Here is a 57393-nt window from a genome sequence, read left to right on the forward strand (position 1 = left end):
ACCAAAATTAAAAAGAGTAAAAAGGGTGAGTCCATAGAGAATAAGGAGAGATATATAGAGATGTAGTATTATATTAGAAAAAAAAAGGTTTTATTAGTAAAGAAGAATATGCATTGGAGTGAGAGTGACAAAGAGCAACCGAAAGATCTCAACATGGAAGGAAAGCTTTGTGTACCATGGAAGCACCCAGGGAGAAGAATATTTAATGCCCTTTTATGGTCTCAAACTATATTCAATTTGTAAAAGCTGTCTGCACTCTCTCGTTCTAAAGTATAGTAACTAGGTAAAAGTATTAGTTCCCTGTTAGCTAAGAAAATTTGCCCCCAACAGAGAGACAGTAGACGTTGTGTTCGCTTGAGTTTATAAGTTGAATCAACTAACTATTTAATAGTATTTTTTTCTTATAATAAATCAGTAAATTCTGTCAATCTTTCCTATATGCGTCTAAGCAGCCTCTTGATGCAACCACGGTGAGTTAATCCGGATGAGACTAGAAACCAAATTTAGGAGAGAAATAGCATTTTTCCTCTTGCCACGTCGAAAGTCCCACCGTGAAGTATACTGCGCGTGTTGTTCGCAACATCACCGAGCATACAAATTAACTTGTACTCCCTGTATTATTTCAAAAATTTGAAGAGTTAAAATATCTTTAAATTTAACCAAAATTATATATAAAAAATTATAAAGTTTTGTGACGTCAAATAGATATACTATAAAAATATAAGTAATGAAGTACCTAATAATACGTATTTAATTGATATTATAAATATTTTTATTTTACTATATAAATTTAGTTAAATTTAAAATACTTTGATTCTTCTTTAGATTGACCGGGATGGAGGGAGTACATAGTTAGATCGATAGTCTATCTATAGACAGTCCCCACCAACCGAACCATGGACTAGTCTGCCCCCTGTTTTCCATGACTTGACGAGCGGGCATTGGAGTCAAGTCGTCTGCACAGACGAGGGAGTACAACCACCCTAGCCAATATTCATTTAAACTTAGTTTAATTTAATGCCGCTCGTTTGGTTGCGTAGTCAAGTCGTCTGCACAGACGAGGGAGTACAACCACCCTAGCCAATATTCATTTAAACTTAGTTTAATTTAATGCCGCTCGTTTGGTTGCGTTATTAAATTTTAGCGTCTGTCACATCGAATGTTTACATACATGTATAAAGTATTAAATATAGACTATTTATTAAATTAAAAATACAACTAGAGACTAATTTACGAGACGAATCTTTTGAACCTAATTAATCTAAAATTAGACACTAATTGTCAAATAAAACGAAAATGCTACAATACCTGTTAAACTTTAATACCCCAAACCAAATACCCCTAATAAAGAGAAAGATGATAAGAGTTTTATGAAAGTACAAAGTTTCATGGGTTTGAAACTCTTTTGCACAGTTTTCAAAATATAGATACGTTGAAAACTAGATCATAAAACTCCCACTAAAGAGAGCCTTAGAGCAAGTATTATAGCAGGCTGTAAGCCAGCTAAATGCTGAGGTGGAGGAGCGAGAAGAGGAGAGAGAGTAAAAACGGACTGTAAGCATAGCCGGGTCAGGCACAAAAACTAAAAAAGTCTGTGAGACAGACATATAGGCCATGTATTAATAGTGATGAACTAACCATTATATGAGTGAGCTAAAAAAGGCTATAAAAAAATTTTACAGCCAACGGCTGACTGTATACAATAGTCCATGGCATCATGCAGCACGTTAATAATAACAGTGATATGGAGGAAAAAGGGCACCGGCGGTACACATCCTCCAATACAACAACCAAACATTTAATATCTATTTTATACTATTTACCTTGCTCTCTGCTGAGGCGATTGCCCGATTAAAGAATAACCAACTGGTTGAAAATTTAATTTGAGATAAGAAACCTACAGATCCAAACATGTGAACTAAAGTTTAGTTACCAACCCAACTATATCCATTAGTTCAAGTGAACTATTATGAACTAAAAGGTGACCATTTGTGTATGTGTCGGGAATCTTTACACTACCAAACACATTAGACTAAGGTGATTTATCTAAACTATGTAGTACAACTAATTAAATTTTAGTCCATCTAAACTTTAGTTTTAGGTGATAGGAACAAGCTTTCATCGTATGAGTTTGGTGCTTGTTTTATAGACCAAATCTTCTCTCAAACTTCTTGTCAAAAAAAAAAGCTTCTCTCAAACTGCCTTGTTTAGTTTTCTAAAAATTTTGCAAAATTTTTCAGATTTCCCGTCACATCGAATCTTTATACGTATACATGGAGTATTTAATATAGATGAAAATAAAAACTAATTGTATAGTTTAATCGAAATTGAGGAGACGAATATTTTGAACAGTCGTCTGTTCAACCTTTGACACAGGTGCACATGTGCAGTCGTCTGTTCAACCTTTGACACTGGGGATGGCACATGTACAGTCGTCTGTTCAACCTTTGACACGGCCAACCCGGAGGAGTGTGATACTCCAATAATGGAGACGACTAACTGACCAAGATGGCCCGATTATTGCTGCAGTGTACTGTCTACTTTACGACGGACATGGACGGAGGAGACCTTGACCCGCTTGGCCACAGAGTCAAGTCGTCGGCCACCTTTGTACAGATTTTTTTTTTTAATCAAAACTGTGTAAGTATAGTACAAGCAGAGCTCTTCGTTAAAAAAATATCGTCGGCCACCCGGTTATATACTCATCCAGATATACGGGCACCTTATATTGTACTCTCTCCGTCCTAAAATAATTGTTATTTTCACTTTTTAAGAAATATTTTTGATTAAATATTTTTTAAAAATTATTAATATTTATGTTACATAATTAGTATCATTGTAAAGATATTTAAATCTAGTTTTTTAACAAATTTATTTGAAAATAAAAATATTACACATATTTTCTACAAATCGAGTCAAACTGGCAACAGGGAAATCGAAAACAACACTTAATTTGGGACAGGGGAGTATGTTAGACTATCTCCAACAATCGTCACCCAAAATACAACCTTTAGATAGCGCTATAGGTAAAAGGTTTCATATTTATTTTTAGTCTTGTGCAAGAACAAAACCTAAATGACAACACTATCTGCAAGTGAGTCTTGAGGAGAGATGATATCCAAATTTGAGTTATACCTCTTCTAATACCTAAAATGAGTTTTGGAGGCTATAAGTATTGTATTGTGTTGAAGATGCATTTTGAGTTTAGATTCGCAGATGAGTCTCGAGAGTCGAGACAGCCTTAAGGCAGGCATTATGCCTGACACCTCAAAAATGAACGTTGTCCGCCCCGTCGTCCTATAAGATAAGAAAGCACTTAACTCATCAGCTAGCTAGCTAGCGTGACTGCCAACATTTCACGAGCTATGAGTTCAATCGTGGGCCTCGTTATCTCCATGATAGCCAAGGTCTGCGATGACATGGAGAAAGACAGGGAGCGCCATGCCAAACTCTGCGGTGGCCTCCGATCCATCAAGCGGGAGATGGAGACGGTGATTGCCTTGATGAAGGACAAGGACACGGAGTGCCGAGGAGCGGTGCAGGAGATCAGGTTTCAGCAGCTGCAGGAGTTTGCCTACGACGTCGAAGATTTCGTGGAAGGTCTCTGGGATCCAGCAGCCTATGGCAAACTCCTCGTGGCCATAAGGATGGATCCCCGTACTGAACAGCTTATTCGCATCGAGCAGTTCAAGGAGACAATCTCGTCTCTAGCAAATGATTTGAATCATCAGAGCGCTGATAAAGATCATCAGGGTGCTGCTATATCAGCAGACGACCCGGATGAAGAAGAATATGCAGAGGAGCAGCAGTTTGAGGCCATGGACGGGCCCAAGAGTAAAATTATTGAGCTGCTCAAGCCCTCGCCAGGGGAGGGGCAGCAGCTGCGAGTGATCTCCATCGTGGGATGCCGCGGCGTGGGAAAGACTGCCCTCGCAAGAGCAGTATATGACAAGTATTATTCCTCCTCCGATGAATTCGACTGCGTTGCTTGGGTTGTAGCTTCTGGATGCAACAACAAGAAGGCTCTTCTAGACAAGATTCTCGAGAGTGTTCGGGCGGATCTTACAAGCAGAAGCAGGGCTCCTCATCATACGGCGGATAATGCTCCAACGACGGAAGCTGAAGGCGCTTCCACCGCAAAACCCAGTCTCCAGGACATTTTGTCCGATAAGAGGTCTGTATCCCAGTCCTTTAATATTGCTATTGCTATTGGCAAGTGTATCCCAGCTCCATTATAACACATATAGATTCATTGATTTTACTATTTATCTAGACATAAGTGTATATGCATAGCGAAATCAAATGTCATACTTTTCTTTGTTTCCTTTCTAATTAATTGAAAAATAAAAGGCTAAGCCCTCGAGTTCATGTGATCTAAATCCATGCGCACAAAAAGCGTTGTGTAGATAAAGCTTCATTCATGGGTATAGAACCTATGATTTATAACATGGTTTTGTTTAGGTTTTTGGAGACCTATTAAGGGCTCCTAAAACTATCAGGCGAGTCTGATACTTGAGGTACATAATTTAGCGTTGGAGGTGGCAAGTTACCAACTCTTATTGCTATCTAATCTAATCACTGAAACCTCATGGTAATTAATTGGTCTGGCAATTTAAAAATTCGTAAGTACAATATCAGCATACGAGCAATTAATTATTTTCTATATCTTGTGTAATCCTAGTTTATAATAATTTTTTAAAAGTAAAGTCTACAAGAAATTATAGAAAGGTAAAACGGTATAACATATATAATCCCCTAAGCCATTACATTGTTTAAAAATAGTTCATTTTTTACATTAAAAAGCAATAGTTACTTTTTTTTCTGTGGAGGCCTGGAATCGTCAAATTTTGTGTGACCAAACACCATAAGTTTATTTCATATATGTTAGTGTCCTACTGAAATCATGTTATTCAACTTGCTTTGCTAGGTGCTTGGTCTTTATTGACGATGTGCAGCAAGTAAAAGTGTGGAAAGATACAGTTGATGCCTGCCCAAAACTTGGCAGCAAAAGCAGAATAGTTGTGACCACGAGTGTTCTCTCTGTCGCCACAGCCTGCAGCTCTGGAAGTTATGTGTACAGAATGGGCTATCTTAGTGATGATGATTCAAAGAGTTTATTCTGGAGAAAGGTTTATGGATGTCAAAATAAGGAACCTCCATATTCACTGGTAACGGATTCAGAATGCATCTTCAGTAAATGTGGTGGCTTACCACTGGCACTAACTAGTGTAGCCAAACATTTAAATATAATAGGAGAAAAGCTGGAGAGTACTCACTGTAGAGAGGTGGGACAAAACCTTGGCAAAGACTACCTGTCAGCTGGTAACAACAATGCAGCAGTGAGCGTCTTTAAGGAAATGAGAAGAGCACTTAGGCATTGCTACGACAGCTTGCCTGACTATGACCACAGGTCCTGCATGCTTTACCTGGGCATTTTCCCTAAGGGCCATCAGATTAAAAGCAAGAGCCTAGTGAGAAGATTAAAGGCTGAAGGATTAGTCAATGAAGGCTGTAAATGTTTTGATGAGTTGATTGACCGGTGTATTGTCGAGCCAGTGCAGATCTGCAACAATTCGGTAGTTGCCAAAAGGTGTCAAGTTCACAGTGTAGTGCTAGAGTACATCATTCAAAAGTCAGTAGCTAAAAATGTGGTCACTCTTATTCAAGACCTTGAGCCCGTACTTAAAGGAAGCACTGAGGCCTGTGTCCGCCGACTCTCTATTCAGTCCAGCACCAAAGAAAGATTTGATGAACTGGATGATGACAAGTCTGCTTTAAGGTCGTTAACAATGTTCAACACCGAGCCTTGTGATTTACAGAAGTGCAAGATGCTGCGGATCCTTGATCTTGAAGGTTGCAATGGGCTTGACCAGGAATTTCTTGAAGGCCTATGTGAGTTGTTGTTTCTCAAGTATCTCAACCTCAGGAAAACTCGCATCAACAAGCTTCCCCCAAAAATAGAGAAACTTCAACGTTTGGAGACGCTGGATATCCGAGAGACAAAGGTGGAAAGATTGCCCATGCAGGTCATCATGTTGCCCAAGTTAGCTTATCTGTTTGGCAAGTTTCAGCTACCTGAGGTTCCCACCAAAGGAAAAGAAGCCGACAAGCTTTATGCGTTCCTGAAAAAGAATAGTGTACTGCACACACTTGCTGGATTTGTTACCAATAAGAGACGAAGCCCCGAACATGTTATACTTCTCGCAAGAAACCTGAAAAAGGTTAAAGTATGGTGCAATACTCCTGCTGATTTATTTCCTGATCCTGAACTTGTCTCAAGCAGTAGTGTTGCTGCTTCTGATCGTCCATCAACAAGGAAAAGTAACCGGTTCCCTCTGTGGTCTGGCAGCAAAACACGTGGCCTAGTGTCACAAGATCACAAGACTGAAGAACGTCGAAGCGACACCACTGATTTCATCAAGCTTCTTAAGAAGCGCGTCACCCCTCTAGAGTCTGTATCCATTATTTCCAGTGAACTTTGCAATGACTTCTTGGGTTCACTAGAGGGTCCGTGCACCATCAGTTCTATCAAACTGCGGGGAATTTTGAACAGTCTGCCTGACTCTAACAAGTTAGCTGAGCTAGGTAGAATTAAGAAGCTGCAGCTCTTCTCAACTGGTCTCACCATCAAAGATCTATCGGCCTTGCAATGTTTACGTGGCTTGGAATATCTGAAGATGGTAGAGCATAACACTGATAGATTTTGCAACGGTGTTTTCATTGTGGAGAAAAAGGGGTTTGAAAGCCTTAAGAGCCTGTGCATTGACGCCCCAAAGCTTCCAAAAATGCAATTCAAAGAAGGTTCCATGAGAAGCCTAACATCCCTTTACCTCCTTTGTCCAAATTCTCAGCTGCCGTCAGGAACCATCGAGGGCATCTCACATCTTGCAAATCTCAGTGAGGTGATGCTACACAGTTCAATGGAAAAAGCGTGGGAAACAGTAGCAAATGGACACCCTAACCGCCCGTGTGTGAAGAGGCAACCAGCTGAACCAATTGGCATCACAGCAGCATAACTTGTGGAGCAGGTTCTGAACTTTACCTTTGGTGGACGCAGTTGTGTGTAGTTCCATTTCATTTATCGATAAGGCTGCATATATATAGGCATTTATACAATGTAATGTACCATAATATTGTTCTCTAGCAAAGCTATTTGGTTTTGTTGGATTTTATGTAGTGTACGTATTATTTGTTGGATTTTAGCTAGATTGCAAACATAATTCCCCATAATGTAATGTACGTATTTGTTTGATTTTTAGCTAGATTGCAAACATCAAAAGGGAAGTTAACTTGCAGGCAATGCATATTCAGCTGGTGAAGACGGACCGGCGCGATTGTGACTGGCCACGCATGCCTGTGGCCAGCTCGCCACCGCTGGGACAACCAATGGATGGTGGCTCGTTGAAGACAATGGCTTGTGCGGGGATGCTCATGGTTTCTCTAGTCGCTTGTGGGGCGTCAATGTGCAGTGGTGTTGGCGACGCTCCTTGCCTGGTGGAGGAACAAGATGTGGCTTCCCTCGGTGGCCGATGCCTTGTAGGATGGAGGTGGCCCTAATGGGCTGGCGTGGCGGCGGCAGGTCACCCTTGCCTGTGACCTTGTCGATGCCAGCGGTTGGTTGTGGTCATCTATGGTGTGACTAGTTTGGGTTGGGGGTTGGGGGTTTTACTAGGCCCTTGGCTTTGGTCGACAATGGTGACACCTTTGGCAGCACGTTTCTTATTGGAGGCATTGTCGTGAGGCTCCCCCTACCTTATAGAAATTGGGTTGAAAACCTTGGTTTTCCATTCGACTTTGACGGCATCCATGGATGTCGTTCCCCTCTTTGAAAGTATTGTTGTAGAAAACCCACTCCTCCTAATTTACATCGCGTGTGTGCTATGGCGTGAAGAGTGTCGTTTGATAGCCACTGCTTATGTGGTTTGTGGGCTTTGTGTTTCTCACGGTAGTGGTTTTGTTGTTGCCTCTTTCGTGAGATTATTGTTGTTTTTGTTTTTTGTGTATTATAGTTGTTTCTTCTCTATTAATACATGCTTGACATACTCGTGTCGATGACTCTTAAAAAAAATTTAGCTGGTGACGGCAGCCACATGGGAATGAAGAGTAATTCACCTATGCTTTGGCAATTTCTCCAACCTAAATTAGTGGCATTTGGATATCGACGATCTCCAAAACATAATTTGAGTAGCACTTTTTGTTATAAGTATCTATAAGTCATAGTAAAAATACACTTTTATGAAACTATATGCCAAGACAAATATACTCGTATTATTTTTAAAAATCCAAACTCAAAACATAAAAAGAAAAAAAACATAATTTGTTCGTGGTTGGAGGGAGTAGGAGTTAGTGATGCTATACCAATCATACAACCTGTTTTGCGCAATAAAAAGTAGTTGATGCAGAGGACGGTCAGCCGGCCGGTTGCTTTTTACTACTGATGAATGTGATTACTGAGCTGGGCTGTGTGTATGCATGTCACACAAATGTCAGCTGCTACATTCATCCGGCCTGTTCGATATGTTGCTAGGTTATGTAGTCCTTACAAACTTTGTTACCGAATAGTCTAATATTCGTGTTGGTGTGTGGTGAATCTTTCTTGTCGGCCATAATAAAAAAGAGAAAAGATGTTACATTTTATGAATAAGCATCATCTTTGGACAGATGCGTACGTGGTACTGGTACGTTTCCCTCGACGACTGGCGCGCGAGGTCGATCACAAGTCTTGCAGAGCTATTATTGTGACAACAGTTGAACTGGACGCGTGCACAAAGGGCTTGTTTAATTTCCTATGGAATATAAAATACTAACTACTTTAGAATTAGAATGATAAAATATAAAATGTCAAAAAAAATTAGAATTATGTTTAGTTCCATCTAAAATACAAAATTTATTGTTCTTATTATGGTCTAAGTCTCTTTTGGACCTTTTTGTTTTTAAGACCAAAATACAAAATGAAGAATAGCAACCATTTTGCTAAAAAAAATTTTACATGTTATGTTAATTACATTATACAAAATAACAAACTAAAATTCAAAAAAGTTTAGATAAAAAGGAAAATAAACACCCTCTAAATTAAAGATTGACAAAGACGTGATCTAACGACGTGTTTAGTTCGCAGAGTGATACCGTCCGGCATTTATGTGGCATGAGGTCTTTTGCCGGTTTCAAGAGGGATGACTCCGACTCCGTCCAATGATGTTTTTTCTCTTTAGTAGGAATTGGCCGGTCAGTCGATTGGTAACAAACAAGAATTGGTTATTATAGAACTCTAAACAAGTGGTTTTTCTATAATAAGATTTTTAATGTTGGTTTCTCTGAAATAGGACTTTAAACATTTACACTAAGCTCTAATGACATTTTATTTCTTTTTTAATCTCTTTTGTCATCTAAAAATACATGTATTTTTCGTATTTACCGTATTACCCTTCTGCTAATGTGTTGATTCATCTACTCCAATTTCACCATTTCATCTACGCTCGTAGTCACGAGATGTGACGTGACGCTCCTCCTTCCTGCACATGGGTACATGGCGGCCAGCCAACCATGATCACGACCAGCTAGCACGGCCAGCCGGCCAGCACCCACAGCAAGCCAACCGCACGCACGACCAGCACACACGGCCCGCCAGCTAGCCAAGGCCAACCAAGGAGACGGCAAGGCAGCGAACAGCGATAGTTAGGCCACGGTGAAATTTTTTCTCAAATAGAGTCGACCTCACAATCTAATGTGTGAAGGGTAAAAAGGTATGTTTGAGAATAAATACATATATTTAGATAAAAAGAAAGACATTAAAAAGATATAAAATGTCATTACAGCTTAGTCTAAAAATTTGGAGTCCTACTTTAAAGAAAATCAAGATTAGGAATTCTATTACAGAAAAACCACTTGTTTGAAGTTTTATGATAGTCAATTTCGCCAAACCAACCTTGGATTTATACCGTGAACCAAATGACGTACATAGGCTCGGATAGAGGGTCGGATAATCCGAACGGTGGCCTTGTTTAGTTCCGAAAAGTGAAAAAATTTCGGTACTGTAGCATTTCGTTTGTTTGTGACAAATATTATCCAATTATGGACCAACTAGGATCAAAAGATTCGTCTCGTGATTTACAGCTAAACTGTGTAATTAGTTTTTATTTTCGTCTATATTTAATGTTTCATGCATGTGTCACAAGATTCGATGTGACGGGGAATCTTGAAAACTTTTTGGTTTTCAGGAGGAACTAAACAAGGGGTGTCACGATATGCAAACCAAATAGACTGTGCATTGGAACTACTTTTCGTCAAAGCATAGTGAACTTTTATAATTATTGGGCGCGCTTTGGAATGATTGAGCACCTTGTCGGGTATTTGTTTCGCAAATCTGATTCGACTTCAAATAAAGGACGGCTAGCTATTTGTTGGAAAAAGTCTATATAATTATTATAGATGGACTACTTTGCTCCCTAAAGTATAAAATAGGATTTTATACCCTTTAAATTTTCTAAAACCGGTTAAATAACCTCCTAGTTTTGGGCGGTAGTTTTGTCACAACGATGGTGGTTTTGTGTTTATTTATTTATTTCTGCAAAATATTTTTAAAAATATAGTGAATTATAGAAAAAAATCATAAAATAGAAAATTTAATTTTATTGGACTCCATATGAGTAGATCTACATGGCGAACATATAATATGATATTCTTTAATACTAATTTTTTGGTGTAGCTTTAGATATATGAATTATTCCAATTAATTATAGAAAAACAGATCTAAAGCTACAATGAAAACTTTATACTAAAGCATACCATATTAAAGCATACCATATTATATGTTCATTATGTAGATCTACTCATGTGGGGTTCAACAAAATCAGATTTTTTTTTTTGTAATTTTTCTGTAATTTACTATGATTTTTCAAAAATTCAATAAAAATAAAAAAATACAAAATTATTGGGTTATAACAAAACCACCGTCCGTCCAAAACTATTTAAGGATACTTTAGAAAATTCAGAGAGTAAAAGTTCCAATTTTATAGTTCAGAAGTGAAATAGTCCACCCTATATGGTTGAGGGAGTTAGAGCAACTCCAACAGTTTGCTAAAACTCACTTGGCAAATCTATAGTTTTGCCAAGTCCCAAAACCAAATACCAAGTGAAAGAAGAGGTCTTCTTCAACAGTTTGCTATTTGGACTTGGCAAAAGAACTTGGCATCCTAAGATTTTTACCAAAATAACAAAACTGAGCCTCCAACAAGTTGACAAAACTAGTTGGCAAATTGGGATACACGTGATGCCAAGCGATAGAGGATTTGACATATTTGCCAAGTGAAGAGGGAATTTTGCCAAGCTCGCAAATTGCTAGGTAGTTTTGCCAACTTGTTGGAGGCTATATTTTGTGGTTTTGGCAAAAATCCTAGGATGCCAAGTACTCTTAGCAAACTGTTGGAGTTGCTCATTTTCCCCTATTTGTTTTCCGATGAGTTGCCGTCAAGGCAAGTACAATAATAAGTTTATAGCTAAGCTAATGTTGATGTGGAGGAGAGAAGAGATGAGAGAGATGATAGCTTGGCTCTCATGCAAGCATCAAGCTGGGCACGGATGTGGTGGACCCAAATAGCAAGTGTTGTGAGGAGAAATAGGAAAAAGAAGGTGTCTTAGAGACAAGTATGAGACAACTTAGTGTATAACTTTACTTTAATCACTTAGGTTATAGTTAAGTACTTAACTCTATTATTGATCTTGCTCTTAAAAAATGAGGTTTGGTCTTGGACGTGGTGCAGTAGTGTTTTTTTATACGTAAATCTTTTTTTTTCTAGGAGCATGAAGTTCCTTTTATATTTACTAGTATAATGCCCGTGCTAACGCTACGGTTTAATTTTGGGATGCTTCTAAAAACAAAAATTATAGTTTGGAAATATTTTTTCATGTAACAAGGCATAATAAAGCTATTTGTCGTATTATGAGCATCTGTGTTACATTTTGTCTAACTCTTTAATCATATATTGGACATCTTCAGGGATGTTGTCGAAACATTCGTTTGCTTTGCTCGCCAAAATGTCCGCCAAAAATTCCATCCTTAGCGAAGTTGATTGCTGTGCATGGCAATTGATGATTAGTTATTATTATTTCTGTAGTGTAAGGCATGTATTGTTGTAGGCTATATATGCTTACACTATTGATTTGTGGCAAATTTTCACCGTCCCACAACTTCATGAAGTTGTATACAAGAAAGCTTTCCAATTTCCTGGACAAGAGCGGTTGTTATTGATGTGCACAATGAATGAAATAACCATTTTAGTGATAAATATGAAATGCATTACAAGTGGTTATCACTGATTAGCTCATGGTAACATCACCAGCAGAAGACGAGTTCAAGAAAGAATGAATGAATGAACAGCACCGGATTGTGATGATTGGCCAGTTTGCCTTTTTAGGGTTCCTGCGCCCTTTGTCAATGGGACGAACTACGGCTCCACGGTGTTTAATTGATGGGTCGGCGACACAGTCTCGTCCTCTCACCGGTCGTCCGGCACCCGGTAGGTCTCGGCGGTGACCTTCGATAGCCACGAGCCGGGGAATAGCATGTGGGAACGCAAGATTTTACGAAATTACAAACGGGGTCCTAGGAACAGGGCAAAGGGACGGACAGAGGAGGCCGGAGGGAGCGGGGACGGGACTCACATCGAGCTGCTTCTGCACGGGGCGAGGCCGCCGCCTAGGGCAGTGACGCGGCCGCGCGCCCGTCACAGCGTAGATGTCCTCCTCGATCTCCTCGCTCGTGAGCGTCAAGGAGAACCGCGCCCGGTCTAGGGCTCCGCGACGGCCTCCGCTCGTGCGGTGGCGGCGGCAACATGTTCGCGGACGGCGTCGCCACCTTGGGCTTGGGCGTAGCTTCCACAGTGGCAAGGCGGGTGCGTAGCTTCCACAGTGGCAAGGCGGGGGCGGCCTCCTCTGCCGCCGCCACGTTGTCCGCGTCGGCGTCGGCGGCGTCCCTTCTCCCTGCTTCCACCTCGCGGAGATGGCTCAGCGCCGCCTTCTCCTCGACCACGGCGAGCTTCCCCGGGGAGCGCATGGCGGTGGCGTCGCCGGCTCGGTTGACGTTGGCGTAGCGCAGGACCCGGTGGCTCCCCCACGTCTTGAGCGACGGGAATCAGGAGAACGCGGCGGCCTGGCGGGCGTTCGACGTGGCCGCTGCCGCCACAGCCTCCACCGCCGCGGCGTCGGCGTCGACGCGGTTGACGTGGGCGTAGCGCAGGGCGCAGTGGTTCCCCCACGTCTTGAGCGACGGGAACGAGGAGAACGCGACGGTCTGGTGGGCGTTCGACGTGGCCGCTGCCGCCACAGCCTCCACCGCGGCGGCGACGGGATCCGGGGGAGGCGGTGGGGGCGGCTCCGCCGAGATCACCATGGCCGTGGGCGACGTGGCTGCGACGCGCTCGGATGCGGGAGCAACCCTTTTGGCGGCGGCGTAGAGAGGAGCGTGTGGGACATGGTGGTGAGGGGAAGGGAGGAGGCGAGGAGACGAGACGAGAGGGCGGAGCCGCACGAGTAATTGACGCGAGGCTGAGGATGTGTAAGGTCGTGATCATACTTCTAATCTGGGCCGTTAAATCTGTAGAATATGTGCTGTGGGTCATTGATCTTGCAGGTGGGATTTGCCTAGAGAAGATTTCAATTATAGTAGAGATAACTAGAGAACAAAGAAGTGAGCTGTAGAGCAGTGGGCCGTATTGGGCCTAAATTATAGAAACCATGCACGCGATGCAAATAAGGAAGGATCCTCTCAAAAAAAACAAATAAGGAAGGAAAAGCGGCCTGGGAGTGTGATCAAACTGGTCTGGTAGCGACGTGGACAGATTAGCCGGTCCAACTACTCGAAAAATTTGTGCCCAAGTATGAAATGGAATAATACAAATAAAATAGTTTTCTTTCTTCGGCCATGACTACCCATGGGCTACAGATGCAATTTGTGAAAAAAAAACGAAATTTGTTCTGTCGTTACTTTTCCCTTGTCAGGTATGCGAAATGTCTAAACTAGCCCTTGCTTCCTTTTTTTCCCCTCACGCAATTTGGTAATTTCGTTTTTCCACATAATAACATGATGAACCGGGGAGAATATAAGAAGTGAAGAAAAAGAAATAGAATCAAATAATCTGATGTGACTTCATGATACTAATAGATACTTCAATCAAATGCCTGTAGTCCTGTGTGACTTCCTGTGAGATTGATACGGATGTGTTGTCTTCCGTGTGGAAGAAAGCAGATTGCCTGGTTGGAGCTGAGCGGACCCAAAGCTAGGGAAAAATGGTAGGGATTTGCGTATTCGAGACCGAATTCGTTTAGAGAGGTGTCCGTATCCGAGTCCGAATATTCAACATCCGATACCGTATCCGTATCCGAATATTTAAATCGTATATTTATAATGCCGATATCTAATCCTATCTTATCCGACATGGTTGACATTATCCGTATTCGAATCTGACCAGAAATATGAAAACAAATATGATATTAGTGATATCCGTCCGTATCCAATCCGTTTTCATCCCTCCCCAACCTCCAGCCTCGGCGCATTTTTCAAAAGCAGCAGCCTACTTAATAATACGTTTTCAAATATGAATTATGCATTCAGATCACATATTCAGTACGCTCGCACAATAGTAAAGTTTTTGTTCTGTTTTGTTTTGCTTAAGGTAACGGAGTTGTTATTGTACTGTTTTTTTTAATTTCGGACAATGCTACAGTACTCCTTTTACTTGCTAAGGTAAGCATTTCCAAGAGTTTGCCAGATGAGGCTACTATCTTTGAAAATTTAGTAAAACAAGAAACTTTACTCTCCAACATATTGACAAATCAACTTGGCAATTTTAGCAACTTGGGATCCTTCTATATCCGCGCGCATATCCAGTGCGCATCGGCGTCTGCCGCGCCGCAGCCACTCCTTCCCGCACGCGCGAGGAAAGACATGGTACTGTGCTACCATGGCACAATGATCATTGAATGGAGCTGGTCGTTGTCTAGAGCTACACCATATCTGGTCATTTTCTGCTGAGTGGAGCTGCACCATGTGTGCTCCTTGTCTGCTGAGCTGCACCATGTCTGCTCGTTGTCCTGCATGTGTTGGCCAGCCGACCGATAGCTTCTACATGGTAGTACATGTCAGCAACAAGACTACAACGACTGCAGCTGATGAAGCTACAGACTCTGAAGGCGTCGCGCACGCAAGGACTGAAGATGGGCCAAGAAGGAGCGTACGCGAGCGCCGGCCCAGTGCCAGAGCCCAAGGCCCAGAATGGGCATGATCCGACACAGCTAGAGGGCAAGGCGTACATGAGCAGGATAAGAGCCGCATCGTGTAGAGAGGGGGAGATTAAGAAAGAACAACTTGTATTCTATACTCCCAATCACTCTTTGTTGGATCGAGATTCGTCTAAACTTCCTCGTTGCTATTGCTTCCTCGATCTGTACTCATATCCTCTATCTGTGCTTACATTTGGTATCAGACTTCCTTCGTTCTTCCCACGTTTCTCCGCTTTCATTGTTTCCAATTCATCGCTCTCTGGCAACAGCTTCCGATCCGTCGCTGAGATCCGAATCCAGCACCAGCGAATTGGATTTCGTCTAATTCCCAGGCAGCTCGAGGTTCGAATTGGTTCGGCGCTGGATCACCAATCCCCTCCGCCGCCGCCACCGCCGCTGCCGCATCCTCATTATACTCGCTTCGCTCGCAGTCGAGGCGCGATGAATCCGGATTCCAAACTGCTCCTCGACGAGATGCATCGGCTTTTCGCCGCCCAGAAGACCCAGATCGACGAGCGGTTTGCCGAATCGGATCGCAAGCTTGAGTCGCGGTTCGATGACACCAGCCGCAAGCTCGAGCTCCGCTTCGCCGAGGTGGACGACACCATCACCACACGCATCTCCGAGTTCGACACCGACCTCAGCAAGCGTCTCGCCGATTCCGACCTCAACTGGGAACGACGCATCACCGACTCTGAGGTTCGCCAGTCTACACTCATCTCAGAGGTCGAGAAGCGCCACGACGACCATGTTGGCGCCATCGCCAAGGTTGCCGGGTCGTTGGAGGCTTGGCGTCAAGAGTCCGCGGGCGCCGTCGACGACCTCAAGCTGAAGGTGGATAAGCTCACCAAGTACTGGGACCGTTCGCTTGTCGATGCAATGTCGGCCGTGACGGGCGTGATTTCGCCATCGCCACAGGTGTGGGAGCAGACCGCCGCGCGCCCATCTGCCGGCATCATGGCTGCTCGGCCCAGCGGGCACCACGTCGAACTGACTACACGGGAGGATGGTATTGGGGAGAATCCTTCCCAATACTATTCCCCGGCCAATGGTAAGCAGTCTGCTACTCATGTTGAGGTTTCCCAGTTTCATGGTACTGCTTATGACATTCAGTTGCATAACCATCCACCTGATTCCACATCCAAGGATAATGGTCGCCTGCCTAAGCTCAATTTCCCCATCTATGAGGGTGAAACGACTCGCTTGTGGATTTCCCAAGCCGAGGACTACTTTGACATGTATGATGTGCCTCCTCATCGCTGGGTCAAGGTGTCACGTATGCATTTTCGCGGTTCTGCTGCTCGCTGGATTGAGGCTATCCATCAGCCTGATCGTATCCCCTGGCCTGATTTTTGCAAACTCCTCCACAACCGCTTTGGGCGTGATCAACGTGACAAATTGTCGCGTCAAATGTTTCATATCCACCAAACCACCACAGTCATCGACTATGTCAAGCGATTCTCCTCTCTTTTTGACCAACTCAAATCCTACCAACCAGAACCTGACCTTCACTACTATACCACCCGATTCGTGGATGGCTTGCGGCATGATGTTCGCATGATAGTTGCATTACAGAGACCCACCGATTTGGATACTGCGTACTTGCTTGCCTTATTGCAGGAGGAGATGGCCGAAGTTGACACAAAGCAAGAATTCCACGCTGTGAGCCGTGGACCAAGCTTCAAACCGGCACATCGACCGCCGCCTGCTCCACCGCGGCATTATCCACAACCGGCTAACATGGCTGAGAAGGCAATTGTCAAGGTTCCTGGTCCAGCCACTGAGGATAAGATCTCTACTCTCCGTCAATATCGTCGAGCCCGAGGACTTTGTGATGTGTGTGCTGAGAAATGGTTTCGCGGCCACAAGTGTGCTCCAAACATATCTCTGCATGCCATGCAGCAAGTGTGGGATCTGTTGCCACTGGAATCTTTTCCAGAACCACCTGAGGATGATCAGGACTCTCCCGCAGAAGCGCCAGAACATCTGTTTGTGGCACTGTCACACGATGCTCACAGGGGGTCCCAAGGCCGTCGAACAATTCAGTTCCAAGGATCAGTTCACGAGCTACCTGTTATTGTGTTGGTGGATTCAGGCAGTTCAGCTTCTTTTCTAGCGGCGTCAGTTGCTGCTCAGTTACCTCATATACAGCAAACACCGCTGGCAGTTTCAGTTAAAGTAGCCAATGGTCAGCTCCTACATTGCAAATCTGTCATTCTAGGTTGCCCTTTCTCATTAGGTGACTACCAGTTTCAGCATGATCTGCACATATTGCCATTGGAATCTTATGACCTCATTTTGGGTATTGACTGGTTGGAGCTCTACAGTCCCATGGAAGTACATTGGCGTTTAAAGTGGTTGTCTATACCTTATCAGGGGCATAATGTGGTTTTGCAAGGCCTGACGGCATTGTCCGATGATGCAGTGATTATGCAAGTGCTAGCAGTGGACTCTCAGGACGGGGATCCTGAACCAATTGATCTGCCTGATGATATTGCCGCTCTCTTAGCTGAGTTTCCCACTGTTTTCACTGTGCCATCTACACTACCACCTCAGAGAGCGTGTGACCATGCCATTCCTCTCATTAGTGGTGCGTCACCAGTAAACATCCGGGCATATCGCTACCCACCAAGCCTCAAGGATGAAATAGAGCGCCAGGTGCAAACAATGTTGGATCAGGGACTAATCCAGCCTAGCTAGTAAATCTCCCCTTTCGTCTCCAGTGCTATTGGTCCGCAAGAAGGACGGGTCCTGGCATTTTTGCGTGGACTATAGATACTTGAATGCAATGACAGTAAAGTCCGTCTACCCAATACCAATATTTGATCAATTGGTCGATGAGCTGGGGTCTGCATCATGGTTCTCTGTTCTGGATCTCCACTCCGGCTATCATCAAATCCGTCTGCAGCCTGGTGAGGAGTACAAAACTGCTTTCTCTACTCATACTGGTCATTTTGAGTTCACAGTTGTTCCATTTGGTGCTACTGGTGCCCCGTCCACATTCCAGGGAGCGATGAACTCCACATTGTCCGCTGTACTTCGCCGTTGTGCCTTGGTTTTCTTTGATGACATAATGATCTTTAGCTCGTCATACGATGACCATCTCAAGCATCTGCGGGAAGTACTCACATTGTTGGCAAAGGACCAGTGGGTGGTCAAGTTAAAGAAATGCAAATTCGCCAAGCAACAGATACACTACTTGGGACATGTACTGAGTTCGCAAGGCGTTAGTACGGACCTGGAAAAAGTAACAGCAGTGTTGAATTGGCCGACTCCTATTAATGTGCGAGAGCTCAGGGGATTTTTGGGGCTAGCTGGATTTTATAGAAAATTTGTTCGCCACTTTGCAGTCCTGGCTAAACCACTGACTCAGCTTCTCAAAAAACACCAGTTGTTCATTTGTACCTCAGAACATCAGTCTGCTTTTGAAGCCCTCAAACAAGCACTATGCTCTGCTCCGGTGTTGGGTATTCCTAATTTTACCAAAACTTTTGCACTAGAAACTGACGCTTGCCAAACAGGAGTTGGGGCTGTGTTACTCCAGGATGGACACCCCTTGGGCATATGTCAGTAAGCCTCTTGGTCCCAAAACTCAGGGTTTATCTATTTACGAGAAAGAGTATTTAGCGATCCTGATTGCTGTAGAGCAGTGGCGCTCATATTTACAGTTAGCTGAGTTTATCATCTACACGGATCAAAAATCCCTTACCCACCTCAATGATCAGCGACTGAGTACTTCATGGCAGCAGAAAGTATTCACAAAATTATTGGGCCTCCGGTACCGCATTATTTATAAGAAGGGTGCTGATAATACCGCTGCTGATGCCTTATCTCGGCGAGCCCATCCTGATGAAGCTTGTTGTGTTATTTCAGTTGCCACCCCACAATGGTGTGCTGATATCATCCACGGCTACAGTGTTGACCCACAAACCCAGCGTCTCATGACCAAATTGACAACTTCTACTACCAGCTGTGCACCATTTACATTGTCAGATGGTGTCATCCGGCACAAAAAACGGATTTGGGTCAGGAACAACAGTGCCTTGCAGCAACAGATCATTCAGGCATTCCATAGTTCACCGCTCGGCGGACATTCAGGGGTTCCCGCAACTACTAAGCGCATACAAGAATTCTTTGCTTGGCCGGGGCTTCGGAAGCATGTTGATGTATTTGTCAAAAGCTGCCCCACCTGTCAACAAGCAAAAGTTGAACATGTCAAGTATCCGGGTCTCCTACAACCACTGGCCACGCCATCCTTGGCTTGGCAGGTAATATCCTTGGACCTCGTGGAAGGTTTACCTACATCTAATGGATTCGACTGCATCTTAGTTGTGGTTGACATGTTTTCCAAGTACAGTCACTTTGTCGCATTGAAGCATCCTTTTATGCTCTTTCGGTTGCCAAGCAATTCATGCTCAATATCTATAAGTTACACGGTTTACCCTCAGCCATGGTTTCAGATCGTGACAAGATCTTTACAAGTCAGTTGTGGAAGGAATTATTTCGCCTTGCTGGTGTGGAACTTCGCATGAGTTCGGCATACCATCCCCAGTCCGACGGCCAAACTGAAAGAGTAAATCAATGCATAGAGACCTTCCTCCGTTGCTTTGCGAATGCAGCACCTTCCAAGTGGGTAGAATGGCTACATCTCGCAGAATTTTGGTACAATACCACATGGCACTCCGCTTTGAAACAGTCCCCGTTTGTGGTTCTTTATGGTCATTCACCGAAGCAGCTGGGCATTGATGCTGCCTCTGCCTGTTCAGTGTCATCTCTGGATGATTGATTCCAACAACGCACAGTTATGCAGACCTTGATTCAGCAACACTTGGCCAGGGCACAGAACCGGATGAAGATGCAGGCAGATAAAAACCGCACGGAACGATCATTTCCGGTGGGCACCTGGGTCTATGTTAAACTTCAGCCCTACGTTCAAACCTCAGTGGCTGCTCGAGCAAACCAGAAATTATCATTTCGGTTCTTTGGTCCCTATCTCATTACAGAGAAGATCGGCTCAGTCGCTTACAAGTTGCAGTTGCCGCCTTCTTCCACTGTTCACCCCATCTTTCATGTATCTCAGCTCAAGGGCGCTATTCCAGTAAGTTATGTGGCTCAACCATTACCAGATACACTTGATGACATGCAGGTACCTCAACGTGTTCTCCAGAAACGGGTGGCCAAGTCTGGCACTTCCGTGCGACTCCAAGCGTTGATCCAGTGGTCCGACCTACCAGCTACTCTAGCAACTTGGGAGGACCTGGAAGCTTTACGCCAACGCTTCCCTCGAGCGCCAGCTTGGGGGCAAGCTGGTTCTGATCAAGGGGGGGATGTCAGCAACAAGACTACAACGACTGCAGCTGATGAAGCTACAGACTCTGAAGGCGTCGCGCACGCAAGGACTGAAGATGGGCCAAGAAGGAGCGTACGCGAGCGCCGGCCCAGTGCCAGAGCCCAAGGCCCAGAATGGGCATGATCCGACACAGCTAGAGGGCAAGACGTACATGAGCAGGATAAGAGCCGCATCGTGTAGAGAGGGGGAGATTAAGAAAGAACAACTTGTATTCTATACTCCCAATCACTCTTTGTTGGATCGAGATTCGTCTAAACTTCCTCATTGCTATTGCTTCCTCGATCTGTACTCCTATCCTCTATCTGTGCTTACAGTACACTAATCAAAATAGCATGTACATACTACTGAATAATACTGCATATGCATGGTACAGAGAAGATTTGCTTCTACATGAACTGTGTCCGCATTACCCTTCACACACGGAAGGAGTCTTGCGGTGCTAGGGAGGAAGATCGCAGTGGCTAGGGCAGGAGTCTGCGGTGAAATCAGTTGATATGGTTGGATGTGGGCCTTCTTTTTTTAATTTTACCAAGTCAAAATGGCAAAGTATTGAATATAGTCTATTTTTTCACTTGAGATATATTTTAGGAACTTGCTAAATCCAAAGACTTGCCAAATGAATTTTGGTAAACTTTTGGAGATGCTGATAAATCTAAGCCATTGATTTTTTTTAGTTTTTAATTAATTAATTAATTAATTAATCTAGGAAAAGAAATCAATTATTCTGAAATCTCCATCATCACGGCATGCATAAGTGGACGCGTGCATGTCCTTCCATGTTTATGTGCACGGTTCCATATTTAGGATGGATTATGGCTAATGATGATATCCCTTTTTATGAGTTTTTATTTATCAATGTGTGTTATATAATTATTTTTAGATTCCTATGCTCATGATTATTTTGTCCTAATAACATGTTAATACACGCAATTGGCTCCTTTTTTATGAAAATGAACAGGTTATGTTCATGGAAAACATGTTACATTAATTACTTAAAGAAATAAATTGGACCTACCATGTATCATAAAAAATGTTACATGCATATAAAATTTATACTGCAACTCTTATATTATACACCCAAAATAAATAGGTCTATTGTGTTACAAAAAATGAATGTACTAAATATGAAAAGATAAATACAAAATATCTTTGTATTAGTTTATTAGTTCTAAATACAACTATTACGTCATATGAAACACGTCTCTACATGTGTGCAGTGTGTCCAACTATTGCATGGTGTGTAGCATTGTACACGTTACATCAAAACTTTAGATCTCACCACGTTCCATCATGTAGGAAAGTTAGATAATCCATGCATATCAGATCTAATAGAAAATATATTTTCTATAGAAAAAAGTCTATTTAACCCTCCAAACTATTAGTGGTTGTGTACCTCACCTCCCTCAACTATAAAACCAAGTATTCTACCCCTCAAACTATTAAAAACCATCTAAGTAACCCCTGAAAGCGGTTTTAAAAGTGGTTTTGCTGCTGTGACATATTAAAAGGTCTACATAACCCCTTAGCATATCATGAGTTGACTAAATGCCCCCCCCCAAATATTACAACCCTTAAACTATATCTAATAATGTTCAAATGGCTCCCATGGTAGTCTTGTAGGACCATTTGCACATCATATCCCCTCCCCCCCCCCCCCCACAAAGGCCTAAGCATCCCATACTTGCATGTAGGCCTATTGGTTGTCTCCCTCTCCCTACTCTTTTTGGGATTATGGCACTGCCCAATGACCAGCACCCTTTCTCATTGTATCCTCCTATATGACTACCTAAAAAACAGAAGGACAATCTGGCGGAGGATGTGGTGGGACAGGCCAGATGATGAGGGTGTAGGCATGGTGCTTGATGTCATCAACGAGTGTCGCGACGTGGAGCAAGAGACAAGATGACGGTGTCGTAATCCCAAAAAGAGTAGGGAGAGGGAGACAACCAATGGGCCTACGTGTAAGTATGGGTGCTTAGTCCTGTGTACATGTGGTGGGATACGATGTCCAAATGGCTATGCAAGACTATCACGGAAGTCATTTGAACATTATTAGATATAGTTTAAGGGCTATAATACCTGGTTTATAGTTGAGGGGGTTATTTAGTTAACTCATGATATGTTAGGGGTTATGTAGACTTTTTAATATACCAAGTCAGCGAAACTAACTTCAAAACCGTCTCAAGGATCAACAGTCCACGGTTATTTGAGAGTACCATACTAACGCCCTTCAATTTCTTTATTATTGTACTATTATTTTCTTTTATGGAATATATGCTGCAAGTTAATTAAATAATATTAGCAGTATTGTACACTAAATCATCGTATTAAAAAATAAAATTTAGTAGGCTCTCTCGTCTTGTTGTTTAAGAATTGTAGAGTCGGCCCTGATGTATGAGAGCTGCATGCACGTGAGTCAGCCAAGCAATCTCTAATAACAAAGTTTTACACGATGAAGGCATCGGACAAGCCAAGTCCGATCCTAAGGACACGATTCTTGGCAGCCACCCTCGCCAGCTCCGATGATGTCCTTCACGTGATGTGGAACCGGCCGGAGTTCTGTCAATGAACCCGGCAGTGTATTGTACTGTGCCATGCCCTGCCCTTGCCACGAAAATGACTCGCCATCCTCGGATCCTGCTCTGCCGAGCAAGGCGTGGCTGACTGCTGCATCGGCTCTGCTCCTGGCTGCGTTCCTCTTGCAGACACCTGCATGATTTTTCCTTGCAGATAGCAAACGCATCTCGGCCTGCAGCCCATCTCGGCCGTGTTACCATATTATTTGACTGAAGACAAGAACGTGTAGCTATATGTAAAGCACAGCAGTAAGGCCTTGGTTCACGAAAAATTTTGGATTTTGTCACTGTAAATTTTTGTTTTTATTTGGTAATTATTGTCTAATAATAGATCTGTGTAATTAGTTATTTTTTTATTTATATTTAATGATTTATGTATGTGCCGCAAGATTTAATGTGACGGAGAATCTTGAAAAAAAATTTGGGAACTACACTCTGAAATCAAAAAATTTTCAAGATTTCTCATCACATCGAATCTTATGACACATGTATAGAGCATTAAATATAGATAAAAATAAAAAAACTAATTGTATAGTTTGTCTGTAAATCGCAAGACAAATCTTTTAAGCCTAGTTACCCCATAATTAGACAATGTTTATCAAATAAAAACAAAAATACTATAACGTCAAAATCCAAAAAAAAAATTTGGATGTAAACAAGGCCTAACCTTTCAAGCTTCAGATGGTACTGACGAGTGACGACTAAGGCCTTGTTTGTTCAGCCCAAAACTCAAAAAATTTTCAAGATTTTTCGTCACATCGAATCTTGCGGCATATGCATAGAATATTAATATAGATAAAAAGAATAACTAATTGCACAATTTATCTGCAATTTGAGAGACGAATCTTTGAGCCTAATTAGTTCATAATTAGACAAGAATTATCAAATAAAAATAAAAGTACTATAATACCCAAAAAATTTTCACATCCTCAACTAAACAAGGCCTATTCTGGGACCCCTAAGAAAACATGCATGCTTGACTATTCTGCCTCTGCTACACGATGTTGTCACACCCATATTTTAAGAACAAAATAGGATGCATAAAAGACTCATATGTGCCCCAGGAATAGTCGCACACATAAGTAGACAAATCTCAAATGTACCATTGCAGTGTTCATTACATAGCGGAACATAATATATCACATAGTCTCATACAAAAATGATAGCATAAAGTAAACAACGCTCTCGACGGAAGCTCCACACAGGGACACTGTTGACTGGTTGACTCCAAACCTAGTACTCATAACGGTAATCCTCATTCCAGTCATCTTCATTAACATATCCTGAGGTGTTGGGAAATTGCAAGAGTGAGCACATATCGTACTCAACAAGTATAACCAGGGGTTCATGAGGCTCAAAAAGTTGACACGGGTTTGACTGCATATAGCTTTTACTAGTAGATAGCATATTCATAATTAAATCGCAATTGTCAAGGTTGTATAAATAATCCATTAATCCCATGATCAAGTGTAAGCATAATTAACTCATAGCATAAACAATAATCAAATGAACATAATAACATAATAAGCTCATCATCTTAATGTAGATGTCCCCAAGGCCGCTTCTGACCGTGAGCTCGGCTAGTATACCAGTTTTACACTCTGCAGAGGTTGTACATCTTTACCCATGAGTCATGATTTACCCTTTCGCCCGAGGTAGCTAATCTCTTAACCCCCTTCCTAGGGAGGTCGGCAGGGATCACTATGAAGCCTTTCAAAAGTTCGTCTAACAAGTTAGGGCCGCAAGGTTTCCTTTGCGAGCAGATATAGATACCCCCTTCCGAATGGCACAATGACGCGCAGCCTATACACATAGGGACAGGGGCTCGCACTATACCCGTGTCGGTTCAGCCCCTCTAGCGCCCTTCCGGGTAACCGCTAACAAGCTAGAAAAGGTCTTCATACTGAGCTAAAGCCAGAGCCATTATAGCCCCCATGGTTGCACTGTTATCCCGGGTGATCACGTACAGACAAGATCTCATACAGTTATTTGTCATTCTTTTATGTTCATTGCATAGCTATTAATCATCTTACAAGATCATGGATTATATCAAGCACTAGCACATCTACAATAAATGCATATCAAGTAGGTAGCAAGGAATACAGGTAACAATCATCTATGATTTTGCTAAGGTCGACAAGGTGATAGCATGCATATGATATATATATACGTATATTTATAAGTGAATAGGTAACAAGGATGATCCCAAGTTATACTTGCCTTGCTCAAAGCTCTCCTGAGCCTGCTGGTCCTCAAAAGCTTGGTCTTGATCACCAACGTACGGCTCACCGTCTAATCCCAATCATCAATCAACAACACGCAATCCAAAGTAGACAATCATACACGAAGCAAACAAGATATAATTAGAACAATACACCAAACAGTGGTAAAGCAATTATAAAAGTTTATCAAAATATTCTACGCAGCGCTACGATCACACACACGTAAGGTTCACGAAAATCGGAATTAAAACGAGAAAGATATGAATTTTCTAAGATTTCCTATAGAAAAACAATTAATTAAATGCTACTGCAGAATTAAAAAGTTTCAAAACAGTAAACTAATATTTCTAACGTGTAGAGATCGTAAATACGAATTCAACGAAATTTGAATGGACAAAAACGGAGTTAAAATGATCATTTTATAAGCATTATAAATTCAGTGGCAAAACTGTAAATATTAGAAACGTAATCTGAGCTGAACCGATCCTGAATACGCTTTCAAACTCAGAAAGCGTAATCCATCAAAGGCGCTAAGGGCTGCGGGTTGAATACTCAGTTCTCCAGGGACTCTTAATGAAAAATCCCCTCGAAGGGGTATCTTTCTTTCTGGGCCGTCGATCTCGATCTGGGCGGTCCTCAGGTCACCAGGGAGGGGCCAGGCGGCGGCCGGCCGGTTCCTGTGCTCCGGCGCGGTGGCGCCATGGCCAGAGGCCTTGAGCTCGCCGGCGTCGTACCGCTTCTCAAATCCGTGCACCAAAACTCGAACCGAGGACACCGGGAGATGGAGAAACGCGTCACGAGCTCACCGAGAAGGGTCGTTTAAGCCGAAGAGGAGCAGGAGAGGCGCGTCGCGGCGGCGGCTTCGCTCCCAACTCGGCGAGTTCCGTCCAGGGGTGCAGCAGGTTCTAGGGCTCGGCTAAAGCGGCGAAAACGGAAGGATAGCGCGCGGGGTTGACCTAGATGCTTTATAGGAGGTCAAAGGGGGCAAATCCCGCACAAACCGGGATTGAGGAGGCTTCGGTTGCCTGCGCAGAGTCCGGTCACGAAACGGGAAGAAGAAGGCGCTGCACAGGGGCCCCACGCGTCAGCCAGCAAGGGAGGGAGAAGGGGCGCACGCGCGGTCCGCCTGGGCGCTTGGGGTGGCCTGCGAGTTGGCTGGGCCGCGTGCGGGGGCAAAGCTGGGCTGCGGGTAAAAGGGAGCAGGCCGGGAGCTGGGCTTCGGCTGGGGGTTTTGATTCCCTTTTTTTTTAAATGTTTCCAATATATCTTTCCAAAGCCCTTTTCAAAGAGAGTTTTGAAAGCAAACAAAATCAAACAAAAGGCAACAACACAAAATTAAATATGCACCAGCATGAAATGCACAACCATGTTTTCTAAACTTATATTAAATTTTAATTTTTGGCCAAAACTATTTTATTCACTAGATCCCATGCTCACCAAAAATGCTTAATTAAATCAAATTAATTCCTATTGATTTGAAAACAAATTTTCGGGTGTTACAGATGTATTTGTGACGCTGGCTCACTGAGGGCCCTGTTTAGTTCCGAAAAAATTTCGAATTTCGGCACTGTAGTATTTTTATTTTTATTTAACAAATATTATTCAATTATAGACTAACTAGGCTTAAAAGATTCATCTCGTGATTTACAGACAAACTGTGTAATTAGTTTTTATTTTTGCCTATATTTAATGTTTTATGCATGTGTTATAAGATTTAATGTGACGGAGAATCTCGAAAAGTTTTTGGTTTTTGGGTGAACTAAACAAGGGCCTAGCCCATGTGATCACTGCAGTCATCAGTTTCCACAAGTATGTATGGATGCATCAGGAATACGGTTATCAGAGAGTGACGACTGATCATTCTGGACCGCTGATAAAACATGCCATGCTTGACCATTCTGCCACGATGCATTTGACGCGCGTTGTATTGGCTCATTGAATCCTAGCCCCTGTGATCACTGCAGTTTTCACACATATAAATATGCATGGATGCATAAGGGATACGGTTTTCAGAGTGAGCGAGAGAGAGAGAATATCGTTGAGGATACTCTCCTCACGACAGCAACAAATAGCAAAAGTCAGACCCTATATGCAGACGATTAAACAAGACTACTCATGTAGAAAATCGAATCCTAAAATTTAAAACCTGGTGTTCACACTTAAAATTTAAGGAAAAAATGATTTCAACTTTTTAGGATGAGTCAATATGATAGCAGACTATTTTCTGCATACTGGTGTGGTTAGATTTAAAAGTAGACCCCACATCAAAGGCTGGTCCATAAAATTTAAAACCATGCATCCACACTTTAAAATTTCCATGAAATTGATTTAAATTAGTTGGAGATACCTTTTTTTGATGTTATAACGAGCAACTATTTCTTGCGTACTCCCTCTATCCCAGTATGAATAACGTTCTAGCACTGCATTAAAGTGTCTGAGTTCAGATATTTGCCCATGCATCTAGATACAACTATCAACCTGGTTCAGGCAATCTTTGCTGCACCTCATCAAAGCCTAAAACAACTTTAAAAATGGGACAGAGGGAGTACCGTCAAGGCAATACTAGACATATACGTGGGACCCCTATAATAAACGATGGACCTAGAATTAAAAATCTCGTGTTCATTACGTTAAAAAAATCATGTTCACACTTTAAAATCTTAGCAGAATTAACTAAAAATTGTCAATTGCTCGGTACGTTGTGTAGATTATTGCAGATGAACATGTGAATTCCATATTAGAGACCCAAAACTCAAACAGGCTTCCTATTATCTAATCCACCTATCTATACCTATAATACATAAAGAGATAAAATTTCAGTCTATTTTTTTGGTTCATCTATTTTTTTGTCCATGTTCTTCTAACTATTTGACAATGAAGGGTTTTTTCTCTTTTCTAAAAAAAATGAAGGGTTTCTTCTGTCCGGATGTATATATAAAACTCGTGCTTATACGAGTTAGAAAGGATCTTATATAACAGGTATAAATTATATACTCATTATGTATTATGTATTAAGCTAAAGACTTGCTCGTGGATAATCCAGTTCACATGCCCATACCCTGCTGCCCATTTCTATTGTTGGTATACCTGTACCCTTACCCACCAACAGGTATACCTCGCATGGGGTAACCAGAGCGTAGCAGACTAGCAGAGCGTAGCAGATAGGCCTTGTTTAGTTCGCAAAATTTTTCAAGATTCTCCGTCACATCGAATTTTACGGCACATGCATGAAGCATTAAATATAGACGAAAACAAAAACTAATTACGCAGTTTACCTGTAAATCGTGAGACGAATCTTTTGATCCTAGTTAGTCTATGATTAGATAATATTTGCCACAAACAAACGAAAATGCTACAGTAGCGAAATCCAAAAAAATTTCCAAACTAAACAAGGCCTAACCTCGCATGGTTACTCTGCTGAGCAAGGCGTGGCTGACTGGCTGCTGCATCGGTTCTGCTCCTGGCTCTTGCTGACACCCGCATCACCTGCATGATTTTTCCTTGCAGATAGCAACGCTGCATCTCGGCCTGCAGTTGCATGTGTTCGGCCGCGGAAGAACGTGGAGCTAAGGTCTTGTTTAGTTGGCAAAAATTTTCAAGATTCTCCGTCACATCGAATCTTTAGTTGCATGCATGAAGCATTAAATATAGATGAAAATAAAAACTAATTGCATAATTTGTCTGTAATTTATGAGATGGATCTTTTGAGCTTAATTACTCCGTGATTGAACAATGTTTGTCAAATAAAAACAAAAGTGCTACAGTAGCCAAAAATCATGCTTTTTGCGAACTGAACAAGGCCTAAGGCTGTCTCCAACAGGAGACCTATTTCGGAACCCAAACCCAAAATAGGTCTCCAACACAATACCTATAGCCTCCAACAGAATACCTATACGGAAGACTCATTTTAGGTATCAGGAGAGACATAACCCAAATTTGAGTATCCTCTCTCCTCGAGACCCATTTGCAGAGAGTGTTGTCTTTTAGGTCTTGTTGTTAGAGAAGACTAAAAATAGATATGAAATCTTTTACCTGTAGCGCTACCCAAATGACAAATAGGTCTTATATTTTGGGTGACGATCGTTGAAGATAGTCTAAGGCCTGGTTTAGTTTCAAAAATTCAAGATTCTTCATCACATATACTGTCCGTGAGAGAGTTGAGTTCAGGATACTACTGTCCTCATGACACAACAATAGGCCAATAGCAAAAGGCAACCACCATTGCAGTGGCAGCCAAACACTGACCAGCACACTGCAGCAAGAAGCATGATGAGAAAGGGGGACCTCCTCGACGATGCCTCGAGAAGAAAAAGACAACATCCACGTATGCTGCCAACATTGACCATGCAAAAGTTTTTTAACCGAATGTGAGGGATACACACAAGCCAACAATCCCTCCAATGACTAATGTGCCACAAAAACGCCGTCAACGTGAAATCGAGCATAGGTTTTGCCCGAAAGTCCCTCAACCCACACGAACAACCATAGCGAGTCTGTCGTTAGCATGAGAATGTTCAACGCCGACAAGGTTGTACTGCCTCTATCTATTTTAAGTGTCACTATGGTATGCATGCTAGTTAAACTTTTTAAAATTTACTAAACATGTATGTGAGCTAAAACTTTATTGGAATCAACTAAAATTTGTCCGCTAGTCAGTACACTTTGTTTAGATTACTGCAGTAAGAACATCTCCAAGAATCTTTCTAAACCTTACTCTTTAAATTATCATTTGGAGAGTCATTTTTATAAAAATTGATTTCTATATTTTTCACTCTCCAAGAGCTTTTCTATATCTCGTGCATCCTTTAGAGAGTCATTCTCATCTACTTTTGGCTAGCGAAAAATCCGAAATAGAAGATGGTTATATTTGCATAACCATTTAGACAAGCTATTAGATGGTAAATTTTTACCAAAATCTCTATTCTTAGCATTTAGGAAAGTTATAGAGAGTCTTTTGGAGCTGCTCTTATCAATACGTGTGGGTCCCATGTTAGAGAACCAAAACTAAAGGTCTGTTTGGTTCCTCTTGCTAAATTTTAGTCGGCTAAATTTTAGCAACTCACATGCTGACATGCCCTGATCCCCATACTCTGCCCATTTCTATTGTGTGTATACCTATACCCTACCCACCGACAGGTATAGTGGGCCTCCTCAAGAAACAAAACGTCACCTGAGCTGAACCCCACACATCACTTGTGCAGCAACTGAAAGCCTCGATTAGTGGAACCACTAAGCTCAAAACTCATGAATGCAGCAGTGATGATATATGGCGCGCCGGCGCCGGAAGAAACTCGATCGTCGGCCAGGAACACCACCCTCCTTCCTTCGTTGGCGTTTCTTTCTCCGGGACGGACGTACCGGTGATCGATCCATGGCAACGGCGGCCGCGGCTTCCCGCATTCTCGCCGCGTCGACGCGGCTCCTCCTCGTCGCCGCCTGCGCGGTCCTCATCGGCGGCGCAGAGGCAGAGACAGAGGCACAGCCGTGGCGCGGCAACGGCGGCGCCGGCGGCACGTGCTTCACGAGGCTCTTCAGCTTCGGCGACTCCATCACCGACAACGGCAACTGGATGCACTACGCTCACTCGCCGGGCGCCGTGGCGAGGCCGCCGTACGGAGAGACGTTCTTCCGCCGCCCCAACGGCCGCTTCTGCGACGGCAGGATCATCATCGACCACATCGGTACAATGCACTCGTCTTCCCTGCAGCCGACGGCGGCCACACGCCGCAGCCGCCGAGTATATATACGCGCGCGCTGACTTGCTCCGCTGCTGGTGTCATGCATGTACCGTACGTCGTCGGCGCAGCTGACGCGCTGGGGATACCGTTCCTGACGCCCTACCTCGCCGGCAACAAGAGCGGTGACTACGCCCACGGCGCCAACTTCGCGGTGGGCGGCGCGACGGCGCTCGGCCGCGGCTACTTCAGGAGGAAGAAGCTTGACGCCCGTTTCACTCCGTACTCTCTGCGTTGGCAGATGCGATGGCTCAAGAAAGTACTCGTCATGGTCTCGTCACAGCAAGGTACACCGATCGCTCTTCCATGGCTTACCGCACCGCAAAGGTGACCTGAATTTGCCCCTGCTGTTCCCTACTCCAGGTACAAAATGGAGTGATCTGATGGCGAGCTCCTTGTTCCTGCTCGGAGAGATCGGCGGGAACGACTACAACCAGGCCTTGTTCCAGGGCAGGTCCGTCGACGAGGTCAAGACCTTCGTCCCCGACGTCGTCGCCGCCATCAGCGCTGCTCTCACCGTCCGTCCTCGATCGTCCTCGCTCGCCGCCTCGCAACAATAAATCTCTCACGGACATCAACTGATCCATGTCTCATGTCGACGCGTGTTTAATTTACACAGGAACTGATCGGGCTAGGCGCCAGGACGGTAGTGGTGCCGGGCAACTTCCCGACGGGGTGCAACCCGGGGTACCTGGCGCAGTTCCAGACCAACGACACGGCGCAATACGACGCCAAGGGCTGCCTCCGGTGGCCCAACGACCTCTCCCAGCTCCACAACCGCGCGCTCATGGCGGAGCTGGCCGAGCTCCGCCGCCGCCACCCGGGCGTCGCCGTCGTCTACGCCGACTACTACGCCGCCGCCATGGACATCACCGCCGACCCCCGTAAGCATGGGTTCGGCGGCGCGCCGCTGGTGTCGTGCTGCGGCGGCGGCGGACCGTACAACACCAACTTCACGGCGCACTGCGGCGCGACCACGTCCACCACGTGCCGCCACCCCTACGAGGCCGTGTCATGGGACGGCTTCCACTTCACGGACCACGCGTACAAGGTCATCGCCGACGGCGTGCTCCGGGGACCCTACGCCGCGCCGCCGGTGCCGCTCGCGAAATGCGGCAGCCGGTCATGACATGCATGCATTCACCATTGCCGGCCGTCAAATCACACATGCATGAACCGATGAACGATTTTATTCAGCCGCATCTATGAATCCAGCGTGAGATGCGCCATGGCATGGCAGCAACAGCGATCACTGTGCAGTTTGCAACACCAATTTAGTGCCGACGGTTTCCACCAGGCGATCGAACAGGTCCCGGGCCATGATCTTGTACATGGCCTCGGTGAAGTGCAGCCCGTCCCAGGACACGTAGACAGACGGGTCGGAGCACTGCACGGCGCCGGGCTCCGAGCAGTGGACGGTGAAGTTGCCGTTGTACGGCCCGCCGCCGGCACAGCACGCGTCGAGGACGGTGCGCTCGCCGAACCCGTACCGCGCCGGGGAGGCGACGGCGTCCATGATCTTGCCGTAGTAGTCGACGTAGACGAGGGAGACGCCCGGGTAGTCGCGGCGGAGCTGGGCGAGCTTCGCGCGGAGGAGGCTGTTGTGGAGGGCGGTGAGGTCGTTGAGCCACCGGAGGCAGCCGGTGGCGGGGTCGTAGTCGCCGGCGGAGCTGACGCCGTGGAAGAGGAAGAGGTGCCGCGGGGAGCAGCCCAGCGGGAAGACGCCTGGCACGTACACCGTCTTGGCGCCGAGCTGGATGAGCGCCTCCAGGGCCGATCCGATGGAGGCGATGACGAGGGGTACCAGGGGCTTCACCCAGTCCAGCGTCCTGTTCTGGAACAAGGGGTGGATGTAGTCGTTGCCGCCGATCTCCACTAGGAACAGCGAGCTCGACATCATCTCCCGCCGATCTGAATGTACGGTGGTAAGATCGTATTTGATGTCATGGTAAAGTAGAATTTGCTCTTAATTAAGGGCATGTTTCTTATGCACATCCAATAGTTACATATACGGAGCACATGGCTTACGATAAGAAAAATCTATGCCGTGGCATGTTGAATTGATACAAGCACATCGCACGTATCATAGTTAATCACGGCAAGCAAGCACATCCGTGCATGCGTGATACAAGCACATCGCACCTATGCAAGTGTGATTATTTGTAATGTTGCTATCATCTTGGATGTGCATATGTCAATTTGTGCACCAGTGCATGACTTTTAATCAATGTTCCACAAAAGGCGTTATTATTAAGGGCAATCTTAACCCAAATCTAGACAGTTTGTAAAATTATTAATTATCTCAGGAAAATGATAATGTGACATTGTAATTAATGGAGACAGGGAGAGGTAGAGGAGGAGGACATGGTACTTTATGCCATTCTCAAGTAATTTTTAGATATGATAGGTACTCTTTCCATCGTGAAATATAAGGTATCCAAGTAATTTTTTAGATAAATAAGGATTTGGCAAAAGACTATATTACCAATTAGGATTGTGGAGAGAGTAGTTCAGTTGTTATTTCATTTTTTTAAATTACTAGTTGGTTGTTTTAGAAGTCACCAAATTTTGAAACGAATAACAATTTTTCTTGCTAAAAAGGAAAGAGGCGAGAGTAGATGATAGAAAAGAGATGGTATGTGAATTGCAATTTTGCTTAATACTCTCCCCCCCCCCCCTAGAAGGAAATACAATTTTTTTCGAGAAGCCAACTAATCTAAATTTTAAGCAAAGTTATATGAATAATTTCTAATATTTATGATATAAAATATTTACTAATTTTTTTATAATGTTAATTTTTTTATTTTTTTATAAACTCGCTCCTAGTAGTAAATAATATATTTTTATAAAAAATATTAAATTTATTTAGAGACATTAATGTTAAATTTAATTAAGTTCGATCTAATTTTAGTAGAACGAATCCCATAATTATTCTTTTTCGGGACAGACGAGTATCTTACCTGCATGGTATCGTAGACGAAAACTACTGTACTTATATTTAATTTACACTTTTTTCTATCTGGTCATTTTCTAACAAAAATAAACTGGAGTAAATTAAGCATGTACTACTGCAGTACTACGAGCACGCAACGACGCAACTATGGCCTTGTTTATTTTTCAAACATTATAAGATTCATTATAATATCGAATCTTGTGACACATACATAAAGTATTAAATATAGATAAAAAAATAAATAATTACATAATTTACCTGTAATTTGCAAGATGAATTTTTTAAACTTAGTTAATTTATAATTAAATAATAATTATAAAATAAAAACGATATATGACAAATTTCTCGCCATCGGTAGGCACGCAACTATCCAGCGACCAGCCGTAATGGGCAGCTCGTCCGTGCATGCGTGATCGTGTTGGATACGCCTGCGTCCGTCGTGTCATCTATCTATTTGTGTCATCCACACATTCTTCCGGACAAGAAAAACCGAGCTAGCTAGCGCGGGATAAATATATAAAATCATTTTTTTGACAACGAAATATATAAAATCATTGATAATCAATTGGCGCGGCCGGCGGTGACATATACTATAGTAATAGTTCCACGAAGGGCCAGACAAAAACTGACGCTGATCGATGGCAATAGCTAGGGTGATCATGATGTGGTACCGAGATCGTCGTCTGTGGAGGCGGCGAGGAGCATGGAGAGCACCTGCTTGAACCAGCGCATCTGGACGGCGAGGGAGTAGGGCGTGATCTGGTCAACGTCGAGGTGCTTCCTCTCGAAGAAGCGCCTGCTCAGCGCCGTGCCGCTGGCCACCGCGAAGTTGGCGCCGTGCTGGAAGTCCTCCTTGCTCTTCCCGTCCAGGTACGGCGACCACCGTGGGTACCCCAGCCGCTCCACTGCGGCATGCACACAGAGCACACAGTCAGTGGGCAGTGGCATGCAACAATAATTGGCGGGCACTCGCAGGTAGCACTTACCGATGAAGTCGACGATGAGGCGGCCGTCGGACCAGCGGCCGGTGGGGCGGTGGAAGAAGGTCTCGCCGTAGGGGGAGTGCGCCACGGGGCCCGGCGCCGTGGAGTAGTGGATGAAGTTGCCAGTGTCGGTCAGCGAGTCGCCGAACGCGAAGAAATGGCTGTAGCTGGAGGTGCGGAGTGCCGCCGCTGCTGCCGGCGTGGCGGGCGCGCAGTACGCGGCGACGGCGGTGGTGGCCACGGCGATGAGCAACAGTGGCAACGGCAGAGCCTCCGCCATGCCTGCCCCGAGTCTGGAACTTGGCCACAAATTAAACGCAACACAAACAGTGTGGTTTGGATTGCCGTGTGCCTGCCTGCTAGTGGTCTCTATACTCGTATACAACCTCTTGCTCATGCCATGTCCCGTCAAGTCTCGACGCTGAACTACTGTGCTTGGTCAGCTCTCGGCAGCAGCTCACGTGATGGGCCGAGGCCCACAGATAACGAGGAGAATGGGCAGCTTGGACTCCAGTTGGGCTGAAGTCTGTTTTTCCACAATGGGCTGATTTTAAACTTCGGTGTGGTTGGGCCCCAAGACAAAACAACTAGCTCTGGGCTCAACGGGCCTCAAGAGGTCAAAAATACACCTGGGCTGAACTTGGTTTGTTACCAACATTTGCCTTTTTTCCCCGAGTTTTTGGCATGTAAAAGTTGCCAAAAGTTAAGCAAAGATGTTTTCAAAGATTTAGCTAACCCAAATATGAGATGCTAGCAAACTTTGGTACTAAACCAAATGGTTGCTAAAGCTTACTCATATTTTTTAATCACACTCCTCGGCTCTATAGTCTTATATTAATCAATGATAGCTCAACTGAATCGTGAGTTATAACAATATTTACACGACTAGACTCCATACTCTTGGTACAAGGAGAGACAAAATTAGAAAAAAAAAAATATTTATAGTCGGGAGCACGTGATACATCATCGGGTCACTGAAGCTGGGTATTATGTGTGGAAGCTATTTCCCCACTGTGCATTACAACCGATGGTGCATGGCAAAAACATGGTCTTACGTGATGCAAGCTATTTCCTGTGTGGATCGCATAGAACTAAAGTGTAGGTATATGCTAAAAGTTGAACTAACATTTAGGTGGCTAAAATTTAGTCTAGTGTTGTTTGAATATACAGACTAAAAAAGTAAAACTAGAAGTAATAAACATAAACTCGTATACACTCTTTAGTCATGAACTGAGTGTAGCTTAGTTGGTTAGTTTTTTCGTGGTGCAACACACTCATCCTAGTTCAACTCGAGTTCAAGTTTCCGAATTTAACGACACTGTGTTTTTCAGTGGTAAAACGGTGTTGTTCTGTTCGCTGGTCTGAAAAGTCATGACTTGGCTGGGAGAAAAACACTACTAATTGACAGAAAAAATACAGCTGATAAGACAAGCAAACGGGTAGGGGTAGTATTTGCATACATGTATTTATATAGGTGAATGCGTCAGCGTGTTGAATGTTTGCGTATTCTAGTGTAATTTGCAAAAAAAAGAACTCTTTAGTCCATACTAGTTCACATTTACCAACTAATAAACTAATGCTATTTGGGGTGGAAACTAAAAAAATAGTTCTTTTTTTTAGAGTAAAAATAGTTATCTTTTAATCGACCTGTTGGGATTCTCAGACCTAAATGGTTTATTCATAGTATAAAATAGGCCAAGTCTTGTTTTATTTTAGCACTGCTGTCGTTAGACCATTTCACCATACTTCAGTTAGAAAATAGTTTGCGAGTATGTAAGTACATAATACAAACCTATATATAATTTTTGTGTAAAAAAGTTAAAATATCTTGTAATTTAGAAAGCAAATACTACTAGATATCAACCATCAACATATATAATACTTTCTTCGTCCCAATATAACTTTTACTGTGGACAGTATTTGCGAACAATTTTTACTGTGGATTGCGATACAGCAATAATAGCCGACAGTGACAAGTTAGAAGATCTCCAAATTACGAAACTTTTGGAATCCATGCTCGCCAACGGTTAGGAGATGGAATCCAATCGAATCGAAGCAGTAAAAATTCTCCAATCTTGAGAGCGAACCCCCATCCGGCTTTCGTTTCCGCCGCGGCGCCGCCCAATCCCAAACCCTCCTCCCCAACTCCCCTGTTCCGTTCCACTGTGCCCCACACTGTCACCGGCCATGGCGGCCTCCTCCTCCCGCGGCGCCCCCGCCGCCGCCGCCGCCGACGACAACGAGACCTACCTCCTGGGCTTCCTCATCTCCAAGATCGTCGGAATGCGCTACTACCACGGCAAGATCTCCGGCCGCGAGGCCGTCGGCCTGGTCCGCCAGCCGCTCAACACGTACGACAGCAACGCCATCGCCGTCTTCAACGCCCGCAACGAGCAGGTCGGACACCTCCCGGGCGCACTCGCGAAGGTGCTCGCCCCGCTCCTCGACTCCCACCTCATCGCCGTGGCGCAGGGCATCGTGCCCCGCTCGGGCTCCAAGATCAACCCCAACGCGTACAACCTCCCCTGCCAGGTCCACCTCTTCGCGCGCCCCGCCGCCGCCGCCGTCGTCGAGGCCGCGCTCCACGAGGCCGGCCTCGACCTCATCCACGCCGACCACCCCGAGTTCGCCCTCTCCCAGGCCGCCGCGGTCATGGAGCGGACCAAGAAAGGCGACCGGGACGTCGATAAGCTCTTCTCGCTTGTGGGGAAGAAGGAAGGGGAGAACCAGATTCAGCCCATGGACCCGCCCGGGGATGTCGTGCTATCCGAGCTCTTCGGACACCAGAAGGAGGCGCTGGGGTGGATGGTGCACCGGGAGGAGTCCGCCGACCTGCCGCCCTTCTGGCAAGAATGTGAAGATGGGGGATTCGAGAACGTGCTTACCAATCAGAAGACGGAGAATCGGCCGCCGCCGCTGAAGGGCGGGATTTTCGCTGATGATATGGGGCTAGGGAAGACGCTTACGCTACTGTCATTGATTGGAAGGACTAAAGCTCGCAATGTGGGTGTGAAGAAGGCTAGAGGGGGCAAGCGGAGGAAGGTCGAGGATGCAGAGGAGGGATCGCGGACCACGCTTGTCGTGTGCCCACCCTCAGTGTTCTCATCTTGGGTGACACAACTGGAGGAACACTTAAAAGCAGGCAGCCTGAAAGTTTACATATACCATGGTGAGCGGACGAGAGATAAGAAGGAGCTGTTGAAGTATGATCTCATTCTTACAACCTACAGCATCTTGGGGACAGAATTTGAGCAGGAGGACTCACCGGTGAAGGATATCGAGTGGTTTCGTGTGATTCTGGATGAAGCACATGTGATCAAGAACTCTGCAGCACGCCAGACGAAGGCGGTCATTGCTTTGAATGCAGAGAGGCGGTGGGTCGTCACTGGGACACCCATTCAGAACAACTCATTTGATTTATACCCCCTAATGGCATTTTTGAGATTCCAGCCTTTCTCAATCAAGAGCTACTGGCAGAACTTGATCCAGCGACCCTTAGAGAAAGGGAATAAGACTGGTTTGTCACGGCTGCAAGTAAGTTATTGAATTTTCCCTTCTTAATTCTCACTGTATTGCCCATCTTTATCGTTGCACAACTGTAAAGATCTAGGGACTAGAAATTATGGGTAGCTGTCAAATGCGCTTGATTCTTGAATGGTAAAAGCCTAAAAGGCGCTAACTGCAAACCTGATAGTACAGTTATCTACTTATATGTGTAACTCATTGTGTTTTAGTGGTAGGAAGTCATACAGTCTGTGTTGCTTTGAACTCAAATATTACTTGGCAGCTGCCATCACAATTTGCTTCCGCATATATAATTAGCATTAAATTATTTATATCTAATTCCAACATGGTACAACATGCAGTAAAAAAGACATGACACACTGGTCTGCTTTAATTTGTAAATCTGGTGTTTGAAACAATGCACGTTCAAAGTGTTCTAAAAAAATGATTATCTTTCACTCACAAATCTTGAATTTCTTTGTGTGCTTATTCCAGAACCTCCTAGGCGCTATTTCACTGCGCAGAATCAAAGATATAGACATTGGAACCAAAAGCACGGTTGACCTTCCCTCCAAAACTGTTTTGGCATGTTATATTGATCTTTCTGCAGAGGAGCGTGAATACTATGATCAGATGCAACAGGAAGGGAGAAACAAAATGCAGGAATTTGGTGACAGGGATTTGATTTTGAGAAATTACTCAACTGTGCTTTATTTCATTCTGAGGCTCCGCCAGCTCTGTGATGATGTTGCATTGTGTCCTTTAGACATGAAAGCATGGTTTCCTGCAAACTCTATCGAAGGTATGCCCTTTTTAATTTTTATTTTAGTAACCAAAGATATTGTATGGCCATAGAAAGCTTTTCGTCTGCCCAACTTGATAGTTGAGATGTGCTAACCCAAAATGGATGTGCTTCTTAGTTTCATCTGCCTGATTTCATGAATTATTATGTTATTTTTTTCAGAAAGGACTTGTATCTTATTTTATTTACAAAGAAATGGCAAGTAGTAATTGTTTTTAGTTTACCCATTCAAGCTTAACAAATGATACTAGTTGGTTTTATGCTTAATTTGATTAAACTTATATCTCTCTTTGGAGTGGATGTTTAGCATGTATGAAGTGTCAGGGAATTGTATTAGAGAAAGAAATAAACTCATTTTATTCACCAACAATGGTCATATGTTATTGCACTGTGCAAAATACTGTCGTTCTTCAAAGAGGCCTTAGATCTTTGCATGTGCCTTCAAATTGTTTTCTACAAGAGTTCAATACTGTTGGATTACTCTTGTTCTAAGACACCACATTGCCAAGAAATGTCATTATGCTATCAGCTCAGCCAAGTTAGATAGCAGCTCTGCTTTCTGGGAAAGAAAAAGGACCTTTCATGTTGTAAGGACATCATCCGTAATAAGTTTCATTCCTTTATTCCATACAAAAAAATTCTTTATGTATTATCAGGCCTAGTAATTGTTAAATAAAATGTTAATGTACATTTAATTGTAATAGAATACTCCCTCCTACCACAAATATAAATCATTTCGGACATTGGAATGGTCTACAACTTAGATCGTTAACTAGCAGTTTCTATATAAACATGGTCTACAATGTGTATTTTCATGATTAATCTGGTAACATCAATCTTATGTTGTCAACCAATCTGACTCTTTATGTATTGATAGTCAAAGTTCTAAAATCTGACCATTAAGAATCCTAAAACTCCTTATATATACAGTAGGCCCGAATATGAAATATTTCCTTTATTATATGGTTCATACCAGTTACCCAGTCAGATCTAGTGATTAGTTTAGGTTATCAATGCTTAATGAAATCCTAGGTTGATCAGCGAGAAGTGCTTGAATGTATAATGAGTTAATGACTAATCTTTGTGTTCTTGAGATATGAACTAAAATTCTGGAAAAAAATGTGGAGAGAATAAATTTATAATTTTTAACAGGTTAGATTAGATTTTCTTATGCTTTTGCATGATCATTACAACCTGATGTGGTGTTCATCTTTCACTTCGATATGCCTTCATGCAGATGTGTCAAAAAATCCAGAGCTGTTGAAGAAACTGGCCTCATTGGTTGACGATGGAGATGACTTTGACTGTCCGATTTGCCTCTGTCCACCAACTAAAACGATCATAACCAGCTGCACTCACATATACTGCCAGACCTGCATCATGAAAATCCTCAAGAGCTCCAGTTCCCGATGTCCAATATGCAGGCGGACCTTATCCAAAGAGGACCTCTTCCTTGCTCCAGAGGTAAAGCATCCTGATGAAGATGGATCAAGCAACCTTGAGTCTGACAGGCCCCTCTCCTCCAAGGTTCAAGCATTGCTGAAGCTGCTGAAGGCTTCACAGAATGAAGACCCCTTGTCGAAGTCTGTTGTTTTTAGTCAGTTCAAGCAGATGCTGATCTTGCTGGAATCTCCCCTCAGAAAGGCAGGCTTTAAGACACTACGTCTCGATGGCTCAATGAGTGCGAAGAAGAGGCTGCAAGTCATCCAAGAATTCACTCACGGTGGCCCTGACTCCCCAACTGTGCTACTGGCCAGCTTGAAAGCTGCGGGAGCCGGCGTGAACCTCACAGCTGCCTCGACGGTGTACCTGTTTGACCCATGGTGGAACCCTGGGGTAGAGGAGCAAGCCATGGACAGGGTGCACCGGATCGGACAGAAGAAAGAAGTGAAGGTGATAAGGCTCATCGTGAAGGACAGCATCGAGGAGAGGATACTGACCCTGCAGGAGAGGAAGAAGCGGCTGATCAGCAGCGCATTCGGGAAGAAGGGAGGCAAGGATGAGAAGGAGATGCGCGTCGAAGAGCTCCGGATGATGTTGGGCCTAGATTAGTAAGGAAAGGTTGGCTGCTGGTGGTAGTAGACTAGTAGTAGTAGTAACTAGCGTTCCTTCTGTTGCAAGTGATACGAGTGCTAGCTCTGGGGGTGCAAGTTGTAGCTAGGGCGATGGAGCTGAGAAGGCTTGTTGAAGCGCTCTGCCTAGCCGGGGGAGCATCTGATGTTAGAAGAGCTCCCTTGAATTTCAGTTTGTTCAGTGTAGGCGTAGGTAGGGCTGGAAGGAAACGAAATCCAGGCATGCGTGCATGTATCCTCTGATGCTAAACATTAGCACTAGATCAGTGCTAAATGCATGATGGAGAGTATGGTTTTGGAGTCCAGAGCTGTAATGATGAATGCCTGTTATTACTGAACACGGTCAATCTAGAGTACATTGTTTGTTCTAAATGAATTGCGTTTCTAGCTTTGCTATTACTTATACTACATCCAATTGGACAGTTCGTAGTGCACTGCTGGCCTGCTAATCGGATCACATGTCGAAAATGCTCTGATTGGAACCATAGCGAGTAATTAAACAAACCAAGCACCCATGTTGTGTATTCATGTTCCCAAAGAAAATATTTGTATTAGCTGAAACATGAAACGCAAAGGTTATTTAGCTCAGACCAGGCAACGGATGAATAGTAGTTAGTGAAAATCAAGCGCCCAAGTTAGCTCGATTGCGCCAGTGGGCCAAAGCCAATTATCCATCCATCGGCCTAGCCCACTGCCACAGGTCACGAAATTTCCCATTTCTTCCTCCCCTAGCAGTCAGTTGAGTTGCAAGCGCGGGTCGCCTAATCGCATTCGCCCATTTCTTCCTCGTCTGGTGCTCCCGGGAAGAAGTTACTCGTAACAAGGATGACCAGCACAAATCCAGCACTGAGGCGGAGGATTTCACTCTGCTAGAAACGAGGAAGCACATTCGCCGGCTGGGCCAATGCTGTACGCGTGCGTGCGTGGTTGAGATTGGAACCACACCGTTGAGCGTGATGAATCTTCAATCATGAATACTAGTAGCCTTCACATGGTTTACATTGAGCATCAGGATGAGCAAAACTCAACTCATTTAAGAGAAACACTTGCCATATATACTAATTCGAGGTCTCCTGGGAAACAGCAAGAAGGTTTGGACTCAGATAGAGCAGAGAGGAGTCGCAAAACAAAAATCGCCACAAATTCAAGGTCTTTTCTAGTTCAGAGATAGTAAGAAGGTTCTATACACCATATTTTAACTACAAATATTTACCCGTTCACAGACTGTTTATCCAATTCACATGGCAAAGAGAAGGCGATCAAGCAAGCAAGCAAGCAATCAGATATTTTTGAACCCACAGGATGAGCAATTTTTGCGTTGCAACTCCTGTGTTGTTCTCCAGTAATCGAACCAACTGAGGAGAACCACCAGCACCACAAAGTACATCATCCGTTCCAGAGCAACCCATACATAATCAGACAAGGGGCAGGTAGGCACAATCCACTTCAGAGCAGTTCATGGGGAATATCTTCCCCAAAAAAATCCTGGGGAATATATATATATATAGCACCACACCAATGTGCATGCACGAAACATGCAACATCTCCCAGATGCCAGAACGCAGCACTGGGATCAAACTGAAATGAAATCACCAAACATGAACAGGCTTTTCGTCGAATACCAAGCACACAGAAACCCAAACCACATTATATTCACACCAGTCGGTTTCATTTGTCGACAGGGCAATGCAACCAAAAAGAAGGCCAAATCTGTTGTTTATCTACTCGCGACCAAGCTCAAACAGGCATTTGATCGAACACCTAGCTAGTGCACCCCAAAACCCTCATCACCAAAACTGAACTGGGTCGAACGCCATGATCACAGGCACCGGAAGCGTAACTCACGGATCACGGAGCGGAGAGGAGGCTTCAAGCTCCAGCCCCCGCGCTACCCCCGCCGCCGCTGGCTTAGAGGAGCCCGACGAGGAGCAGGAGGAGGAGGACGGCGGGCGCCACAGCGAGGACGAGGAGCAGCTCGGGGCCGGCGACCCGAGCGTGGGCCGCGGCCTCGCGCCGCGCCGCCGCGACCTCGGCGCGGCGGAGCAGCCCCTCGGACCGGAGCCGCGCGAGCTCCTGCAGTGCAAAGCGCGCCGCACGGTGATTCTCGAGCGACGGAAGGAGAACGTGCGGGGGGGCAAAACGAGGTGAGAGCTGGGGAGGACGACTGGATGAGGGAGTTACCGCTGCCGAGGAGGAGGAGGAGGAGGTCCGGCGGCGATCCTGCGCCGGCGTCGGCGCGCGGGGTCGGCGGAGGGAGGCGAGGAGGAGCGAGGCCCTGGCGCAGCGGAGCGCGGCGAGGTGCGCAGCCGCGGCGTCGGGCGCCGGCTTGGTCTCCTTCTCCATGGCCGATGCTGCTTCTCCGCTTGGCGTGCCCGCCGGGGGACTCTGGAAGAGGGTTTTGGGCAGCAGGAGCAGGGTTTTGGTCCAAAACCAGCCTTGTTTAGTTCCAAAAAGTTTTGCAAAACAGGTACTGTAGCACTTTCGTTTGTTTGTGACAAATATTGTCCAATCATGGACTAACTGGGCTCAAAAGATTCATCTCATCAATTCCGACCAAACTATGCAATTAGTTTTTATTTTCGTCTATATTTAATACTTAATGCATGCGTCTAAAGATTCGATGTGACGGGGAATCTGAAAAATTTTGCAAAATTTTTTGGAAAGTAAACAAGGCCCAAGTCCTTGTTAGCCCAAGATCCAAAAACTTTTCAAGATTCTCCGTCACATCGAATCTTTAGACACATGCATTAAGTATTAAATATAAACGAAATTAAAAACTAATTGCATAATTTGGTCGAAATTTACGAGACGAATCTTTTGAGCCTAGTTAGTTCATGATTGTACAATAATTACCACAAACAAACGAAAGTGCTATAGTGTTTCGAAAAAATTTCGGCAAGTAACTAAACAAGGCCCAAAATATGCCTGCCTGATAAATACCATCCTCCATTGCTTACGGTCAAATTTGAATGTAAAACGTTGTGGTCAAATTTGAATATTTACTGCAGTGGTGTCTGTTCTGTACCAACAAGGCCTTGTTTAGTTCCAAAAAAAATTTGTAAAATTTTTCAGATAACTCATCACATCGAAACTTTAGACGTATGCATAAAGTATTAAATATAGACAAAAATAAAAACTAATTACACAGTTTGGACGGAATTGACGAGATAAATCTTTTGAGCCTAGTTAGTCTATGATTGGACAATATTTATCAAATACAAACGAAATTGATACTATTTACATTTTGCAAAATATTTCGTAATTGGAAATGGACTAGTGGAGTATTTAGAGTGGTTAACACACAAAAAAAAGTGTTAAACGTTTGGGCTGGGCTGGGCCAACTGTGGTGAGCCCAACCGGCGGCCTCAGCAGTTTCGTGGACCAACCCATGAGAGCAGCTCGATTCCGCCCGGCCCGCGATGACAAAACGGCGGCGGCCGGCAGCCACAAGTTTTCCTTCAGCTGTTAATGCTGCTCCTGTGAATGACAGTGAGCTGAGCCGCTATTAATGAGTGGTTCGTTGCAAATTGCACGTCGATCGGTTGGCGACTCAGGGCACTCACAAAATCCAAGACAATTAACTACATATTATTTATGGTATTTTGCGGATGTGGCAGCATATTTATTGAAAAAAGAGGTAGAAAAAATAAAACTTCAAGTCTTATTTAGACTCTAAGTCCACATTGTTAAAGATAATAAATAACTTTACTCTATGATAGAGTCTGCATTGTGAGTGCCCTCATAAACAAAGCCTAACATTGACTCCTTATTTTTATAAAAATATTTATCGAAATATAGTATATGTATATGTTTATAAAAGTATTTTTCAAGACAATAGTTATTATAATTTTAAATTTAATAATTTAAAAATTATTTATAATTTATATTTGATCTAAATCTTGTCTAAAATAACTTTATTTATAGATACTCAGAGCCACGGCCGGCCGGTGAGTGTCAACCACAGTCACATTTCTGTAGTCACATGCCCCGCGCATCCGATCCATCCACATCAAATAATGCGGGTGGTTGGCTCGAATACTTGTGAGCTTGGCTTATCATTGCATTATTGCATTGAGGTAAAAGAAGTCATGAGGAGCTCGCCTTACAAACACAACAAGCAACCTAGGTAATGAGTTTAGAGTTCGGATCTTTTCTACTGCTCCCTCTATTTCAAAAAGATATAAAATCTTATTTCTCATGGAGTTGAATATCGTTAACTTTGAATAAATCCACACTAAAAACTACTAATCTTTATGATTTATGATATCAAATAAGTATTATTAGATTAATTATAAAATATACTATCAAATAAGTATTATTAGATTAATTATAAAATATCTTTCTGTTCTAGGATGTCTATTTGGAGCCATAAATACGAATGTCATTTTGTTTTATAAGTCTAGTAAAAATTAATAAAATTTGAGACAATCTAAATCAAAACTGTATTTACTTCTATTCTTTTGGGACAGAGGTGATACAGAAGAGCAATACGCCACAACGGTACAGCCGTACAACAACAGCGGCTGCTCCTGGTGCTGCTTCAATTTTGGTGCTGGTGCGGGAGCGTCTGCCATGTTTTGCAGTACGAGGGGCACCAGTACGTATGTACTTTTTTTTTTTATTGTGATGGACCTTGTCACGCTCGTGTCTCTCCGCTATCGGAAAGAACCATTCCATTGACACAGGCCCTGTCCTCTCTTGTTATTTTTCTTGACCAAGGCGATACTACAGTATATTCTTGAGACCCCCAAAGAACATATAATACAGCACTGCTAAGCTCCCTCTGTCCCTAATTAAATTCATTCCTATCCTAAAATAAGGGCATGTTCACTAGTCTAAAAAATCAAGATTAAAATTATTATTGACTGATTTATTGTGAAAAAAAAAACACTGCTGGTCTTCAATAAGGATCCGTTCGCTGGTCTTGAAAGCTACATACAATTGTTAGAGTAAATTGATTTGTAGCGCCGATATATAGGCCACTATAAAAACCAAAAAATTTTCAAGATTCCTCGTCAAATCGAATATTGCGGCACATGTATAAAGCATTAAATATAGATAAAAATAAAAATTAATTACATAGTTTGCCTGTAAATCACAAGACGAATTTTTTAAGCCTAGTTACTTTAAGATTGGATAATGTTTTTTAAATAAAAACAAAAATATTATAGTATCGTTTTTTAAAAGATTTTAGAACTAAACAAGTCCATAATTCATCGGGCCCGCTTTTTTTTCCCATCCACGGACGCATTGTTGGGTTGGGCCAGCTGCTGTCGCTACCGTCTCCAAATCGAGTCGCGGCTACGCTCACATGGCTAGTACTCCTAGTGGAGTGGACACCGGCGGGGTCCGGCTCCGGCCGCGGCAGGGCACACAAGATACGTGAAACTTGGACACGTATTCCCACGCGGCCAGGGCCTGTTTGGTTGGTCGCACTAAAATGTACTGTCTATTATATCAAATATTCGGATATATATATATATAAAGTATTAAATATAATTATTTATAAAACTAAAAACATAACTAAAAATTAATTTACGATACAAATCTTTTTAGTTTAATTAGTTTATAATTAAACACTAATTATTAAATGAAACGAAAATATTATTATACATGTTAAACATTAACAATGTCAACCAAACACAGAATCAACCCGTTTATATTGATTTGTAGCGCCGTCGGAGTATCGGACCCGTTTATTTTCCCACAAGACACGGACGCAATGTCTAGCACACTTAAAGAGTACTACTCCGCAGTTCCAGTACCACACTACACATGGAAAGTTAGGCCGGCTCCTACGGTGCAAAGACCTATTTAGTTATAGTATTTTTATTTATATTTAATAATTATTATTTAATTATAAATTAATTAAATTTAAAAAAAATAAATCTCATTAATTATAATTAGTTATTTTTTATATATATTTAATATTTTCATATATACTCGGATGTAACTACCAGGCTCGAATCGTAGAATTTGATATGATGAAAAATGCTATTTTTTTTTTTAAAAAAAACTCGGATGTAACTACCAGGCCCGAATCGAGTCGCACCTACAGCAGAGTGACAAAAACAGCATGCAAATCCCGTCGCCTAAACTGGAGTACTCCGTAGAGTAGGAGTAGTGGACACGGGGGGTCACAAGAAACGTGAAACACGGACACGTGTTCCACGCCCAGTGATGGCTACCGCCGCCTGACAAGTGACAAGAACAGCATGCAAATCCCGTCGCCTAAACCTGCCACGTGGGCGCTAGCAGCTAAAAACGTGCGAGACGCTGCCAGGTGCAACGTGTTCTCGTCGCGTTCAAGTTTGAAGTAGTACACGTAGAGTAGAGAGAGACCCGTCGTAGCAGGGCAGGACCACTGACAAGTCAAGGGACGTCAGGTGCCCCGGACCCGACGATCCCAGCCACCGCGCGCGAGCTTTTGGATCGGAGCTGCTCTTCGTGCCGGGCGCCGGGCAGACCACACGATTCCGGCGGCGTCAGAGCTGTCGCCGGCCGGCAGGCCACGCGGCCGCGCATGAGTAGGCGTGTCGCCCCAGCCCCATGCGCGTGCCGAGCTGCCCTTTGCCGCCCAGCGCTTCGCCGCCGAGCCGACATGCTGTGTCCGCGAGCGAGAGCTTGTGCTGTGCCGACGTCTCTCAATGCCAAATCTCTTTTGCAATGCGTTTGAATGCCATAATATTTCCATCATTTCCTGCGTGACCTTACAAATTAGTCCTAGATTTTGAATGTGTACAAAAAATACTCTATTCTAAATTATAAGTTACTTTGACTTTCTTTCATCCATTTATCACACTGATCAATGTGACTTATAATTTAAAAAGAAGAGAGTATAAACTAATTAAAGGCTAGGTCTTATTAATTCACATTTAGCGTATTATTATTTTGAGGGGGACAAATGTTTTACTAGTCATCATAATCCAAACGCCCCTGTCCTGCTACAGCACTCGTATCTATCGGTGCGACGGTGCCTGACGTCGACATGAAACGGCAGCTCCTGTGCTGCGTGGTGGTTTGCTGACGGAGACAGTTTGCTTCAGACCCCTGCTTTGTTCTCGCCAACGGGTTTCCTTTAATCTTCTAGTATTAATTTAATTACTATTAAAGAAAAGGGGGTGTGTCCATCGCAGTACCAGAACAGATTGCCACGGCCTCACGGGTTATAATAGTTTCAGACGAGCTCTGGACCACCGCTATTATTTTATTCGCTATGAAAATCAAATGGAACAAACAATAATGCTGGCGTTATCTAGCTCGGCATCCCCTTGTATGTAAATTACTCGAATGCAAGATTTCGAGTTCCCTTCGATTTTAATTCTTTGATTTGAAAAAGGTCAGGAATAAAGTACCATGTGGTCGGTTGCGTTTGCGTATCGTTCGTGTTAATCAAAGGGCAACATAACAAGCGAACCAAATCTTGAAGCGGCGAAAATGCGCCTGAATAGTACCCGTGTGCAGGTCGATATGCGTCGTCGGCGACTTGAGAAAGGGTACGGACGATGAGCATTACTATGGCCTTGTTTTAGTTCAACTCGAAAACCAAAAAATTTTCAAGATTCTCCGTCACATCAAATCTTTCAACATATGCATGAACATTAAATATAGACGAAAATAAAAACTGTAAATCGCGAGACGAATCTTTTGATCCTAGTTAGTCCATGATTGGATAATATTTGTTACTAACAAACGAAAGGGCTACAGTACCGAAAACTTTTCACTTTTCGGAACTAAACAAGGCCTATTATAGAAAACAAAAAAAAAGCTGCGGATTTGACGAGGACCAACGCTGGACGGCGGGAAAAAAAGAACGTGAAATATCCTGGAACAAGAGGGACATAAAATATCGTACAGTACCACACAAATTCCACGCATATTTTAACTTCATTCACAGCTGCACGAGGTGTGTTCCCTGTCCTTTTGATGCGATTTTCTTGTCCATTCAAATCCGACGCCCACTGCTAATTCTGGTTGAGGGTGACAAAAAAACTCAAACGTTGGAGTACATCCAGCACAAATCACAATCATTATTACAAAAAATTATGGTCCGATGTCAAATTTCCATCCACATAGAGCAAGCCTGCTGCCTGCCAACCTCCGCTAGCGGCCACAGGACTGGCCACAGAGTTTTGCCCGCCACAGCGCATCCCGATTGGTGCCAACTTTCAACGCCTCCCTCCCTCGTCCCCACCCACAAGCGCTTCGAGAGCCTTGAAGCCAATGTTTTCCATTCCCTCCATATTTAAACGCGCCTCGGGAGGGGCACCTGGCGGCGGCACAGCCGCGCACCGCGCGGACACGCTGACCTGTGGGGCCAGGAAGCCAATGGCGTCTCCGGACCCCACTTAGCAGTGAAACACGGTGAGTGGGTGGCGGTACGCTGGAGAAAGAAAAACGCCAGCGCCGGAGGCATGAATGATCACGTCCATGAATGGTTCGCTTCGGGCTTGTCAAACCAGCCGCACTACAGGTTTATGGTGTTCACACCACTGCTGCCTGCTACTCCTACCACCTGCTGCTTGGAAGCTGCATGCCACAGAGCACAAGCTCCAGCTCTCAAACAAGTTCAAAACTCGGTCAAAATTCACCAAACCTTAATAGACTCCGTGGAAGACGTCACCCTCCAAAATTTGACTAACAAAACCGTCGACCAAAATACTCTGCATAATAAATTTCAAACTAGACAAGTAGGAACGAATGCTCTCTAGAAATTTCAAACTAGAACCATGTTTGGAAAGTATACTACTGTACGAACTAGGTAGAAACAAATCATCGCTTGCAGGCCATGATGATATTTCCTCGTCTGGCCATCGTAATTCAGCCTCTGCAGGAGACAAGCTACGCTGAATTCAGCGAAAAGACCGACCCCCAAAAGGCAGCACTCGCGAGCGAGTCTGAAAAGCAGGGCAGGCGCAGCGCCAAAGCAAGAGTAGAACATCCTCATTCCGATGACAGCGTAGTCGTAGCAGGAGTAGAAAATGTCCCAACCGAGGCAAAACCACGCATTCATTCATCTTTCGAAAGCAGCTCAAGATCAGAATTGGTATTCGACTCAGCATTGTATCTTTACAAGTTTGATTGACAACCACTAGCAGGACCAGCCATTGTGAGGACATGCATGCACCTCACTCAGTGCCACCCAGGGGGCACTGTGAGCAATTCCGAAACAAGCCTTACGCCTTATTGCTGTTTATGTACTGGCCTGGACTATAAAAATTTTAGTAGCCGACAAAAAGAGAGAAAAAAAGAGAGAAGAATCAAGTTTTTGAAAGGGATTTGAAGGTTACAATCTATGATCCCTGGTGCTCAAAGGAATTGGAATTGGTGCCTCATCTCGACCAATTCCTGTTGCTAGTATTGACGTTGCTGTTATTCCTTGGCTTGCCACTAGGCTGGAAATTCCGGTTGTTGTTCCCTTGCTTGGGCAGATTTTGTGGATCCACCATTTGTATGTTTCTCTGCTTCTTTGCTGCAGTAGCGCAAGTCGAGAAATCATGATTAAAACTCTTATATCACATAATGGCTTCATCGGTAGCATGACATTACCAACCCGCACAAGAGAGGTGTCGAAATCAAACTATACCATAGGCATGGCAGCATGATTAATAACAACGAGAAGATATCTATAGCCATAGTAGCATGCATACCGTTATCAAATTCTTGGTAGCCTTCCTGAAGCTTTCTCTTGGTCGCCTCTAGCTTTGCATTCTTTGCGAGTTCTAGCTTTGCTCGGACAGAATTTGCATCAAGTTGAGCCGCAGGTTTCTATAGATAGATCAAACGGAATTCAGACCAAACTTTGCGGCAATCAGATCAGTACATACAAATTTGTGAACAACATGAAATGCTCACCTCAGACACAGCCGACTGCGACCTCCCCTGAGCTGGTGAGGCGTCCTGATGCTGCCTAGGCCTCGCTTGCGGTCTCCCAGGTCCTGACTCGACATTTGAGGGTCTAGCAAGCATCTCCGCAACAAACTGCTCTTTTGTCTGCCCGTTGCTCAGTTCCTGTGGCCGAGACTGCCTCGGGGCAGATTGTTCTTGCCTCCAGTATGGCTCTGGATCATAGCGCTGGCCCATTGGTGGAGGCCTTCTAACTTGTTCTTGGTTCATTGGATACCGCTGGCCAAAATCCCTACTGGCATTGTTCATGACGCCTGAATTGAATTCACAGACCAACCAAGATAGTAAATACAAATTCCTAACCAAGAATAATCAGAGGGTGGGGATTGATGAGCATCCGATCACTCACTTCCATCACCATCCATTCCATCAGAGAACTTGGAACCTGGGTTTTCCTGAGGAATGACGAGATGGAGCAGTGTCAGATCACACCATGGACCATCCATGTTTCCACACTATAGTATATATGCTGACTCGATTGATTTTGTTGCAAATCACATACCTCGGACAGCCGAATTGTAGTGCTTGGAGTTGCAAAGAGGTCACCTTCATCCATGTGGGTGGATGCCGCCCCTCGATCCTCCTGCTCCAAGCTGGAAGGACCCATGGACTGAGGTGTTTGATCTGCGGATCATTGCGGAGCCATTGATTAACTAGTCAAGTGTAGCACTACTAATGGTGAGATAGTTTTCTTGATACCTACCTACAACAGCCTCTCTGCGGCGAGCAATCCACACGTCAACTGTGTGTTTCCAGTCTCTGGGATTCACACCAAACATGTCAACATAGAGAAACAGCAAGAAAACAACCCCAAAAAGGCTTTCTGAATGATGCACATGGAAACGTACTCGATGAGCGATCTCACGAGATTCCGAATCTGCTTGGAGCTGTGCTTCCGGAAGTTGGCAACTGCTTTGCCAATCGCAGTGACCTATCAAACGAGTGAACATGAACGCTTGTAAGAGACATTAACGAATTAATAAGGTTGGAGGAATTAATCCATCATCAAGGGATTATGGTGGCGGCGGCGGCTCACATCCAAGGTGTCAAACGCGAGGTCCAGCTCCTGCAGCCGCCGGAGTAGCTCCAGCAACTCGGACTCCGACTGCAACAACGTGAAAGCAGAGAAGATTCAGTGCGAGTTACCAGTATGGAACCGGCGGCGGTAAAAACGGCGGCGGCAGAACGATGCAGAGGTGAGAAGGAGAGGTACCTTTTCTTGGTCGTTGAGGAGGACGGCCTTGATGCGCTCCGTCTCGGCGAGGACAGGATCGTCGCAGCGCGGCGCGCCGTCGTCGGTGATGGCCTCGGCGCGGTCGGAGCTGCAGAGACTGGGCACGCTGGCGGCGCCCTCGGGGTGGAGCTGCGCCGGCGTGGGCGCCCCAGCCACGGGGGTTCCCCCCGCGGCTCCTCCCTGGCCCGCCCCCGCCGCCGCTGCCGCACCCGCCGCCCCCGCCGCCGCGGCGCCGGTGACCAGGAGCGCGGTGAAGAGGCGTTCGGCGATGCCGTCGCGGCGCTCCCGGAGGGCGGCCGGGTGGTCGGACGCGGCAACGGTGATGGCCGCGTCGATGGCGTCGAAGATGTTGTCCCCCGCGCCGCGGAAGAAGCCGAGCCAGTAGTCCCTCGACGGCGGCGCCATCGCCGATCAATCGGCCGGCCGGCCGGCCCGCCTTGCCAAGACCGCCCGCCCGGACGAACGCACGCACTTCTCCCTCCCCTAGTAGCAGATTAAATTTACGTTCCTTTCAAATTCGATTCGATTGATTGGGTTCTTGTTTCTTCAGTTACACGGGTTCAGGAACAGGGTTGAGAGAGAAAAAAAAAACAAAAGATATGTGTGGATTGCCACGCCCGGACGCAAGAACTCGCCGGCGGATTCAAGAGGGTACGGGAGAACCCCCAAGAAGACGCGACCGGGAAAGGAGAAGGCGGCGGCGAGGGCGAAGAAAAGGGTTTCCTCCGCCCCCTTCTCTGTTCTCTCTCTCTCTCTCTGCCTCACCTCTCTCCTGGCCTGGGTTCTCTCGTTCCGGGGTGCGTGCGTGACTAATTCTGATGCTTGTCCTGTCTACCTGTGCCTATCTGCCTATCCCCTCGCGACCTGCCCCCACAAGAGCGAGACGACGACGACGACGATACGAGAGGGGGAAGGGTGGAGGTGGTGGGCCGCGTTGCGGTGGGTGTTCGCTGTTGCGATTGCTCGCGGATTCGCGAGCGCACAGCGCCGCAATCCGGGTGCGCGTCTGCGTGGGCGTGCGCTGCCGTGGCCCGCGGGGAGGAGGAGGAGGAAGCGGTAAGCCGCGTGCGCGCGTGTCGCCACCGCGCGCGCGCGGGGCTTGTGTTTTGTTGCGGCGCACAAGCTGCGCGCCAGATCGCAGTCGCAGCGGGATAATCTACGTGCGCGCGAAGGGCAGGGTTGCAGGATAGACACGCGCGCGTGGCAGCAGCCACGGCTCACCAAAATTCCAAAGCGAGGTAGGAGTAGTAGCTTCGGGGTCTCTTTGTGTGACCTCTCCAAATCCGCTACCATCGCTAGAAACATGTTTTCTTGGAACACATGATCGCTACAAACATGCTTGTTAGAGTAACTCTAGATTTAGGTCTTTTTGGAACACATGCTGACGAAGTAAACCAGCTAATAGCTTTACAATAGTGGTGTTGTTATTAGCTCAGCTGAACCCGATTTAGATGCTCCAGCTAATAGTTATTAGTATTGATATTTAGGTAAAATTTGCCCGTTAATAACTTTTCATTAGTTAAACAGTTCATTTTAAGCTATTGTTTAGGTTATTAGCTCGGTATATAGAGCCTTTAAAGCTGATTTTAGCAGCTCACTATTACCATCAAAACATGTCCTCACTCGTGTTTGTGGACCTTTCGAAGTAGGCATTGTAATAACATTTCGTAACTCATATTTCAATTGCTCACTAAAAATAGGTTATATGTAATTGCTGCTTATTAATCCATGATGTTGTTTGTTAGGGCGTCCGCAATAGCACCAGCTAGATAGACAACTTACATGAAGTCAAGAGACAAAAGCAAATATTATTTTATAAATTATTGTTTTTCTATGTGATATTATAACTACATGCTCCTCTCTCGTTTTCTTAGAGTACACAAAATATATCAAGTATTTACTCATCGCTAATGACTATCCTCTCTCATGTTTTTCCTCTATCCACATCAGATTACAGTAAAATAGCCAACTTTTTGGGACACCTTTAAAATTAGAATGCCAGGGTTGGTGCTCCAGCACTATTCCATCTATCTATAAAAAACCCCTTGGCATTCTAGCACTGTTGTCCTAGAAAATTGACATTCTAGCCCGCTAAACATGATCGGTGGATGGCAACTAAGCTACATAGTACCCCCTCGTCTTTTTTGATAGGATAGTACTCCCTGCTTCCTTGAATGGTAAACGTATTTAGATCTCAACAAAGCCAAAAATATACTTTTGGCCACTAATTATTTGTACTATATATGTGTTAGCCAAATAATCAATATCTTCTTGTGGATACTTTGAATATGAATCTCTTGATACAACTTTTATAATCAAGATTGTATATAGAATTTGAATAATTGTTTAGTCTGAGTTTATCTAAGGTATTTTTTCTCATACAAAATTCGATGATGATTTCAAAATAGATGGAGTATATATGTGCACATGGGGCGGTTCCTTAATTGTGTCAGCGTGCCCGCACACGTGGTTATTGTTGGCGGTTACCAAATCAACAACCTCGTTTAGGGGGAACATCTCTAATAAATAGGACCCGTTTAACAAAAAACGGCTCTATAAATAGGGTAACATGGTCATTTCCCACTGTGCTAGTTTGTCTGAAAATAGTAAGGGTGTCATTTCTCCTTTGGATTGAGGCAATACTATTTTATAAATTATAATAATATGAATTAATGGTCAAAGTTTTGTATTTATCGGTGGAGGTGACATATCAATGAACCAAATCAACGTTCTTTAATAAGTAGGGGAGTGTTAATTCCTAATCGAAATGGTTGAGCATCTCAACTAAAAGCATTCATGATGCGCATCAATTCATCTGTCGTTTCCATCATTTTCTTGGTTATTCGTATGCTCTCCGTTGAAATATGTTTCTTTCTTTTAAGTCCACAACTTTAGTTCTGCTAGATTTAACGTGCCCTGGAGCCTAGTGGTGACTAGTTGCATAGTATTGGTAATATTGTACTCCGTACTACTATTAGGAAAGCACCATGGTGGAGAAATCGAGGGAGGAGCTATGCACGGCCACTAGGTTTCTGTTTTTTTTTCTCTTTACCCTGTTTGTTTAAACTTAGGGGGTGTTTGGTTGCTAGCCACAATTTGCCACACTTTACCTTAGGCAAGTTTGACTAAGTTAGCAAGTGTTTGGTTCACAACTAAGCTTAGGCATGATTCTTTTAGGCTCCAATGTCATAGAGTTAAAAAATATGGCAAGATTCCTTTAGGCATAGCAAAGTGTGGCAACCAATTTGCTAGCCACACTTTTTATGGCTTGTCACACTTGCCTAAAGTTAGTTGTGGTAGATTGTGGCTAGCAACCAAACATCCTCTTAATAGCTTGGCTTATCAGTATGTTACTATATTTTTTCTCATAATATATCAGCTAATATTACTTTTTCGCCCAACTTATTAGTTATGATTTAGTTTTGGTTTTGGAGTTTGTCTTTTTCACGATACTACCCCATGTATCCATCAATGCAAGACTATTTTGGTCTAGGGGGAAAAATCTGCAATATAGATTTTGTTCCAGTTTCCTGCCAGTAGCCAGATCAACATCAACTTAAATTTCACTTTAAGTAGCAATGTATTGATCCATTATTCTTTCCATACTAAAATGCACATGTATAGCTTGATTAATGCTTCCTGTGTTCTGTAAGGTAGAGTTATTATAATGAATTTTGCTTGAAGCTGTATGTGCGCTTTTGTGTGTTTTTTCTTTTATAAACCTGATTAACTAAAGATAGAGAGAAGTTTGACTTACAGCAAAGCTACAACAAGACTTACAACGGCAGTATATATTTCAAAGTGCTGGCACTGCCATACATCTAAAAAAACTTCAAGCATTCATGAGACGCGTCGAAAAATTCTTAACCTGAGAGGTTGTGTAGCTAGAGGTGAGACTAGTAAAAAAAAGAGGCATTTGCCAGGCAATCCTAGCAGTAACATAACACAAAAGTGGCAACTACTTACTATTTTTTATGTGTGTAGGAGAGCTGGAGGCATGGTGTGCGTGGATTTTCGTCCGACCAATTTGACCGGTGAAAAACGGGCGGAGGGAAAGTGCACGCGGCTGCGGTGTGGTGTGGCACTCCGTACTCGGCTACTCGCAATCAGCAAGTCAGCATCGGTCCCCAACGGAGACGGAGAGGAGGTTCAGGAACCACGAACGGAATAGGGGTCAAGGAACACGACTGTAGTAAAATCACGGTGGGCCCATCTTTCGCTGAACTGACCGAAAAAGCTCTCGCATGCGGACGCCCTCGGCCAACCATACACCAACCAAATCGTTAAAATTTCGCCTACCAAGCGTGGAGTATGTGTGTGACGTGGCATGCCAGCATTTATATAACTCTTTACCTCTTTTGACATAATTGAATCGAGTCGACCATAATACCCCTCCATCAAAAAAATGTAAATATTGTTTTCTGAGAAGTTAAATAATCTTTAAGTTTGACCAAGTTTATATAAAATATTATATACAGTTAAAATTAGATATTCAATTGAATTTATTATATAAATATATTTCACGACTAATTTAATGATACTTATTACATATTATAAATATCAATACCTTTAAAATTATATTTGATCAAAATTAAGAAACTTTGACTCTTCGGAATGCGAACGTTATATTTTTTTTTGGGACGGAGGTAGTAAATATTACTTCCTCTCTACTATAATATAATATATTTTAATAATTTAAAATAAATTAAGGGAAAATATAAAAGATATATATACCTTTATTTTATTTCCTAATAAGATGTTATCATCAATATAATTGATA

General features: G+C 44.0%; 6 protein-coding genes across 6 annotated transcripts; 3 read left to right on the forward strand and 3 right to left on the reverse strand.

Annotated features, from left to right (window-relative positions):
- LOC8064448 (disease resistance RPP8-like protein 3) lies at window positions 3246-7403 on the forward strand. Its single transcript, XM_002461064.2, has 3 exons — window positions 3246-4174; window positions 4928-7028; window positions 7297-7403. Exons 1-2 carry the CDS (start codon window positions 3366-3368, stop codon window positions 7014-7016), a joined length of 2898 nt encoding a protein of 965 aa, XP_002461109.2. The 5' UTR covers window positions 3246-3365; the 3' UTR covers window positions 7017-7028; window positions 7297-7403.
- LOC8064449 (GDSL esterase/lipase At1g28600) lies at window positions 31203-32304 on the forward strand. Its single transcript, XM_021453625.1, has 3 exons — window positions 31203-31381; window positions 31443-31677; window positions 31779-32304. The coding sequence occupies exons 1-3, from the start codon at window positions 31203-31205 to the stop codon at window positions 32286-32288; spliced, it is 924 nt and encodes a 307-aa protein (XP_021309300.1). The 3' UTR covers window positions 32289-32304.
- On the reverse strand, window positions 32328-35498 carry LOC8073094 (GDSL esterase/lipase At1g28650). Its single transcript, XM_002463227.2, has 3 exons — window positions 35099-35498; window positions 34784-35017; window positions 32328-33070 (listed from the first exon to the last, which is right to left on the reverse strand). The coding sequence occupies exons 1-3, from the start codon at window positions 35490-35492 to the stop codon at window positions 32409-32411; spliced, it is 1290 nt and encodes a 429-aa protein (XP_002463272.2). The 5' UTR covers window positions 35493-35498; the 3' UTR covers window positions 32328-32408.
- LOC8066526 (putative SWI/SNF-related matrix-associated actin-dependent regulator of chromatin subfamily A member 3-like 1) lies at window positions 37123-41860 on the forward strand. The gene is made up of 3 exons (XM_002461066.2): window positions 37123-38629; window positions 39095-39401; window positions 40639-41860. The coding sequence occupies exons 1-3, from the start codon at window positions 37283-37285 to the stop codon at window positions 41451-41453; spliced, it is 2469 nt and encodes an 822-aa protein (XP_002461111.1). The 5' UTR covers window positions 37123-37282; the 3' UTR covers window positions 41454-41860.
- LOC110433151 lies at window positions 42977-43958 on the reverse strand. The gene is made up of 2 exons (XM_021454880.1): window positions 43655-43958; window positions 42977-43546 (listed from the first exon to the last, which is right to left on the reverse strand). Exons 1-2 carry the CDS (start codon window positions 43814-43816, stop codon window positions 43382-43384), a joined length of 327 nt encoding a protein of 108 aa, XP_021310555.1. The 5' UTR covers window positions 43817-43958; the 3' UTR covers window positions 42977-43381.
- Window positions 50465-53737, reverse strand: LOC8073096 (probable mediator of RNA polymerase II transcription subunit 26b). Its single transcript, XM_002463228.2, has 9 exons — window positions 52593-53737; window positions 52416-52484; window positions 52228-52310; window positions 52083-52138; window positions 51882-52003; window positions 51729-51774; window positions 51329-51633; window positions 51124-51241; window positions 50465-50945 (listed from the first exon to the last, which is right to left on the reverse strand). Exons 1-9 carry the CDS (start codon window positions 53016-53018, stop codon window positions 50806-50808), a joined length of 1365 nt encoding a protein of 454 aa, XP_002463273.1. The 5' UTR covers window positions 53019-53737; the 3' UTR covers window positions 50465-50805.

The sequence above is a fragment of the Sorghum bicolor genome, chromosome 2 (assembly GCF_000003195.3).
Source record: "Sorghum bicolor cultivar BTx623 chromosome 2, Sorghum_bicolor_NCBIv3, whole genome shotgun sequence".
Taxonomy (NCBI): domain Eukaryota; kingdom Viridiplantae; phylum Streptophyta; class Magnoliopsida; order Poales; family Poaceae; genus Sorghum; species Sorghum bicolor.

What these genes read in the sequence shown, in the direction of transcription:
- LOC8064448 (XM_002461064.2), top strand. Translation starts at nt 3,366, where the DNA reads ATGAGTTCAATCGTGGGCCTCGTTATCTCCATGATAGCCAAGGTCTGC. An exon ending in GACATTTTGTCCGATAAGAG is followed by an intron (nt 4,175 to 4,927) that starts GTCTGTATCCCA and finishes TTGCTTTGCTAG; the next exon opens with GTGCTTGGTCTTTATTGACG.
- LOC8064449 (XM_021453625.1), top strand. Translation starts at nt 31,203, where the DNA reads ATGCATGTACCGTACGTCGTCGGCGCAGCTGACGCGCTGGGGATACCG. An exon ending in CTTGACGCCCGTTTCACTCC is followed by an intron (nt 31,382 to 31,442) that starts GTACTCTCTGCG and finishes GTCTCGTCACAG; the next exon opens with CAAGGTACACCGATCGCTCT. An exon ending in CCATCAGCGCTGCTCTCACC is followed by an intron (nt 31,678 to 31,778) that starts GTCCGTCCTCGA and finishes TAATTTACACAG; the next exon opens with GAACTGATCGGGCTAGGCGC.
- LOC8073094 (XM_002463227.2), bottom strand. Translation starts at nt 35,492, where the DNA reads ATGAGCAAGAGGTTGTATACGAGTATAGAGACCACTAGCAGGCAGGCA. An exon ending in CCTCATCGTCGACTTCATCG is followed by an intron (nt 35,018 to 35,098) that starts GTAAGTGCTACC and finishes TGCATGCCGCAG; the next exon opens with TGGAGCGGCTGGGGTACCCA. An exon ending in CTCCACAGACGACGATCTCG is followed by an intron (nt 33,071 to 34,783) that starts GTACCACATCAT and finishes CCGTACATTCAG; the next exon opens with ATCGGCGGGAGATGATGTCG.
- LOC8066526 (XM_002461066.2), top strand. Translation starts at nt 37,283, where the DNA reads ATGGCGGCCTCCTCCTCCCGCGGCGCCCCCGCCGCCGCCGCCGCCGAC. An exon ending in CTGGTTTGTCACGGCTGCAA is followed by an intron (nt 38,630 to 39,094) that starts GTAAGTTATTGA and finishes TGCTTATTCCAG; the next exon opens with AACCTCCTAGGCGCTATTTC. An exon ending in TCCTGCAAACTCTATCGAAG is followed by an intron (nt 39,402 to 40,638) that starts GTATGCCCTTTT and finishes GCCTTCATGCAG; the next exon opens with ATGTGTCAAAAAATCCAGAG.
- LOC110433151 (XM_021454880.1), bottom strand. Translation starts at nt 43,816, where the DNA reads ATGGAGAAGGAGACCAAGCCGGCGCCCGACGCCGCGGCTGCGCACCTC. An exon ending in CCTCCTCCTCCTCGGCAGCG is followed by an intron (nt 43,547 to 43,654) that starts GTAACTCCCTCA and finishes TTTGCACTGCAG; the next exon opens with GAGCTCGCGCGGCTCCGGTC.
- LOC8073096 (XM_002463228.2), bottom strand. Translation starts at nt 53,018, where the DNA reads ATGGCGCCGCCGTCGAGGGACTACTGGCTCGGCTTCTTCCGCGGCGCG. An exon ending in TCCTCAACGACCAAGAAAAG is followed by an intron (nt 52,485 to 52,592) that starts GTACCTCTCCTT and finishes ACGTTGTTGCAG; the next exon opens with TCGGAGTCCGAGTTGCTGGA. An exon ending in CTACCAAGAATTTGATAACG is followed by an intron (nt 50,946 to 51,123) that starts GTATGCATGCTA and finishes GCGCTACTGCAG; the next exon opens with CAAAGAAGCAGAGAAACATA.